Source organism: Castanea sativa, chromosome 1 (assembly GCF_040712315.1).
Source record: "Castanea sativa cultivar Marrone di Chiusa Pesio chromosome 1, ASM4071231v1".
NCBI lineage: Eukaryota > Viridiplantae > Streptophyta > Magnoliopsida > Fagales > Fagaceae > Castanea > Castanea sativa.
The window spans coordinates 28,381,069-28,435,159 of record NC_134013.1 but is presented as its reverse complement, the minus strand read 5'-3'; the positions used below and the strand labels follow the sequence as shown (position 1 = coordinate 28,435,159).

Here is a 54,091-nt window from a genome sequence, read left to right as displayed (position 1 = left end):
GGGGGGAAAAAAAAAAGGTGGCCATGTAGTGCCGAAATAGGGAAAAAAAAGAGTAAAATTGGCAATGGGGTTGCCGAAATAGGGGAAAAAAAAAAAAGGTGGCCATGTAGTGCCGAAATAGGAAAAAAAAAAAAAAAAAAAAAGAGGAAAATTGGCAATGGGGTTGCCGAAATAGGGGGGAAGAAAAAAAAAAAAAAAAAAAAAAGGAAATGTGGCAAATAAGGAAATGCTAGGGCATACATGTTCCAAGTCTTGACTTTACTATTTGGAAATAAGAACCAAAATAAATTGTATTGCTGCTTTCTCAGGCTGTTAGCGGACTTTGGTGTAGCTGGGAAATATAGCTGGGGTAGTGCCACGCTTGCTTTCCTTTATAAAGAGTTGTGTATTGCTTTCCTTTATAAAGAGTTGTGTATTGCTTTCCTTTTGGCTCTTATTTGCCACATTTTCTTCTTCTTCTTTTTTTTCTTCCCCCCTATTTCGACAACCCCATTGCCAATTTTCCTCTTTTTTTTTTTTTTTCCTATTTCGGCACTACATGGCCACCTTTTTTTTTTTTTTTTCTTTCCCCCCCTATTTCGGCAATCCCATTGCCGTAATTCTTTTTTTTTTTTTTTCCTTCTTTTCCCTCCATTTTGGCAATGGGATTGCCACAAACCTTTTTTATTTTTTCCTTTTGGGCACTCACGCGTATGGGCACTCAGTGAAGCGGGCAGGGTTTGGGCAGAAAGAATTTCGACAACACTGTTGCCGAAATTCCAAAATTTCTCTTTCCTCACTTTTAATTTTCTCTCTCATACTTTTCTTCGAATTTCGGCAACACTGTTGCCGAAATTCACTCTCTCTCCTCATTTTCCCAAATAACTTCAAACAGTGACTATAACCTCAAAAAACTTCACTTTTAGCAATATTTACCCAAAAAGACTCTTCTAAGAAGAGGAAATTTTGAATAATTGCTTGTCCCCGTAAAAGAGGGTAATCAATGTCACTGAAACTCCGAGCTCACCAATTATAACAACTTACTCCCGCCAATAATAAATAAAAATGAAAAAGTTGCGAAAATTTATGTGTTGCTATCATTTGATTTAAATAAAGGTTGGTAAGCTAGGTAATTTCTATAGTGACGTGATGACAAAATTTCCCTGATAATAAAGTGATAGAGCAGTACAACAACTAGTCGTCTTCTCATCAAAGACCCTACTCAACTGTGAGAGTCTGTGACACATCTCAGAGGACCCTAACTCTCTCTCTCTCTAGAGCTTTCTATACACACCATCATGGCATATTGACCAGGTTCGTCTTAAAACTCTGATTATTTGGGTTGATCAAGCATGTACTTCCCATCTGTTGAACATTCATTGTATTCACTGATCTGGGCAGATGATCAATTCAGTCATCACCGCAGAATTCTCCACCTTCAACCAAGAAGTTGACGAATTTTTACAAAGTTTTGATCTTTTAGGAGGTAGAGTGTCTTTTTTTCTTTATATTAAATTTCACAACCCAGATCCTTAGTTGTTTCTATTTTTAAACTGACATTGATGAGTGAAGTTTTAGTTGGTTGTTACCCCAGATCATGTATAATCGGGTTGGGTTAACATGTGTCTTAAATAAACACATTAAGCTATTTATTTTTAGTTTTTAAAAGCATTTTATAAAAAATTGTAAAAGTTGTGAAAAATTTTCAATTTCCAATAAATTTTTTTTTCAAAAATGATATTGTACTGTGTGACTTTATGACACAAATTATTAAAATCATATATAATCTCACCGTTCTTTCTACATTTGCCACCGACCCTGTCTTTGTCAATTCACTTTAAGTCATTTTCATTGTTATTAATAGTGTGCATTTTTACATTCATTGGTCTGACACCATCATGATCATCTTAGTGTGAAAGTCTGATTTCTCATTACATTATCACTGACTGGTTCTGTGACTGAGAACAGACATTGAGTCAAAGGTTAGCTGATTGGTAAAGATATTGTATTTGTACAGCTTGTTAGTGGTGGAGAAGGTGAGCCTCTTGGTAAACTCTCATGAATTATATTTCTTGTAATGTTCATTTTAGAGGAATGATTTTGTGGTGTTATTTTCATACCCCTTTTTGGTATGATCTTGATTTTGTATAGCAAATAGCGGGTTGGTGTCGGTTTATTAGTGTCGATGGCAGAGCTGGTTGGGCCGAGATTGTACAGTTGCTGTAATTGTCGAACTCATGTCGCCCTTCATGATGATGTCATTTCTAAATCCTTTCAGGTGAAGAATTTGATGATGGTTTTGCTGCCTTTAAGCTATAGTTTTCAAATGCCTGTTAAATTGGTTTGATCTGTATACCAATGGAGACATCGATTATCGATACATGATAGAACAAGCTGAAAGATTGTTCTTTGCAATGACATTTACTCACTGACTGGTTACTATGATATGATGGGCAATAGGAATGAAATTTAAAAAGAATTCAACTAAAACTTAAGGAACAAGTCAGGTGGTTGTGTTGACTGTTGTGCTCAATTGAAGGGTCTTGGTTTTGGCCCCTATTTTCTAATTTGATTATTGTGTGTATTAGACCGTTTTTATTGGCTGTGAATCTATGACTAGGCTGAAAGCAACTATGCAGAAACTTGGTCTAAAATGTTTTCTACATATGTCATAGGGGAAAAATGGTCGAGCATTTCTGTTCTCCCACACGATGAACATTATGGTTGGACGCAAAGAGGACAGGCAGCTCATGACTGGTCTCCACACCGTTGCTGATGTTTACTGCCTCGATTGCCGTGAGGTGCTTGGTTGGAAGTATGAACGAGCCTATGAGGAGACACAGAAGTACAAGGAAGGGAAGTTCATCCTTGAGAAGTCAAAAATAGTCAAGGAAAACTGGTAGTACCCACGAAAGTTTCAGTTCAAGTGAATGAATGCTTCTCTCTATTCATCTTGTCCAAAGATTTCTCATCCATTGAAAATATTGATTATTGTTCCTTTCTGTGCATTCTACTTCTGTTTTCTCTGTGGATAATGTATTGGAGGTTATTGATTTGTTAATAGTATGTAAATAATTCTCTCCATTATGCTTGTAAATCATTGTGTGGTTGAATTTCAATGTATAGACCAACTGGAATCTTAACATGTCTGTGTCTTGGATTAAGAACGCTGAACATTAGGTGTTCTAGTCTTTTTGCTTTTTTGTACATGACTTAATAAGTAATATGCTCCTTTTACAATGGAGGGCTATGATAAATAATTTACAAGAAATTGTTTCTGTTCAGATAGTATAGTTTGCAGTCTACCTACCTTTTGCATATGGAAGGATATTCATGAATCATAATCGTTGTAATGCATGATGCTTAAATTGCAGTACCATGGTCTTGTAAAACTTCTGCTATGCTTTTCATCAATATACATGTGGTGGGAGCAAAAGGAATTAAGGTAGGGTGAATAATCGTCTGTGACAAATATGAAATAATGGTATTGGATGGTTGAATAATATTAAAAAATCTGAGACGATTGTGGCCTTAAGAGGACTTGAATGTTCTTCAAAGAATTTATCTCATGTCAAGTTTGATTATAATGAGTATTCAGTAGGATATAGTAATTGATTTTCAGTCAAATGACTGGAAATGGTACTGCACACGTAACCTTGAGTCTTTAGTAGAAGAAAATTACATCAAATTTGTTGAAAAAAAAAATATTTATTTATTTATTGATAGGAAAAATATATTGATACAGAGAAAACTCATAATTAGAGGCTCAATAATTGAGAAAGGACAAACCTATAGTATTTATTGGTACAAATGCCAGCTTATGACACTGACAGTGATTAAAAATAGATTCTCAAAACAACAACAAAAAAAAATAATAATAATAAGACAGTGATTAAAAATATATTCCTCTCTGTCCCAAATAGATGGGATAGATCATTGAAACTGACATAATACTGTCTCTTTGATGGCTTAGCGCGGGTAACATGGTTCTTATTTATATTTTTTAAGAATACGTTTGAGTAGAAAAAGTAATTAAAATTATGTATAATTTTGTTTAAAAATTAAAAAATATTATTTAAAATGCCATACCAAACCGTCCTTTACCTTTAAAATATAATCAAATGTATTTATATATGTTTTATATTTTTTAAATGTTTAGGGATCATCATGACCGGTGTATATTTTATTAGAAAGTTATGTACCCAGTCTTAAAGAAAAAGAATAGTATATAACAGGCATTTTCAATGTTCCTCTCACACAAAGTTGGAAAGCTTGAAATTCACTGTAAGAGGAAAACACGTTTACTTGTTACACTCTAGAGTGTATACCACTCGGGACTCTTAAAGCAGTTTCTCAACCAAAAAAAAAAAAGGACTCTTAAAGCATGATCACAAGGTGTTATTTGAGCTAGATTTATCGTTAAAGCAGGATGGACAAAATGCAGTAATATTCTTCTCATTAGGTATCATCACTGCTTAAATGCTTGTCCTAATTGCACTTTGAAAGCTTAGATTTGTGTAAATGCACAAAAACTTGTTCAGAGCCCCAAACAAAAATTACGACTAGATTGTTTTTACTCTAACTTAAACTAAATGCGGAATTAAAGTAAATAAGCACAAACAACCGATAGCACTACCCTAAGCCATATTCATCCAATATCAACAATAAAAGGAAAGTTTAAAGTAGAGAAGAGAGATGCAAATATAAAATAACACCAAGATGTGTTATCGAAGAGAAAACCAAAGAACTTGGCAAAAAATCTCTCCATGACCCTCCAAGTCAAAATCAATCCACTAAAGAATAAAGTTGGAGTACATGAATAATAAAAGATCCTCCAAACTTAGTCTACCCCATATACTTAAGCCCTCCAAGCTCCTGCTAACAACTGGCTTCTTGGAACCTTATCTTCTCTAACTTTTCAAATCCTGCAATTCAGCCTAATTGCATCCGCCAATGAATGGTTTTTTCCAATACTTCCCAACAGTACCAAAATCTCACTTTACACTTAGAATGGGTGTGGTAAGTGTTTGAGCTATCAACCTTTAAAGGATTTAGAGATGGAGAGGTAGGAGTTGAGGAAAACTACAAGGAAATGTGTAAATGATTGTGGGTATAACAATCTTTAATTCTCAGGTGTATTTTCTAGGGTTTTCTCTCTGAAAAGCACTTCACACAATTTGTGGGTAATGAGAGTATATATAGTGTGGGTAAAGACTTAGTAAAGCAAATCACAACTTTTTGTCAAACAAAATGTTTCACTCGCGAGTACTTCACGTGTTAACCTTACCCACGAGACACTAACAAAAACCTTCAGGTTAGCGTGACTCTTCATCTTCCAGTCATGTGCTATACAAATGTCTCTTTCGCGGGTAAGCTTCTAATGAGACACTCGTGAAATCCAGTTGTTCATCCATTGAAACTTGAGTCTTCACACTCTCTCACATTCATCCTTTACAATTAAAAACCCACATAAATACAAGGAAATATGATTGAAGAAATTACAATCGAATTTAGTACGGAATTAAAGTTAACACAAAATAGTTTTAAATTACAACTTTACACACTTGTTGCTTACTAGGAGCACAAGATGTAGTCCTCAATAGAATTTTTTTTTTCTTTCACAAAATAAAATAATCTCTCACTCTCCCGCACATAAAATCACAAAGCACTCTTGCAAAATTAGCACTGGCAATAACTAAAACAGTATTTTATTATTTATTAACGCAATATATTTTTTTTATTAAAATAATCAATAAAAGAGAAATTGGCCATGACATGAAGTAATAAAAATGTAGCTATTACCAATGTAGCTAAACCAGCAAAGAAAAAAAAATCATGGAGTTTGTTGTGTGTCTTTCATGTTAGAAGTTAGAACCTTATTTTCTCTTTTTATACATGTTTGTTTCTAAAAATAAATTTTTTTTTAAAAAAAAACCATTTTTCTTTGTTGAAAAGAAAGAAAAATAGACCCATATATAGGCCGATGTGTTAGCTGTCTGGTCCTGCATAATTCTCATGTTGGAGTAAATTTCTAATGGACCCATCACCATATAGTCGTAACTACCCATTCCATTGAGGTAGGGTTGTAAAAAATGAAAATGTTTAATCCTACATGTTACTTCTTGATTTGGGTGGATAACCTTCAAGAGCAGCTTCACACACCACTTTTTTCATCAAGCTATTTTATGACTTAATGAAAAAAAGTTTGCTCTCTTTTGTCACATCCTATGGTAAATATCAAAATTATAATTAATACTTAGTATAAAACATAATTTTATTCCAAACATAATTTTCTGCTGAATTATCTTGGGTGCCTAATACCTTTCCAAGCCATACCTAAATTTTGAACCCACAATCTGATATGCAGACCTATGCATGTAAGTGATTGGCCCAATATGATTCATAGACCTAATCTAAGTGGCTACTCTAGTTTTCACCCTCCCCCATGGTCCACTCTCAAAGGCCAAGGCGTACTCCTTTACACCCCTCAACACTCTTTGGTCCTCTATATCACCCTCTGAACAATATTTAATGAATACGTCCTGGGGAATACAGTATTTGGCCTTAAAGGCCTATACGACGGTATCATTGCTAACTAAATGGGCAAACCCCGTAATGGAAATAAGGGAAGGAAGGAAAGAGAGGTTAGAAGACTTAAAATGAAAAGGGAAGTTCTAGGGAGGAAGAGTACTCTTAAGAAGGAGGAGGCTTAGAACTTGGAGGCTCTGCTATGAGCATTGAGAATACAAAATGAAATAATAGAAAGTGAAGTAGAGAAACCCAGACACTATTTATAGGGAAGGGGTAATTAATGCTTTAAGCGGGAAAATTTCCATCCACTTCTACCCTTAGATTCATGCACGCCTCGATAACTGAACAATTGGATGATCTTGACTGTTGATCCTACCAACTAGCTCAACACGTGCAAGAAAAGCAGGTTGTCAAATCTGGCGCATTTATTACTTGACATTTGGCATTCCTGAGAAGCAACAGTTACATCAAAGACAATCCCCCATGTGCCAAGGACATGACCACGATCCCACTCCCATAATCTGGAAATGGAATCATAGAGGGCTATTGTACGGACCAAGAATAGTAGGCCAACCCCCAAATTGCCAGGCCCATCCATTGGAACAATCTCAACATAGTTCAGTCCATATAACCAATCTGTGTGGAGCTAGCCGAGATATAAGGAAGTACTCAAGACATGCCAAGAACAAGAGATAATGCCTTGGGGGAATTCGCCCACCTAGCAATAACCAACGTTAGGTACAAGTTACTAGGGGGTCATGTTAACAGCAGGAGGTGGGTCCTTTCTGACCAGTGATATGATCCAGAGGGACCCACTGACATGTACAATATCTTCTCATCATGACAACCCTACTGAGAGAATGATATAAATAGGGGAAGAGAGGTAGAAAGAGGGGGTTAGAAAAATTGAGGAGAGTGACACTAGAGAAGTGAAGGGAAATGTATTCTAGGGAGAACAAAATCCTGTTCGGATTTCAAAGTGTGATCTCGGCTTCTTGGTAGCCTTCATGGCTGAGCCAAGATTATGGTAGTTTAACTCCAAACTAAAGCTAGGATTCCATCAGTAACACAACCAAACTCTCTTTTGGACCTCCCATTGTGGGATAAGCCCAATTTAGAGTATAAATAGATTGGGGGTCTAGGCCCAACAACCCAAGGTTATTGGGAACAGACCACCATAAGAACTTTACTAGCACTCAATTAAAAAAATATATATTTTGAAAAGGTTTTGGAAAACAATTTTGAAAAACTAGTTTCTACCTTATGTGACGACTAGAGAGAGGTTTTTGAAAAAGAAAAGGAAAAACGTATTGTGGGCATAAGCGCCTACCACAATTTACATGGGGGAGTACACCTTGGCCTAGGGTGAACCATGGTAGAAGGTGTAATTGGAGTCGTCACCTAATTTAGGTCTAGGAACCATGAATATAGCACCCACAATGAAGGACTAATCTTTACCAGAGCATATGTCCAAAGTTTAGGTCTGGGGATGGGAAGATGTTAAGCGCCCAAATCCACCCGACACATGGGTTGGCTTCCACTCATTGTGTTCCAAGTCTTAATCTCATTGAAGACATATTTAACATGTTATTCTAACTCTCACACACACTATCATGCATCTAAAGCAAACAATATGACATAAATCATCTCCAAGCATAGCATTCATCTATCATGGCATTGAACATATATCATCAAGGGCAGCAACATCACAAAGCAGATTTAAACTAGCATCTTATGGCATCTAAACATCAAGAGCATAGGATTCAACCAAGCATATCATGTTCATCAATCATACCATACTCATTAAAGAAAACAAATACATGTTCATGTGATTATGCATGACTCACCTCACTTACCTCACTACGGCACCTATGCATCAATGCATGTTCATATTCATGTGCCTATTCATGCTATTCAAACAATATAAAACCCTAAAAGGCATCAAAGGGACAAAGCAAGCAAAAGAAAACAAAAGCTAAGAAACAAAAACTTATAGATGTAAGAACTAGTTTAAACAAAGCCTAAAACCACTAAGAAAACAAAAGAAAAACAAACAAGAGAGGATTTAGGGCTGGGCAGGGATATGCGTGCACATACATAGGGAATGCATGCGCAATCTAGTCGTGTGCATGCATGACGCATGCATATGCATACACACCTAGAACACAAAAACCCAAAAACACATAACAGAAAATCAAAAAACACTAAATCTAACAACCTAGCATGCTTATAACACAAGCACAAAGCAAATCTAGACTACACACACACACACATATGCAAAGAAAACAAAGAAAAACAAAGAAAAAAGCGAAGAGCCAAAGTTAGAATCTTTACCTCAACACTAGAACTCTTTAGAGCTTAATTTTGACTGTTCCCCCCAGTCAATCTATTCATAGCCAATTCAAAAATGAGTTAGTAAACATAGAACTTAAAGATCAAGACTAGAAAATGTCTCAATCAAACAAAGTTTGACTTGAGGATGTTTTGTGAAAAAATCCCTCCTTGATTCACTATTTTCTAGCAAATCTCATGTTTTTTTTCCCACTATTTCGTCCTCCTTTAAAAAAGTACCTTTTATGGCTTTATATAGTCAAAAAATAGGGGCTTGGGCAGCTCCCAAATGATGTGAGATTTGTTCCAAACTAAATTTAAATGCAGAAAATTTTCCTTACATAGATTCTAGAACCCTAACATGCATATGCATGCAGTAAGCATGCATACACATGGCTTGGGTGTGCAGACGCATACCCATGTATGCGTGTGCACACTTACGCATGCCATTTATGCATGCGTGTATAGTAAGCATGCGTACGCATGGCTTGGATGTGCACACGCATACCCGTGTGTGCACACGCATGCCATGAATTCGTGTGCACACTTAAGGTTTCCTATGGCCTTCTTTTTCCAAAAATAGTTTATCTATTCCAAAAATAAGTTATATTTTTCACAAACACTTTCCTCAAGTCAATCTTCATCTTATTGGCTCTTAAACCAACCTTGGGCTTTAGAATACTATCATCATTGGAGAATAGGGGCCCGAATCATAAGGAATACAGAATGCGGTGTCTACACATGTTAGGGTTTTGTGTGAGAGATTAGATAAGAAAAAGAGGGTTTTGAAAAGAAGGAAAAACAGTCTCCCCAAGTCTTTTGAATGGAGGCATAAGATGGATATTAGTAGAAGTAAACAAAAGTTTGAGTTATTAGGCATAAGATTGGAGAAGATGGTGATTTTGGAAAGAGAGAGAGATTTGAGTTTAATAGTGTAAAAATTTAATTATGTGTTGTAGTCAATAGACCTTATGCTTTTCGTTGAACAAATCTAATGTGACATTCTCTCGTATCTAGGCGTAAATATAGACTTTCACACTACTCTTATATAATTTAATTTCACATGTATTATATTTATATATAATTTGTAAAGTTAACCATTATTACATGTACATGTATGTGCTTACATGCACATCTTTCTATCATAATTGACTAGCAAATAAAGGTACAGGGTATAGAAAGTACGTTGAATCCACACAGTTGACGGGGACAACAAAGCACGTTGAAAGAAAATATAACAAGTATGTTTAAATACAATCGGTTGTCTTCAAACTAAGGCGCCGAAATTTATAGCTAAGAGCCTCATTGGTGAGGCAAATAGGTAAATTTAATAACTAAATATAACAAAAACAAAAGTTTGTTGCATCATAAGAGCAAAAATCATATTTTTTTTAATTGTGCACAGTAACTAAAATGGTAAAAACAAACATATTTTATTAGAAGATATATATATATATATTTTTTTTTTTTGATAGGAAAGATATATTATTTTATTATATTGGTGGTTGTTATTTATGGTAGTAAATATATTATTTCATCGTATTGAATACTAAAATAAAACTATTGATGTTAGTTATTTTATAAAATAAATAAAAGTAATAAAAGTAATTGATGTTAGTTATTTTATAAAATAAAGTGATAAAATTAATAAAAGTAACTTTTTGTTTTGCTAAATTCTAAATTTTTGACAACTGTACAGATTAAAATTGTCGCTGATCTGAGGGGCAACAAATAGCTCTAAAAAAAAAAGTTCCACCACTCAGTTCACTGACGAGTTATGACTGAGTGTGTGAACAATTAAAGAAGCAATAGAATACACATAATGACATAATGAAATAGATTTAAATAAATTGAAATCCTCTAGGAGGTTCACCAAAACACTAGAAAAGTAGTGAAACCACAGCTTAGTGGAACATGAACCCACATCAATTTGATTGACGTTAAAGAATGACTTAAGATATTGCCCACACAAAGTCGCAAGGAAAAGGCAATTGTCAAAACACAGCGAAAAAAAAAAAATCATAGCAAGAAAACTCTAGTAATTCAAATAGCAGATATTTCCTTCTTTGAAATCCACCTCTTTCTGGCATTTTCTATTGCTTCCTCCCTCATCCTCAAGAGTTCAATGAATTGTTGGTGATACTGGGAATCAATTGCATCCAGCTCCAGCTTTAGGTCATCATACTGGCCCTTGTCTGCCAGAGATAGCGAGCATGTGCTTGAAAAGCCAAAGTTTTTTGACATAACAGGACATGAGAGATCAAAGGAACTTGCAGAGTTTTTTGCAGGTTCATTAATCATAACAGATTCACTGGAATTAGCTTCATAGCTCTTCTCATTATGCCCACCATGGTCATATGCCCCATACTCTGAATTGAATCCATACTCATTTAAAGCTTTATAGCAGTCATCATGACTGAAATAATCAGACTCTAAAGCATTGCCATTACAGGCATCTGATGCCATTGGGACACCGTACTCAGCTGATATATCTGAAATGGTTGATCCTTGATTGTCTTCATCTTCCGCATCAGCCAATTGTGGGAGACCAGGGTGCTCATCAACTGACTTGACATGAGTCTCTACAGATCCTGAATCCACACCAAATGAACCATTTTTTTCATATGAATGGTTTTCAAATAAAGATTTCCAGCTGGGTGCCAGCTGGGTAATCAAGTTGTCAATTAACTCCCTTATGACATCCACATCTTCTTTGGACAGATCAAGCTGTTCAACCATCTCCTGAGCTATTGCAGTTGCAGTATCAGAATCAAGATAAAATGCAAAATGGATGTTCCTCGCATGGCCTGTTAAAACAAAGACAAACATGGTTAGCACTTTAATCCACAAAAAAAGGGGGTACAAAGAAACATTATTCTACAGCATGTTTACTTACCACAGGGATCAGTAATGCGCAGAGAAAATGAAATTGTATTATCATCATCAATTTTCTGCCCTCTTAACCTAAATTCATTATTGTTGGTAAAACTCTGAAATTCTAGAGTCGAAGAGTTAGAACCTCCGTTGATGCTTTTTACACCAGAGTCAACAGAAAGCTTTTTGCAGTTAGAATCTATGTCCATCGCATGATATTCAGGTTGCGGTGGGTTCACTAGTACAGGCAAATTAATGGGTGCCCGCAGGGAGTCACAAATGAGATCCTTTGAATTTACAGTTGCAAGAAATGGATCTTTCAAAAGCTCTGTTGCAGGCAATCTCATAGATGCTGGAACTAGACACTTCTCTATGAACTGCTTAACTTGGGGGTCATTCACTTTACTGAGGGAAGCAGGCTTTATGCCCTGCAGGAAATGAATTTAAAGAAAATATTACAACCTCAATTTAGAATTAAGGCATGAATGATATGTACTGCAGGTGGTAGCCAACTTACAGTGGTAACCTTCTTATATATTTGAGCAGGATTTTTGCATTCACTATATGGGTATTCACATGTAACCATTTCTAACATGCACATGCCAAAAGAATATATGTCAACAAGTTCATTGTATTCCTCTTCATAAAGCTCCGGAGCCATGAATTCGGGAGTGCCTGTGCAAAAAAATAAAAGTATTACAAAAAATGGTTTAAAGTCCAAACAATTTCAGAGAAAGAGAAATTTATACCAATAACACTTCGGGCAGTAGGCTGCTGCATGACAATTGCCAGTCCAAGATCTCCAATTTTAACTTCTCCATTGTTTCCATTAACAAATATATTGTCACATTTCAGGTCTCTGTGGATAATCGGAGGATTATGGCCGTGCAGATAGCTTAAACCTCGAAGAATCTGCCTTGCCCAGTTCTTGATGGCCTTCATGTCAACATTCTTATGCTTCTTACGATATCTAAAACCCAGTAAAACCATTAATGATTACAAATGAGCATTAAAGTGAAGCAAAAGTGAATTGAAAATATGGCCAAAAGTCAATGGAACTCACTTCCTCAAACTCCCAGAAGTGAACAACTCCGTTATCAGGTTGATAGTCTTGTTCTTATCATCTACCCAAGAATTATAGGACTTGATAATATTTTCATGTTTCAAAGATTTCAGTAGATGAACCTCTGAATATAATCTTTCCAGCTGTTCTGGTGACTGCAATACATCCTCAATGTTCACTTGGTTCCAAGCAACTTCAATTCCATTCACTTCATCAAATGCCTTGTATCTATATATGACAACAAGGGAGCCGAAACAGGACAAATTCAAAGTGAACAACAAAGTTTTCTATATTTAACAACTAACAACTTCAGAAACTAAACCACTAAAACCATAAAGAAGAATATTAAATAAGATAGGTCTAAGAACCATACACAGTCTTAAATGCTCCCCTCCCCAAGACTTCATCAGACTGAAAGAACAAAAACATAATGTACAAATATTATATCAATAAATCCAATAAAATAAATAACACATCAACTCAACAACAAGGCAACAAAACAGCCAAGACATTTAAAATATCCGAGACCATATAATTACAAAACCCACCAGAAGAACAACAATATTCCTGCCCGGTATTCAAATTTTCATCTTACTCTTTTAAAAGAAATATGCTAAAACCAAAAGCTACTACCAATATTACTACAACATGTTTACAAACTCAAGCGACAATGAATGTAATTGGTGCCACATCAACAAAATGATCAATAGATTTCTTAATTACTTTTCTGTATTGTGTTAGTAAAATTCGTAGCATAAAATCCACGAGAATTTAATAACAACCTACAAAATAGATTTTTCTGCCATGAATAGGACTTCCCAAATCCAAACACCCTCTTTATAAAATGGTAAATTAACTCCTCCTCTTTTTAACTTGCTTCAACATGTTAACCCAGATTTTCTTTAAATGGATTTTGTCTAATTACTAATTAACTTTTTTATCTTTTCATTTTTATGATATGTTATGTTTTCTTAAATAATTTGAAATAATTTTTTTTGCTTCATAATTTTGTTTTGTTTTTTTCAATTTTCATAAGTAAATAATGCAATTAAAGAATTAACAGAAAATCTGGATGAAATTAATCCAAAATTCTTAACTTCAGTTGAAGCTTGAACGAAAAGCAATTAATGTAAACATAAAATGCTCCGTTTGGTTAGTAAGAAAAAATAAAAGGAAATATAATCCGTTAACTAAGCCTAAAGAACAATTGGCTAAACAAAGCATAGATCTGGAGTAACAACTAAAAAATTAAAAATCAAGATTCTACGTTCAATCTTTTGCAACTAATTTTCTTGGCAAACAAACAGGAAAAAGAAAAAGAATTGTGAATTTCATACCCGAACGTATCGTCCAGTCGGATCTTTCTCCACAGCCTCACCAACCTCAGCTTCCGATTTTGAAACCACACCGAAATCCATAGCTAAAGTAAAGAATTAAGAGAGAGAAAGGGAGGGACAGAGAGAGAGAGAGAGAGAGATTGTTTTTAAGAGGAAAAAAAAAAAAGAAAAAACAAACCGCAAACCCTATCAAAGAAGTTGTATGATTTTGACGTTGATTGGAGAACGAAGAAGCTGTTGTTCCGAGAAGGCTTCACAAGCAATGGAATAGGAATCGAATGCCGATCGGAACCGGAATCGGCATCCGATGATTAAACGCTGCGTTGTGGAGTTGGATTCCATGGTAGAACGCAGAAGAAGAAGAAGAAGAATAAGAGGAATTTCTGAGGTTGGAAAAGCTATACGAGTCCCTGGTTCGTCCATAGCTTTCTCTGCATCTTTTTTTTTTGCGGCTTCGATTCGAAAAAAAAAAAAAAAAAAAGCAAACCCTAGAGTTGAGTGCGATTCTGAAGTTTCAGAAATTCGATTTTCTAAACCCTAAGAGATAGAGAGAGAGAGAGAGATTGGGAATTGTGATTTATGTGTGAGCGAGGAAGAGACGGAAATGGAAGAACAACTCAGAGTTAGAATCTTAATCATAGTCAATCAACGGCTTCAATAAGGTGTTATTTGCTAGAAGGCTAGATTCTCCAACGACAACCAAAAAAATATGGTATTTACTAGAAGATATCCTGATTTCTTGATTTTTATTTTTTGTGCTTACTTTCATTTTTTAAAAGCTATTTTAATTTATATTTTTTAGGACTTTTTTTAAAAAAAAAAATTTTAAAAATTTTTTAATTGGAAATATTTTTTAAGACTTTAAGAATCATGATAGGGACACAACATAAATTCACATTTTAAAATTAGCTTACTATGACATTAAAAAAAATTTAAATTATACTTATATTATAATAAATTAATTTAAAAATATTGTGAAATTGTTATGAATTTTTTAAAAAAATAAGTAAATTTTAAACTAAGTGTTGTTTAATGGATAATCAAATGGAAGGGATGTAAACTTTTAAAAAGCATAAAGACGTGACTTTTCAAAGATAGAACTTATTAAAGAAGTTAAGTGATAAAAATTTGGGTTATACCCAAAAAAGAAAAAAAAATTAGGTAAAATATTATTTTGGTCCTTAAACTTTGTTAAATATATATTTTTCATGCGTAAACTTTAAAAAAAATTCTTTTTTATCCCTAATCTTTGTAAAGAATTTTTTCAATAGTTTAAAGACAAAAATAGGAATAAAAAAATAGAATATTTTTCAATATTTTAAGGATGAAAAATAAACTTTTGAAAAATTTTTAAAACATAAATAAATGTTTTTTATTAATTTAAGGACAAAAAATGAACTTTTAATAGTTTAGGAATGAAAAATAAATTTCTTAAAGTTTAGGGATGAAAGCCAAACTTTTGAAAAGTTTACGGATCAAAATAGTATTTTATCCAATATATTATTTTTATTTTTTCTGTTTTTTATTGAAAAACACCATTTTTTTATGCAAATTAACTTGAAAAATAGAGCAAAAATTAGAACAATGTTACTAAACGAACCCTTTTTTGTCAAGTAATTTGTAGACTATTAGCTGTTTTAGTTTTTTTTTTTTTTAGATAGTTTAGAAAGTTTGAAATTTAAATCTACTGTTTTTTTCTAGGACGTTAATGAAACTTTAAAGTTCATATTAGACATGCAAACTTTATCTTAAAAATAAAGTTTGTTTGAATTTGGATTTAGAGATTCAATTTTGAAAGAACAAAGTTTATTGCAAAAATATATCATTTTAATACATCAAAAAACTACTTTATTATTTTGGCATATTATTTTATTATACATTCTACATCAAATCTTCTATTATTCAATTTAATTTACTACATTAAAATAATATATACAAATATTAAAATAATATATACAAATATTAAAATAATATTAATTCCCCAATTCAAAACACAACTAGTGGGTTGCGGTCACCATCAACAACCAACAACCACTATTGCAACCATAGCCACCACCAGCACAAACCCATACCCACAACCACCACTGGCACAAACCCATAGCCACTCACCAACACAACAAACTCACAACCATCACTGCTGCTATCCTCCAACAAATTTCAAATCCAAAACCCGCAAATAAAAAAATAAAAAACCCAAATCCCCACGACAAGATCTGATATGCGAGAAGAGAGAGAATAAAGGTAAAGAAAGACTGAGGTCTGAGGAGGAAAAGAGAAAGAAGAAAGAAGAAAGAAAAAGAAAGAGTGGGTCTAAGAAGTCTGAGAAGAAAGAAGAAAGAGAGAAAATTAATTTTTTTTTAAAAAAAATTAAAGCATTTGTGTTGCCAATTTTAGAACTATACTTTAACTCTATGCCATTGCTTATAGCATTTGACACACCTCATGAAGCAAGAGTTTTTGTGTTTGGTGTGTCAAATGCTAAAAATTTAGCATTTGGCACATCTGATGCTAAAGCATTCCCATCAGGCGTTGCAAAATTATGTCATTTTAACACATGAAAAAACTTACTTTATTATTTTACCACATCATTTTACAATACACCATTCATCACATGTTCTATTATTCAATTATATACATTAAAATAATATATGCAACACATTAAAATAATATATTTGTAACACAAAACTTAGCCAATATACAAAACGCAAACAGTGGCAGTGCCCACCGCCCAACGACCAACAACCACCGCCACAACCAATTGCCACCAACCAACAACCACCGCATCCTCCACAACCCAAAACATAACTCAAAACAAACCAAATAAATTCCAGCCAAATACCCACAACAAATCCACAGCCACAAACACCACAAATCAGATTAAAAATAAAAACAAACAGGTAAGAAAGGTAGAAAGATCTGGCAGTGGTGGCTTTCTTTCTATTTCTTATGATTCTCACGGGCTTACTACTTCATTCTTTGGGGCTTCCTCTGCTCGTTTGCTTTCTTTGAGACCACTTATTATTTTTTGGGTTTGTGAACCATCATTCTTGCTATTCTAGGCCAATGGTCTTTACTTTACTGCTTTATTTCTCCACCTTTTTTTTTCTTTTTTTTTTTTTCATATTGTTAGGCTTCTTTTGCCATTAGGCCCTTTTGTCAAAAATGGGCATCAACAATGACCTCCTCGGGCATGTCCGAGGATCAACTTCTTATATATAAATGTAGTTCAAGTTTTTACACAAGGCTTTTCACTGCTCTCTTTCCCGCTCTAATGGTCCTCAAAATGTTCATCCCCTATTCTGATGGATCCCTTCCTTTTATAGCATTTTTCCATGAATCTCAGCCCTCTACTTGTACGTCTCCAAGCATTTTTTAGGATACTTGTCACATCAAGGCTCTGATGAAGTGGTAGAAGGAGATGTTAGCTATGAAGTTATTATTCAGGAGTCATTTCCACATTAATGTAGTTGATAAGGTTAGCTGAGGATATTGAATACGGAGGTGAGAGGTATATCTTTCAAGAAACTTCCTCCTACCATCCCTGTCCTCGTTGCCATATCTTCTCATTTCCTCAGGCCTTTAAGGGATATTAATTGTCCTAATTCCCTTACTCTACTTGGGTAGGTGGAGTTCTCAGGATTTATTTACCATCCTTAACTTGGGTTACGAAGATTGTTCGTTGGTTTAGTGCCCATTTGTTTCAATGTTATGAGTCCAAAAAGCGCGTTTTGAAAAAAGCCATCCCTTTTATGTGCGTTTGATTCAGCACAAAACGCAACTTTTTGAAAAAAGTTGTGATTTATATTTGTGAAGAAATGCGCATATCACTGAAAGGAGCTCAGAGCTCCATTTTGGAAAAAGCCTGTGCGCATTTGAATCTATCCGTTGGACTCACAGGATAATTACCAAATTACCCTTTCACACCTTGAGCTCGCCCTCTTCCTCCCTCAACTCCTCTATCTCAAAATCTCATCTCCTCCCCAAATCCTAAACTTTTTTTTTTCCAGCTCAAAGATCCCTCATTCTTTTCTTGTCCATGGGTTTGGTATTTAGTTTGAGATTTGAGAAGTGGGTACGATTGTGGTGGTATGAGTCTGAGATTTGAGAAGTGGGATTGTGGTGGAGTGGATTTGGTATTTGGTTTGAGATTTTAAAAGTGGGTATGATTGTGGTGGTGACTGTATGTTTTGGTTTGGCCATGGGTTTAGGGTTTGGTGCGTTGGGTTGATTTGATGGTTGCTAGGTTGGGCGGCGATGGTGGAGTTGAATCAGTTGTGCTGGTGTGGGTATGTTATTGTTTTTTGGGTATGGGTATGTGATTGTTTTCGGTATGGGTATGTGATTGTTTTTCCGATGGGTTTATGGTGGGTTGTTCAGGGCTGGGCGGCGGCAGGGAAAAAAAAGGAGGAAAGAAGGAAAAAAAGAAGATCATGGGTGTTACAGACGAAATGCTAAAAAAAAAAAAAAGGAAGAAGGAGAGCTCTGGACGTTCTGGAGTTTGGAGGAATGGCAATTGGCAAGGAGAAACAAAAGGAGGAAAGAAGGAAAATAAAGAAAGGGTAAGGGTACGTGTGTGGAGGAGAAAAAAAGAGGGGGGAAAAAAAAGAGAGAGAAAGAAATGCCGTGTGTAGAGGATAAAAAAAAGGGAAAAAAAAGGAAAAAAAGAAGAAGAAGGAAATGCTATCACAATATTTTCACAATAAATTTTAACGGGTAGGTTATTATTAGCTAATATTAGTGAGAAAAAAATAATTTTTTTAGAAAGTGAAAAAAATAATTTTAATAGTACGTTCAAATTAAAATCAGTATCAATTTTTATCACAATATTTTCACAATACTTTCACAATAAATCTTAAGTGGTAGGTTATTATTAGCTAATATTGGTGAGAAAAAAAAATTTAGAAAGAGAAAAAAATAATTGTAATAGTACGTTCAAATTAAAATCAGTATCAATTATCACAATAATTTCACAATACTTTCACAATACTTTCACAATAAATCTTAAGTGGTAAGTTATTATTAGCTAATATTGGTGAGAAAAAAAATTTAGAAAGAGAACAAAATAATTGTAATAGTAAGTTCAAATTAAAATCAGTATCAATTATCACAATAATTTTACAATACTTTCACTCTAAATCTTAAATGGTAGATTATTATTAGCTAATATTGATGAGAAAAAATATTTTTTTTAGAAAGAGAAAAATTGATTTAAGTATTTGAAGTAGTTGATTTAAGTATGAAATAAACTCTCTTATATATACATTGTCCTTTTTGGTAATTTATCCCTCAAACTGCAACTTTTATAAATGCTAACCAAACACTTAGCTTTTTCAAAAAATACTTTGTAACAGCTTTTACCAAACACTTTTTCATTATGCATTTTTTGAAAACTCCACTTTTTCATTATGCACTTTTTCAAAAAGCCCAACCAAACTCACTATAAGACTTCTCGATCCTTGGAACCCCCCCCCCCCCCCACATACATATATTTATACTTTAAAAGTAAACATAATTAGTCACATATTAAAATTCTTACTCAAATTTAATACTACTTATGATAATTTTTATTCTAATATTTAATAAGATAGAATGTATGATGATATTTATTGTGTAGTGATTTTCATTGAGTATGTGTGATGAGGTTTTTTAAAAAAAAAATTATAGTTCATTAATATTAGATTCTTATTATTTTACACTCATTACCTCACTTGGCACAAAAATTAAAAAACTCAAGTGAGCATTTAAAAATAAACACAATATGCATATGGATACATTAAAATTAAACACAATTTTTATTATAAAAATATAAATAATTGGTCAAATTATATAGATATTTTTAAAATTAAACATAATTAGTCATATATTAAAATTCTTACCCAAATTTAATACTGCTTATGATCATTTTTTTTCTTCTAATTTTTAATAAGATTGAATTTATGGTGATCTTTGTTGTGTGATGATTTTTATGGAGTATATGTGATTAATTTAAATAAAAAAATTATATTAGATTCTTAATATTTTGCTCTTATTAACTCACTTGGCATAAAGATTAAAAAATTTTAAGTGGCCATTTAAAATTAAACACAATTTGTATTAAAAATATATAAATAATTAGTTAAATTATTAAAAAAATAGCATGTAACACATGCATATATATATATATGGATACATTTAAATTAAATACAATTTTCATCATAAAAATATAAATAATTAGTCAATATATATATAATTTTTTAAAAAGTAAACGTAATTAGTCACTTATTAAAATTCTTATACAAATTTAATACTACTTATGATAATTTTTTTCTAATTTTTAATAAGATAGAATGTGTGATTGATCTTTGTTGTGTGGTATTTTTTATTGAGTATGTGATTAGTTTTTTTTTAAAAAAAAATTTATAGTTCATTAACATTAGATTCTTAGTATTTTGCAATCATTAAATTACTTGGCACAAAGATTAAAAAACTTAAGTGGACATATGGCACAAACTTAAGTAGATAAATAATTATAAAATAGTCTTCACATAAATTTAGACACACTCACACACAACGCAAAATTGGATTCTAATTTTAAATTCTAAATGAACTTTCTCTAAACTTTGCCTATATATATAGATTCCATTCCTTTATGAACTTCCAAACAAAGACTTTGAAGTGAGACATATAATGAGAAAATTATCTGATAACATAATAAAGGGTGAGATAAAATGTAGCAAAATATTTACTGATACATGTATGAAAATCTATATACATAGGTTTGAGATTTAATTGTGTAAAGTTGTGAATAAATTCATAAATCACAAGATATCAAATTATTTTTTGTAATATATATATATATATATATAATTTTTAATTATATGAATTTAGCTTTTATAAATTAATAAATAAAAATCAATCTATTTAATTGAACAGAATAATATAATATTTTAGATCCTTATTGATGCACAAAAAATCAGTAGGCTGAATGCTTCGGGTTTCAATGGGCTAGTGATCGTTTGGAAGGCCTGAAAAGAAAAAGACACAAGATCAAAGAAGACCGGGGTGAACCGGCCAAAAACCTTCCAATGCTTAAGTTAGTTTTTTCTCTAGAACTCAAGAATTCCAACTTTTTTGAGTAGTGGAAAACTTACCTTCATTTGATGTAGATGAGTCCTTATATAGTGGGTTTTGAAGCAGTTATTTGTTTAGTAACTTCCTCAATGTGTGTGGAAGTTAGAAGGCTCAGACTTAACTTCTAAAACTGCTATAGAAGTTAGAATATTTAATCTTATCTTCTATAACTGCCATTGGAAGTTATATACTTAGTGGGAAGTTATAACAATAAACAAGGATTTTGCTCATACTTCAAAATAGTAGAACATGGTCCAAACTATAAGCTTTCGTATTTACATCCAATCTGAGATTTTCTAATTGTTGAGGGGTCATCCAGGTTTTTTCATCATGGATGACCTTCATGCCCATGGACGACTCTCTGACGATGGACGACCTTTTTAGGTTAGGCTAACCTTACTTGCTTTGGACGACTTTTATGGACGAATTGGAGATGGTTCAATCTTTTAGTTCACCATCACTTGTTATTAGCACAGATTTGTGAAGGAGTAAAAAATTTTAGGTGTGGAGTTTAATATATATGAAAAAAGAATAAGTTAATTGAATAGCAAGTGAACAAAGTTGAGTTTTTTTGACAAGAAAATGAACAAAGTTTGAACATAAATTTTAGCTTAGCGATTAACTTAAATTTAATTTGTGTTCAAAAATAAAATTAAATGAATAAAAAATCCTAAAATTTTACCATTTGAACTCAACTTGATCAGTTTACAAATTACAACCTCAATTCTAACTTTTGACATGTAAAATCCTGAATTCTCATTGCGAATTCGGTATATGTATGATAAGTCGTTCATAAAATAACCGAAGTTAATGTTTTTAAGATTTAGATTTATTTTTTAAAAACAACACTAAAATTTTATATGACATGTGAAACGTACATGCCAACCGCTACTATGAATTCATGGGCATGACTCATGAGGTGGATTGATTTTGGGGACCAACTACCAAGTTGGAGTTCTTGAGTGGGTGGGTGGGTGCTGTTCATCTCACATCATCATCATGATCATGATCATTAAAGCGGGTTGGCATGAGTTTGGGGTTTCATTCCCACTTGATTTATTGGAGTGGTGATAATATGGGCCCAGAGTTTTACTTGGCTCCGGAGTCCAGACGTGCCAACAATAATATGTGGGACGTAAAACCAAAAACAAAAAGATCTGAAATGGAGAATTGTTTTTGTTTGTTAGAAAAGTCTGTGATCGGAGTCAATTGATATAGGTTTATCGGGAGCATGCTGAACATATGGTGTCGTGGTGTAGTTGGTTATCACGTCAGTCTAACACACTGAAGGTCTCCGGTTCGAACCCGGGCGACGCCATTGGAACTTTTTGCTCTCTTGCCTTTTTGTTTCTCCTTTTCATGTTTGTTCCCTTTTTTTTTTTTTTTTGATCCCGTCTCTTTTCTTTTTGTCAATTTTTGATCGGTTGCATATTACTTAGTCCTTGTCAACGAGACCACGACTTTATTGTTGATCTCGTGTAAGGATTATAATTGGGAAGTATGGAACCTATGGCAACTTCTCAATTGCAACTGGATCCTAAAAGTCGAAAGACAGTCTCCAATCGAGGTTAGATAGATGCTTTCGTAAGAGATAAAAATCCTGTGGATGATTAAATTCAAATTAGACTTAATTAAATGAATTCTTGCTGCTCCTACCACGTAATAATGTTCTAATAATGCATACTTTATTCTAAAAGTATAAACTTTAATACCATCACAAGCTGTATTGTGTACCATTTAGGATTCTTAGAAATGTTTAAACATTCTTATGTTTGGTTGCAAATAACGCTAGGGAATCAGATGTCAGGAGAATCTGGATTCCCCCTTAATACCCTCTCAATAGAAATGTGAATTCCCTTTAAAATAAGTCGGAATCCAGATTTCCAAGCTTAAAAGAAATTGTATTTTTTATAAATTGACAATTTTAACCATTTTTTCTTATCCTTTAAGCAATTAAGATAAAATATAAAATAAATTATCAATATATTTTCCCTTGTCTTTATCTTTTTCCACCAAAATAATATAAACAAGATAAACAACTATGTTGATATATTCTTTAATAAAGTTTTATTTAGGTTTCACGTGTGGAAAAAAAGAGTTGTCAAGTTGTTTTGTTATAGATTAAACTCTTTTAAAAATTATTATTAAGAATAAAAACATTTAAGAATTTAAATAGTTTTTTTTTTGTATTGTACTTGTCATTTTGAAATGTTAGACTATAATTCTAATGAATTTGTCATAGTTAATAGTTTATATTTGGTTTTTCATTATTTATTTAGAGGAATTTTTTTTTTAAAGGATTTGGTAGTTTACATTCAAATCTAAGGATAAAATGGGAAAAATAAATAATTTATTTATTATTCTTGGGAATAAACCAAATATTATCATCTCTCACATTCCCAATAAAACCAAATATAGAAATAGTTACATTTCTAAAAATCTAGATGTTAGAAGTAATATGAATTTGCCAATACCAAAAGCTACATTACTCACTTTCTCCTTTTTCATGAGTTCATTCCTCCAGGTAAAAAAAAAAAATCGTAACTGTAGGAAGTGGCAATTGCACAAAACGGTGGGGTAAAGATTGAAAATGACACGAGGCCCATGACATGACATGTAACCGAACAGTACTCTCTCACAGTCTAATACCATCATTTAGTTCTTCCTTACAATAAAGATGACAATGGTGGCTCGAATCTAAAAAGAAGGCACAATTTCATATTGTTTGTTACATCATTCACAATAATGGTGGTATAATTGCTAAAATGATATTTTAGCAACTAAAATAGGCTACAATAATGATTTTATAGTTTTAAAAAATGGCAATTAAGCTACAGTAAACTGACAAAGATGGCAGCTTACTGTAGTTACAAATTTATAAAAAAAAATTAATATATATTTTTTCTCTCTTCTTCTCCTTAAAAATATTTTTTCTTTCTCTTTCTTCTCTCTTCAAAGCATCCTCCGTTTTTGTTTTTGTTTTGTTTTGTTTTGTTTTTTGTTTTTTATTTCTTGCTCTCTTAGCAAAATGCGAGAATAGGATGGTTGATATAGGCACAACATGAGCTTGTGGTGGTGATTGAGATTGGCAACGATGGTGTTCTAGTGGTTGAGGTTGACGATAGATGGTGGCCGCTCCTCTTCCCTTCTAATTTTTTTTAATAAAAAATTTCTTTTGCTATGGCCAAACATCTCTCTTTCTTATGGTGTGTTTAGTTATTGGTTGATTTGGATTTGGGTTTGGGTTTGAAAGGTGATATTTTTTATTTTATTTTATGGTTATCTGTTTGATTTTAGATTAGGGTGTGTTTAGTTATTGGTTGATTTGGATTTGGGTTTGGGTTTGAAAGGTGATATTTTTTATTTTATTTTATGGTTATCTATTTGATTTTAGATTAGGGCTTGCGATGGCGATAGGTGGTGAGTTTTAGTTTGTGCAGTGGCTGGTGGGTGGACGAGTTTTAGTTCATGGTGATGGATGGTGTCTTGGGTTTCAATTTGTGTTGTAGGTGAGATTCGGTTTTTTTGGGTTGTACAGTAAGTGGGGGTTGTAGTTTAGTGGAGCTGCGACTAGGTTGGATAGGTGGTTGTGATGTTATGGATTGTGGGAGGTAGTGGTGGTGATTTTGGATTTTTTGGTGGTGGTGGTGGCTGGCAGTAGCCGTGAGTGGTGGGTTTGTTGGTTATTTTTGATTGGGAGAAGAAAGTGACGCATAGAGAAAGAGAGAAAGAGATGTAGAGGGAAAATTAAAAAATAATAAAGAAATAATATTTAGATGAAGTGGTAAAAAACCAAGACCTTTGATGTTGTGTGTATTGTAAAGTGTTAAAATAGATAAAGTAGCCTTTTGAGTTTCCAAAAGCTAAAAAAATTTAGAAACATCACTTTGAATACTCTTAGAAGCCATGCAACGTATAGCTTCCAGCAATCACCCTGGAAGTGTACATTTTAGACCCATGCCAACCCAATAATAAGCCAGTTGACTGGAAATTTCAACAGATTTACCACTGTCAACCTAGTTATACAAAGATCAATAAGCAGTAGTAAGCTAGTTCAATTTTTTCAATTTTGATACACGTGCAAAATCAAATTATCATTATTTCAAACAGGTTTTCCACTTAGGACCATCTGCTTCGTTGAATTTGCATTGAGGAAAAACCAAACATCCACATACAGAGATGGCAACCTATCTTATCTGATTGTATAATATTTGCTAATCAAGTTGTAACAGCAAAGAAAAACACAACAATTAGTCCTACTTGCATGTCCCATCTTGGACTACTTCTCATATTACTTTTCACTTAAGAACCTCTCACAAGTTCGACTCCACAAAAAGGCTTGCCTGAGGATGCAATCCTGCTTCTTTCAGTGACGAAGACAGTTTCTCTGGGCCATAAACGACCCGAGGGAAGTTAGAGACAAGGCTATAATTCTCAGTTTCTAAACAGCCCAAAGAATCAACATAGTCATATAGAGATTGAATTGTTGAGGTACTGTGGAACCTCCTCTCCTTGCGTTCTCCATTAGGAAACCGTACCAAAACCTGGTCCAAGTAAAAACACACAAAGGTACATCAGGTTTGGTGAATTTTAGTGAAGTCATAATGTCCAAACTACTGGCAAAGGAATCAGAAGAATATATGTAATGTAAGTGCAGACACAGAATTTTGTTAGATAATGCCTTCATAATAATAATAATAATTTAATGAGAGAAGCAGGCAGGATTGGATGGGGGGGGGGGGGGGTCGTTAGCAAATCATAAAGAACAAAATCATCTTTGTACAGACTCAAGGTTTTTACCTGTGTCACATTAGGTCCTTTCTCAGGTTCATCACCAAGTGACAAAGCTTTCTCCTGCCTCATTCTTGCTAATGCAGCCTCTTTCTCTGCAGCTTCACGTGCTGCTCTTTCAAGAGCCTCTTCCTCCTCCTTACGCTTCCTCTCAGCTTCAGCAGCTTCCCTCTCGAGGCGTTCTTGCTCTTCTCTCTTCTGGCGTTCCCTAGCCTGATGCAACATAGAAAAATTGTAAGTCACTGCAAGAAAAGCTGCAACAAAGTTCTTTCTAAGTAAGACTTTGCTAGTAGGGAGAGAAGAAGCATGCCATATGGGCCACACCAAACTGCATGACACGAGCAAAAACCCAAGTTAAAAGAGTTGCATACTTGATCAGCTTCAAGTGCTGCTTGGTAAGCAGCATCTTGCTCTTCCCTTAAGCGCATGTTGGTTCTTCTTTCTTCTGCTTCAAGTCTTCCTGCAACAAGAACGGGGGCACTTTCTTCAAGCACTTTCTGTAATATCGTGAGCATTTCTTCAGGAGATTTTGGTCCCTCAACCTGCAGAACATGAAATGATACACCAGTAAGTCCGCATTACAAAAGAACAAGTTTTCCTATACAAAGGCAGTTTGATGAAGGGAAATTGCAAATATAGAGATTACAAAAGAACAAGTTGCCCTATGCAAAAGGTAAGGAAAGGAACATTGATGAGAAGGGAGATTGCAAATATAAAGTTCAATGAAACCAGAACATATTCACCATTAATCATTCACAAGAACCTTCATAATCATTATAATACGTGCAAGACAAGATACTTGAACATGATTTAACAAACACCTAACATAGAGTGTTTTAAATGGACTTTCATAGAATTTTTTTTTTTTTTTTTGAGAAGTAACTTTCATAGAATTGTCTTAACACCTCTAATGTAGTGGTTGGCTAAGACACCATGAGAAGAAGAAGAAAAAAGAAATCTAATGAAGCCATTAAATTGAGCTTTTAATGTCCATCATATGTTGGCCCCTTAGATAGATAAGAAAGGGTTGGTTTCCAGCATAAGATAATACGAAGGAAATTTGTACAACTATATTGTTATCTATATAATTTGATAGAAACCAGTTGTTGGACTTTGTATAATAGGAAGAGCAGCTAACAGCACCATCATATCTCCTATGGATGGAGAGAAGTATATAGACAAAAAAGAGAAGAGCCCTAGGTTGGTCTTAGCTTCTTAATTTTTCATACTACTCCCTCTATCATGTTGCCAAACTCTTTATGCCTCTCCACCACATACCTAACAACTAAAGGACTAACATATAAAGGTGGAATCCCTTATTTATGTTGATGTCTTAGTTTCAGACCATATTCACCACTTTCATCAATCAATCCTCTACCTTCCCACCCAAGTAACATGCTTATCTCATCTTTTCTTTTATAGGTAAAATAACATCACTAAAAAAACATGAAAAATGATGCAACCTAAGTAGACGGGATGTCTAAAAAGGAAGACCCAAATAGGGAGAAAGGAAAAATACAGAATTATGTTCTAAAATTCAAATCAACAATTAAAGTTAACAAATCTGAAGAAGTTAATCACTGCCAGCCTACTCCCTTGCATGTTAAGACTGCAAAACTGAAACTTCAACTGTACTATTGTGAGTTCTATGCTTTACCAATAATAATAATAATAATAATAAAAAATCTATTGCGAGTTCTTTGCTTTCAAAAGTACATGCGTCACTTTCTCTCCAAAAACTCAACATGCAGGCACAAAGGAACAGCCCTCCAAATTTCAGACTGGACATTTTCCCCCCAAAAGCCCTTTCAATAATAAATCAGTCTCCAAGATTCATCATCCAGCTCACTGCAATGAACACAATACAAGTGACCATAAATCTCTAGCTACTTCTCAACGTAGAAAGAGATGATCTATGAAATCCAAATTAGCTTTGAACAAATTACACCAATCAGTAATTATTATGTCCCACTTCCTCAAAGCACAAATTACAACAATCAGAAATTATTGTGCCCCACTTCCTCAATGTATCCATTGCTAAAATTTTACCCTTCATGGTTGTCCAAGCAAGGAAAGCCACATAGAATCCTACTTGTCTAAGACTTAACCATATGTTTTCTTAGTGCATCTAAAATTGCGCTGGAGAAAAAATATATTATCACAACTGGCATGTTGTTGCAGATGAGTGACAGCTGCAAGTTTTTTCTTTTGATAGGTAAATAGGAAAAGGGGGGCTGGTGGGGTTTGAATTCCAATGCCCAGGCACCGCATGAGGTGCTGGAAGAGCTGGGGTATCCCCCAAACCTTAAGATGACAGCTGCAGGTTTAATCAGGCAAACTTAAAAATAAAAACACATTTCCAAAAATTCACAGACAAATCCCCATTATGGGTTTTCAAATAAGCTTGTGACTGGTTCCACAACAACAACGGAAAAATGGGGCCAGAACAATCACTTTGCTGAGGGATAGGAATTTCTGGACCATATCTTGGGGTGGTTTGGGGGGTGAAACTAAATTCCATTTGGTTAATTGCGAGTCTATCCTTTACCCCATTCAATTGGGAGGTTTGGGGGTCAAAAAACTTGTGGTTTTCAATAAATCCTTGTTAACATATACAGTTGTGGCACTTTGGGATGGAGATAGATTGGTGTAATAGTGCTTCAATACATAGCATTTAATGGGGGTTGGTGTTGGGACAAGTAAAAAGATTTGTTTTTTTGGCATGATTGTTGTTTTTTGGAAATCTTTGTGATTGCTAGGAATAAAGGTGCAAAAGTGGTTAATTATATGGATGTGTCCAATGGGTGCACTCATTGAAATCCTTTTGTTCCTCTATTGATTGTGAGCTAGGATCTTTGGACTCATTCTTGAAGGAATTGTATCTGCAAAGATATTATCTCCTGTGTGCAGGAGGATAGGATGATAGATGATTTGGACTCCTTCCAAATGTCAAGGCTTCAAAGTGAGTACTTATTACAAAGCTCTAAGAAGTGGGTGGGGAAGACCAACACAATCCTTGGTGTGCAATGTGAAGGGTTGAAACTCCTCATGTTGGCTTCTTTATTTAGTCCACAATGAAAGGGAAGATATTAACAATTGACAATTTGAGGAAAATGGGTATTATTATTTTGAATTGGTGGTGTACGTGCAAGTTTGATAGGGAGATTATAGACGACCTTGTCTTGCATTGTGATGTAAAGATAGAGAGTTATGAGCTTTCATATGGATACTCCCAGGAATTGGATGGGTGGTGTGTAAAAGGGTACCGGAGTTGGTCTATATGGCAAAAAACAGTGGTTAGCTAGCTCAAGGAGTCGAAGAATTCAAGGAGCCCTTCAATAGAAAACGAAAGAGATGATGAAGTCCAGAGACATAAGGACTTTAGAAGTAAATATCTCAACATAATGACACTATATTCTTGTCCCAATAAGCACAACGTTTTCTCCAAATACACCTACTAGACACAATGAAACCACTTTCCATATCCTCCAATACCTTCTCCTACCAGACCATCCCTGCCAACATTTTAACATCTCCCGCACTAAAAACTATATCACCTAAGAAACACCAAAAAAACACAATATCATAAACCACAATTCTCAAGCCACTTCACAATGTAGAAAAAAATGATTCGCATCCTTCCCATGCACATAAAGCACCACTTCATGATAATTATACCTCACTTTTGAGCAGAAAGACCATCCAATTGTTCAACTTAAGTTGCAGCTAGTGGGAGCACTATGCCATCTTCCAGTCTAGTTTTAGACATTTTAGTGTTTATAGATAGTTTGTATCTTGGTTTTTTCCCCCTTTTTTCTTCTCTAGAGTGTCCATGGTTTATTCACTGTGTACTTGGGCCTCAACCTTCTTTTTACATCAATGAATTTATTTTCTTACTATTATATATATATGTGTGTGTGTGTGTGTGTGTGTGTGTGTGTCTGTGTATATATATATATATATATATATATATATGTATGTATTTTTAAAAGAAAGATACCCCAAGATATACTTGAGGATGGAGTAAATGATTAGACCTGATGACAGGAAATTCACAAAGTTTAAAATAGGTGAAGGGTCTTCTGTTGCAATACGCCTGGACTAGTGGCATCTTAACAGGTTTTGTATTTTAAATATGGTACAAGAGTAGTGTATGACGCTAGCAACATTAAGGCCAAAGCTTCAAGCTAGGAAGCATGGAAACTTGATTTAGGGTGCCATACGTGTGTCGTATTGTGTCTTACCATCTGTTTTGTGTTATAATTTTTCAGAAATTGCTCGTATCACCATGTCCTACCCATATCCGTATCCGTGCTTCCTTTTCAAGTGACTTGAAGGGTAAGGAATGGTGCTGGCCCCTGCTGGATCAGACACTTCAGTGAATTTTCAGTCTAAATTAACCATCTTGCAGAAAAAGCCGAAGACAGACCAATCTAGCAAGCATCTAAAACTGGCAGTTAGTCAAGCTTAGATAGGCGCAATGCAATTAATCAAGAAGAGCCATAGTAAACTGCTCTAAGCTAGCTTAATTCTCATTGAAGATCCTGAGATATGCCTTTATGCTCTAATCAGACAAGGGACTCAATTTTGTGGGGTTATGCAGGGGACTCAACCTGTGTATTTTACAGATATTTTAGGAGAGTAGAAATCACTTGTTCTTTAAATGTTCATTGACCACAACAATTTAAGGGAAGGTCATCGATATGTGCTTGATGTTCAATCATATCTCTGAATGGGATTGGTTGGTAGATTGGGGTCTTAAAGGTTGGAATGGAAGGAGTTGAGGGCTATAATCTACAAACTGGCCCAAGGTTATGCAGTTTATCAAATTTAATTCCAAAGGAATGTTGTCATTCATGGTGATCAATGCAAAACAGAGGAAAGTATGCTCCATTATATCATATGGGAGATGAAATCTCATGTTAATGCTCAAGGAATGTTTAGGAAATCCTCTCTTGAGAGATTTTTTTTTCATTCTTGGGGGATGTCAACCTTTGTTCTGCCTGATTTACATCAAAATGAGATGGCTTTGGTTTGGTAATAGCAGCTGCCGTATGTTTATGCTAGTACGCCTTTGTTTTGTATTTGTCATTTTGTCCTCAGAACTAGTCATCATATATGTTTTGTTGGACAGGCAGATGTATTTTCTAGTTTAGTGCCTTGGTGGTTTTTAGTGTTCTAGGGTGTATTGAGCAGTTGGCCTGGGTTTGTTTCAAAGTGTGTAGCATTTTGTAACTGAGCTTTTAGTGAGTTGCACAAACAAAGTTTTCTTACTGATTGAAAAAGAAGACTCACTCTGCCATGCAAATTCCATCAGCAACCAACAAAAACATTCTACTGGAATTCACCACTCCATAAACCTCCTCTTGAATACACCCATAATCTCAACTTTTGTAATAAACTGATCTTTTTTTTTTTTTTTGATAAGTAATAAGAATCATATTAATCATGAAGAAAAAGTGAAAACAGCAAATACAAGGTGTTCATAATGGTGAACACAAGAAACCGCAACAAAAAACAACAAAGATAGGAAAGCAACTTAAGGGGCAATTCTAAGGGAAGTAAGAAACTCCAAAGTAGAAGAACAATTTGAAGAATCCCAGCACCTAGCCCAATCAAAAAGAGTCCTCCAACATAGAGCTTTTAACAGAACAAGCGATTTCTCGTTAGCATCAAAAGATCGCTGATTTCTTTCCATCCAAACAGCCCACATCAAACAGCTAGGAACCATATTCCATATGTCCGAAGAAAATTCCCCCAGCCAATTACTCCAACAAAACACCAAACTCTCCATTGAACTTGGCATGGCCCATTGGATCCTGAAAACTTGTAACATTTGCACCCACAAAGAATGAGCTACAGGACAAATAGACTGATCTATTGACACAAATTATTTAAAACCTTAATTTGTCTTAACCATAAGCTTGTGAGAACTTTTGCCATATTAAACAATAAGACAAGGCAAAAAGAGGTCAAGTCTATGCCGAATTCCAATAGAGCTCTAAGAGAAGATTGGCTATCCATTGACAGGTTGCAGAACAAAACAGCAAAGCACTTATCATTGACAAATAGGAGCACAACCTCCAACATTACAGATACCAATATCCATTCCTCTTCCAACTATCAATTCTGCCACACTTATTTTGTGACTAAGCTTGAGATGAGCACTTCCTACTACAGAACAAAGAAGCACTACTTCAGCCTACAATTTTGTCTCCTCATCCCACAGAGCAAGAATGATTCTATCACTGTCAAGCTTTGTTTGAAATTCAATAGAACAGTCTAATGACATGAAATTGTTAATTCCAAAGGACATGCTATGGTTTATTTATTTGGTATGTTTCATGTGCCCCCGTTGAGTTTTGATCCCAAGACGTCATCATCCACCCTATGGGAGAAGGAAGTGACATTTACCTGTTTAAGCTGGAGCTCCTTGGCACATGGTATGGTTCAATTATGTATTCAACTGATAACAATTTTCAATTTTAATTTCCATATATCAACAACAACTATTATCAAACCTTACTCCCAACCCTTGGGGGTTGGTTACGCCGTAATGGATCAACAACAAATTAGTCAGGTCGGCCACATGTATTGTTTTCTGCTATCCTACTCTATCCAAAGTCATACTCTATCACATCCTAAATTGACATGTCCTCTTTTACTATTTCTACAAATGTTAATTTTGGTTTTCTTCTATATTTTTTCATTCCCTCTACCTTTTTTTCATTCCCTTAACTTGAATCGATTCACTCTCTTGATGGTGCATTAATCACTCTCCTCTACTCTAAATATGAACAGTCTCTAACAACAAACTAACAAGAGCAACTAAAACAATTAGCTCCTAAGCAAATTCTATAGAGATTCAGATACCATAAATTCAAGTGGAACTTAAAACTGGTACGTACCTGCTGGAGCAATGCGATCCTCTGATTCGTAGCGGCCATTACCACAGCACAGAAAGGAAACCTTGAGGCTTTCAAGCTATTACTCATCTTGAACCCTTCGCTAGCTCTAATACTTCCTCCCCACGCCACGAAGTTCTCGTTCACAAACGCCGCTAAAGCCTCCGAACACAGCGTTCTCTCGCAGAACAAAGGCGTGTCAGGATGATCCGGCGAGTGCAAATACACAAACAACAGCTTGAACTCGTTCCTCGACCTCTGAAGCGCGTCCATGAACCCTTGGCTCACGAAATTCGGCCTCGTCATTGTCGTCGTACCGTAATCTCTCTCAAATGCCGCCACGAACTCCACAGCCTCCGATGCCGCCGCCGATAACGGAACCAACCGAGCCGACGCCTCGCTGTTCCGGCCCGAACCGGAGCCCAACCCTACCATTCCCATGGAATACGAGAGCACACCACCGGCGGCCCATAATCCAAGCCCAATCGCGCCGGAAATCAACCCTAGACTACCGGAAATCACCGAAATCGGCAAAGTCACGATCTTCCACGCCAAACCGGGTCCGGCGGCCGCTTCAGATCGCTCCGGTGCTCCAAAACGCGGAGGTTCTAAACGTGACCGCGTGACACCTCGACCTCCGCCATCGTCGCCGGAGGATGTAGCGACTGCCGGCGTGGATGCGGAATTCTCCGGCGGAGTGGTGGTGTTTGTGGAGGTGATGGACGAGATCGCGAGCTCGAGGTCCCAGCCATGAGCGGCGAGAATCTCCGTGCACAAATCGGGATCTTCGAGGCCCGTGATCGCTTGGAAATACGCTAATTTGTCGGCTACATCAACCATATCTGTACGGAAACCAAGCTCTCTCAAGAAATTAGGTGTTTGTATTCACTGAAAATTCTTCAACAAAAATGGTTCACAAAAATCACAGTTCGTTACAGAGAGAGAAAATGAAATTTTGAGTTTCTCTCTCTAAAAATCGGAACGGAATGGACTGACTGGAATGTTCTACTTCTTTGAAAGAAATGGGATTGAAAAATGAACTAATTCTAATTATTGATTATTATATATATATATATATATATATACTAGTTTGGCCCTTGGACATGATGGAATTAACTAAACTGCCACATTGTCAATGGCAAAGAAAGAAGACGAAATGAGTGGGTTCGTACGTGTAACTCAAATTGCCTGCTTAACCGACAATGGGGCAAAGGATAACGACGCCGGTTTTGTATTGAACTTCTGTGGGCCAAGAAATTGGGATTGGGAGCGCTTTTCAAAGTCTCCTGAAATCTGAAGTTGTCCTGCAAATAGGCCCAATAGCCAAAGCCTGCTGTTTATCTTCTTTTGGTCAGAGCTTAACCAGTGGAAAATAGGGGATGAATCATCAAAATGAAATGCATTGGCAGGGCACTCTATGAATATTTCGTTACTAAAAAATTTAAATTATAAAAAATTTAATAAAGAAATAATTTAAATATATCAATATCACAAAAAAAAAAAAAAATACATGAAACATTACAATTTTTTATACTAATAAAAAAAAGACTAATAAGAGATAAAGTGAAAATTGAAAATGCTAATACAAGAATAATAAAGTGACCACAAAAATTTCATAACAAATCTTATGCAACAAGTTGTTATTGGTGGGTAAAACATGCTAATATTAAGCCCAAATTAGAATTAGTAATAGCTTACCACATAAGATTTATTATGAAAATATTGTGAATGTAGCAATACTATTATTTTTGTTGAATTCAAATTCTTGTGATTCTCAAATCATGTTGTTTAACATTTTTATTAGGGTGATCAAAATAAGTTAATATAGTATGTAATATTTTTTTTTTGTAAGTATATATATACATTTTTTTTTTCAAGTCTCACTGAATAGATCAATTTAAACTAATTTTTTTTATATTTTTTTTGCTAAATATAAAAAAAAAAATTTGGCAAGTGACGGTGTTTCTGTGACCACCCTCCCATACAAGTGGAGCCGCCACTGTGCATTGGACTCACCCATATTACTATATATTAACTATGTGCTAAAATATATGTATATAATAATTTTTAAAAAATATTTCGTTTTTTTGGTAATGAAAATGTAAAAATACTTCAATATGACTAAAATTTGGTATTTTTATTTAGTGATATAATAATTATTTATTTTGTCAAGTTATATCAATATCTACCACCTTGAAATTATTATAATCAATATTTTATTTTTAAAATTTACTATTTATGTTAAACATAAAAAAATTCATATCATCTTCCCATGTTTTACGTATTAGTTAAAAAAAATGGTAAAAAGGAGAAGAGGTGTTTCTTTTTCTTTTTTTAAGAAGAAAAGGAGAAGAGGTAAAACTTAAGAAGATAAATGAGGCACAAGCACAACCATGCATAAATTTCAAAATAAGAGATTTTTGGCATTGCCAAAAAGATCGCATATTAATAGATATATAAAATACTTAAGAGAAATCTAGACAGTTACTATGTAATACTAAGTGGAATTTTAATTTTTTTTTTAATAGTCAATCTATTTTAGTTAGTTATAATTTTCATGTAATGATTTTTAGCTATTAGATTAACATCAAGTATAGTATATGTTTTATTTTGTTAAACTCAAAATGATTGAATTATAGTAACAATCTTAAATCAAATAAACTAGTACATACTCTGATAGCATATGCCGAAGGAATTGTTTCTTTTATAACTTGGATAGAGAAAAATTCGTCCTTCATTAAGTTGCCTGTGATTCAAGATGCTTTGTTTTTATCTTTTTCTTAATAAATTAAGTTACGGTATTCTCCATAAATAAATAATAAAAAGGTAACCATTTGTGCATCTGAAAGTTAGAATTTAACTTCAAAACAATGTCAAATTTATGCCATTATTAAATAATTATTTCTAACCACCGGGCCTTGTACCCTAGTGGTACCCGGTTCCATTGTAACCTTGAACTCGGGGTTTTATCCCCTATAATTACACAGCAAAGAAAAAAAAAATTATTTCTGAATTTTATTGATTACACTCATTTAATTGTTATAAAAATAATTTGTTTATACTCTCTCTCTCTCTGGATGATCAGCAACAACAAACCCATGGCCATGGTGGCATTGCCAGCAAACCCATGAACCTCCAGCCATCATCTCTTGCTCCAGGGCAACCCACTGTGACATCTCTCTCTCTCTGGTTGCTTTTTTTTTTTTTTTTTTCCCCAGTGGATTTTGGTATTATGAATTTTGTGGGCTTATTTTGTTGGTGTGGTGAATTTTGTGTTCATGAGAATTTTGTATTTTCAAAGTATTGTCACCCCCAAGCAAATGCATGAAAAATATTTTCTTAATGCGTACCAACTCCAAAAGCACCGTAAGTATTCTTTACACTGGTATTCTTTAGAATTTTATCGCACTTGTTCATTTCTTTTCCTCAGGTAATCAGGTGCACTGAGCCAAGAAAAATATGGAAGTCAGACCTTCTTTGGCGAGTAACTAAATTATATTGGAAAGAGCCGTTGAAAGATCTTGATGGTTACCCTATCTTTCTGTTGATCTGATAAAAATAACTATTATCCAAGAGATTTAATTCGCACATGTTATTGCCCGCAACCTTGAATTTAGCCCAGTCTGCTAGTTCTTTGAAAGCATCAACAATGCCATTGATCATGTAGCAATATCAATCTATATATAAAGAAGCTAAAGTTACTAGTGGAACAATTTCCATGGGAGGCAGAGTCTGTAACCACTCTTATGGATGTTATGTCCATTTTTTTGGTTTTCAGGAGTTTCAGCTTCTGGGCTTTGGTGGGGGATTGAATAACTTAGGAAGGCAGTACTTTTGAAGTCATTTTTTGGAGTTCTTGTACTGCATTGTTCATTTCTCTAACCAAGGTAATGGATGTTAGATAATTTCTTCATTGTCTTGAGTCTCTTGACTTGATAGTAATTGCTAGGTCTCTCATGACACTCGAAGAGTTGGAGCTTACTTTCAAAAAAATATTGCTGAGGTGCTTCTTTATATCACGGGCCTGTTGGAATTAATAGAGTAGTTGAGGCCTGAATGAGTATTAAATTCTCCATGAATAAGGATGTAGGAACTTGGGTTACCTCATTTTCTTAGTGAATGCAACCATTGAGAGCCTCTATGGCTGAAGTGGCCATGGGTTGGGCTCCCATCTAGCAAAATTGACCTATGCAAAACAATGTCCATTCCAAACTTCAAAATAAAGTCACGATGTTAGAGTCAGATATTACCAATTTTATTATACTATAAGTTTTAAAAATTGTTGTGTCCCTTCCAAAAAAGAAAAGAAAAGAAATTGATATGTCTACTTTTCAACTAAAAAAAATAAAAAAATGTATTTATTATATTGTTAATGTGATACAAATCACATTCACCATGCCATTTTGTAAACTTCATAATAATTTTAGCAATAAAATTAGTAAGTTTCAGCATTTTTAAAGTCAAATTCTAGTTTATATTGAGCATTAGCTGCATTATTTTTTATAACATACCAAAGATTATTCTTTTCTTTGAACTTAATACACATTTGTAGCTTCGCTATTTCTCATCTGTTTCACTCTTAACAAGGCTGCCACTATCTTTAAAGTAATCGGCTACACAACTTGATAAATGGCAATGATAGTCAGCAAAAAAAGAAGAAGAAGAAAGATTTGCGGAAAAAATATATATTCTCTGACATAAATATAACAAAAGATATATGTTTGATAACAATAAATTTAGTCACATAGAATATACATATAAAAATTGTGTTAGTAATACATATGATAGATATATTGCTTTAATAAAAATATATCACCTTAATAAGTTGAAAAAAAGAAAAATTATGTTCCTAACATTGCTCATTTGATAAAACACTAACCATATCAAAGGAATCGGTAAGCTTGTCCATGTTACAAGCTATAGGTAAGGATGAATATCATAGCATATATGATCAAATCAGGCCTTCACTGAAGGAACAAATTTTGAGAAGCTGAACCAAGAGAATTACCAGTCCAATTAATTTATCTAGATGCTACTAGTAACGAGAAGAACATTAAATAACAGTAAAACATAATGCATTTATTATATATCCCCTCCTCTATTATAGCGATCGAAAATTATATATATATATATATATATATATATATATATATATATATATATATATAGCTATATAAACTTTTTTAATATTAAGAAAATATATCTTGAAAATATTTTGACGTAATGAGCTTTATATGTATAATGTAAGATTAATAAAGAGGGAAATGACACATCTCCATGTATAAAGTGTTTGAGGGTTTAAGGGTGAAAATGTTCGAGCTGCGGGGTTAGCAATATGTTGTAATTATCTTTAAAAAAAATAAAAGGGGGAAATGATGTATTAGTCATTATATAAATGTTGTAGGGCAATAATTAAATTATATAAGTTTTATTTATCTTTATAGAAAAATAAGAGGGAGGGAATTTTTTTAAAGGACTTTGATTGGGTTAAATATCTAATTATACTGGACCAATTCAAATGATGACACATGTCCAACAATGAACAGTTGACACATGACATCATTCTAACGGGTTTAATGCAATTTGACACTAGACCCAATCTTTACCTAATTTTAGAAAGCTAAACTGGCCATCACTCATTGGTAGAATCGTAATCTCACTATCTCGCATTTGGATCTACATCTTAAATTGTTCTTTTTGTTTAATGATATTAAAGTGATTTCAATTGTTAGCAATTCTAAAGATTCTGCAAATCCGGAATGGAATTTTAAAAAGCATATGCTAAATAAGGCCAAGTGACCTTCAAGTGAGTTGTTTTTATATTTTGCTAGCTTTTAAGTACACAAGTTATGATGAACCCCTTGAATATTTTTAGGCGATAATCCAATCAAATGTTGTAGGGCAATAATTAAATTTTATAAGTTTTATTTATTTTTATAGAAAAATAAGAGGGAGGGAAATTTTTTTAAAGGACTTTGATTGGGTTAAATATCTAATTATACTGGACCAATCCAAATGATGACACATGTCCAACAATGGACAGTGGACACATGACATCATTCTAATGGGTACAATGCGAGCAATTTGACACTAGACCCAATCCTTACCTAATTTTAGAAAGCTAAACGGGCCATCACTCCTTGGTAGAATCGTAATCTCAGTATCTCGCATTTGGATCTACATCTTAAATTGTTCTTTTTGTTTAATGATATTAAAGTGACTTCAATTGTTAGCAATTCTAAAGATTCTGCAAATCTGGAATGGAATTTAAAAAAGCATATGCTAAACCAGGCCAAGTGACCTTCAAGCAAGTTGTTTTTATATTTTGCTAGCTTTTAAGTACACAAGATATGATGAATTCCTTGAATATTTTTAGGCGATAATTCAATCAATAGGAAATGCCAAACTCATAAACTTAAACTTTTAAGTTAAGTTGTCTCTATATATTATAGTAACTACTTAATTGAAGTCTTTCCAAGATATTCTCTTCCCCAACAAATCATTTCTTTTTGCAAAATGCAAAAGGAATATTCATTTGGTTTCAAAAATAAGAAATACACGCGAGGGACAAAATCTGGATAGATATATAATGAATGTTAGGTTCACAGTGTTGCCAGTAAAAACCCAAATTATAGGAGTATCTAATCAAATGTAATATTATTTAAAATTTTAAACAAAATAAGAAATACACACTAGGGACAAAATATGGGTACATAATGAATGTTATCCTCACAATGTTGTTGGTAAAATCCCAAATTATAGGTGTATTAAGTGTTATATTATTTCAAATTTTAAACGACGTCACATTATATGTGTATATATATAAACCATCATGAGATGGGCACTCTCCAATGGATAGAATTATATCCCAATTCGTAGATACCCAACAAATTGATTATCCATCCTGATAGAATTTTGCAATTTGGTTCAGAACTGCTGGAAAGCATTAAACCTAGTTTCTGGTGGTGGAGCATTGCATGGTGGAATGATGTATATAAAACTAAGCACTTTCAAGCTGTAGAATATAATAATATATACAACTGTGCCATGATTTTTCATTTTTGTCTTCTAGTTCTGCAATCATTACATTCGTAATCTCTAGAATTTTACCACACCTCTTCATTTCTTTAATTTCCTCTGATAATTTCAAGTACACTCAATCCAGAAAAATATATGGAACTCAAACCTCTTGAAAGACCTTCATGGTTTCTTTATATTGATCTGATAAAAAAAATTGTTATTCAACTGGATTGTTTAGCACTTGTCATTGCTTGCATGCTTGAATGCAGCCAAATTTTCCAGTTCTTCAACAGCATCTACAATGCCTTTAATCCTTGTGGCAATTTCATTCAATAAGGAAGCTAAAGTTACGAGTGGAACAAATTCCATTAGAGGAATTTTCACCATTGTTCTGGAGATTGGCTCAATCTTTTTATTTTCAGGAGTATCAGCTTCTGGCATTGATGGAGGGTTGAATAACTTAGGAAGTGACTTTAAGTCATTTTGGAGTTCTTGTGCCGCAAAATTCATTTCCCCAACCAAGGAATGGATGTTAGATGATTTTTTCATTGTCTTGATGGTAACTGCTAGCTCTCTTATGACACTCGAAGAGTTGGAGCTTACTTTCAAAGAACTGTTGTTGAGATGTTTCTTGATATATTCAGGGGCCTGTTGAAACAAAGTGGTCATAAGCTTGCATGAATTTTAAAGAGTGACTTTATATTTATAATTTATTATATGTTTTATTTAAAAAATATTAAAAATTAATGTGTTAATTTTAAACCCTAAAAAAGTAAAATTAAACGATTTATATATTTATGTTGTTGACGTGACACAAATTAATTATATCCATTACCACTTTAGTTAGTAAACTTCTTGTAATAAAACTGATAGTAGTATTAGTATTTTTTTTTATAAATAATGTTAAGGATTTTACAAATTTATGAATATTACTTAAACTCTACAAACTTTTAAAAAAAACCCTAATAAATTTATTTGTCACCAATAGTTAAAAAATGTAATTTAAATATTTATTTATTATTTTGTTGGAGTGAGATCAAATTACATTCATTATCACGTCATTTGTAAATTTTTTATAGTAAAATTAATGATAACTTTAATCTTCTCTGGGTGGAAGAATAAAATGTATAACCATATATGAAGTTGGGTTACCTGATTTTCTGAACTAATGCAACCATTGAGAGCCTCTAAGCAATAAGCACAGCTACGCAGTGCTGACCCAATTTTGAGATATTGTTGCCATGGGTGCCTAAAGTTGAAGGGGCCATGACCTGGCTCCCATCTAGCGAAATTGGCCTATTCACAACAATGTCGATTTCTAATATCAGTCAAAGATCGATCAAAATATAATTTAAAGAATTAATCCACTACTACCTGTCACATACCATAGATTCTTCTGCTGCCTTCGAAATTAATACACATTTGTAACCTTGGAATTTCTTATGACATTCTTTATTACTTTCAACAACACTGCCACTATCTTTAAAGTACTCTTCTACACAACCTGAACAGTAGAAATGATAGAATATTCTTGTTAAACAGTGGCATAATTATAACAAAAAATAAGTATTTGATAAGAGTAATAACACCTGAAATCGTGTTTTTATCAAAGACATTATTTTAAAAGGGAGTGTGTAATATTAATTGCAAGGGTGTAATAAGATATTCCGAATTTGATAAAACACTTACCATCTAGGGAAGTAGCAAGCTTGTCCATGTTACGAGTGGTTAGAGTATAGAGCTCTTGACCAGCCCAAATGGGACAAATGAGCATGCTTATAATATTGCACAATGAAGTGCCAATGATAATAGTGGATATTCTGTGATGTGCCATTTTAAACAATTCATTCTCACGATATCCTGATACTGAAACCAAACTGAAGGTAAGGATGAATATCATAGCACCATAATCAAACCGAGCTTTCACCGAAGGAATGAACCTTGAGAAGGTTGCTGCAGAAGCTGAACAAAGATAGAATTACTAGTAAGTTAATTTATATATCTAGATGCAACAAGAGGGCTGATGCTCCAACTATTACTAGTAAGTTAATTCAAGGAGAACTTTACAGACCCAATAGGAAAACTGAGGCTCCAACTATTATGGGTTCAAATCTCTGTCCTGACTGACTAGCCACAAAATGAACACCAAGTGCTAAAAAACCAGCAAGAAATGTTCCACACACTCTGTTCAAACTTTTACTTAGTGTTGCACCTGCAGCCATTTAATAAGCAGAGTCAATACTATTGAGCTGCAAACTCGAAAGTTTCTTTTTTACGGACTAAAATCCTCTCCATTTCGAATGTATTTATTTCGTGGTTTAGATTAAATATTATAAATTTAAATCTGTATCCAATAACACATCATGTAAATTTTATAATGAATCATGTAAATTTTATAATGACCTAACAATATGTACATCTTTAGATATAAAAACTGAAATAAAATCTGAACTGCGAAATGACCTCTTCCTTTCGCTTGAAATTTTATAAGTACACAAATTTATGATGAACCCCGTGAAGATCTTTTAGGCCATGACCCAATTGAGAGAAAAGCATGGCCATAAAATAAATTGCAGAATTGTGAAGAGCAATGAAATATTGTACAAGCAAGAGTAGGCGACTAAGGATATTGCCAAAACTTACCCACACAGTTTTCAAATACAACCACAACTGTCATGATTGCCCAAATAGCATTCTCTCCAAATCCTTTGTACAGAGGCCTCATATAGTAAAAGATTGAGACAACAGCGAGTGCAGTCCCTACCTTTAGACAATGGATAACTTTTCTGGGGTCATCTACACCTAAATCCCAAGCTTTCTGCAAAAACTTCCACACTTTTAAAGCCAACCCTACAACAAAATTTTTTAGACCAAGCAAGAGTCTGCTGGCAGGATTTGACTCTGGAACCAATCTCTCTGATGAGCCATCAGCAATCTTTATCCTCCACTCCACTCCATTGCTAACTTCCTTCTCAGAAGCCATCCTTTATGTTAGCCTCGAAAGGGAAAAAAATCAAAGACTTAATGTGATGCAATGGAAGTGTTAAGGTAGGACGATGGATCGATGCTGGCTAAGTGACCACTGAAGTAATATATATACATATAGATATAAAAGGCCTACACGACATTCCACATTGCTTTTCAAAGAAAAGAAGTAAACTATTTTCAACGGCGTACGTGACTACGTGGCGATAATATATATTATCTTTTTGTTTTTTTCTGCCAGAAATTGGATTATGTTTTGTTTTGTTTTTTGTTTTTTGTTTTTTTGCTTTTTTTTTTTTTTGAAAAATTGAATATCCATAGATTGCAGCTAGGGGCCGGGACCTTTATTTTATTTTATTTTACAGTAAATGGCCCAAATATTGGAACAACATTACTTTTATCCAAATTTATTATTGACATTATTTTTATTATATATTATTAGGATCTTAGTGTTAGCCTATTCTATGCTGATTCTCCATGTATTTTTCTTAAATATTTCCATTGTATTGTGTGACAATGTTGGCTATTTTGTATTGGGTTGAGAGATCAATTTCTTGAAGTTGGTGCTATGTACAATGTAAAGAATCTCAATTGAGAGAGATTACAAGTGCCAGGCAAAATTGCAGGAGAGTTCCAGATTTGAAAGTCTATCCAGCAATCTCGCCTCTCTCTCGATCAAGCAAGATTGCCAAAACCTAAAAAAAATTAGTTATTTTAATCATCTGCTGTACCCATCCTTTAAGCTCTCTCATATACCTCTTTAACCCGCAAGATTAAACACCCAAATTCCGGAGCTAGAGAGCTACACTTTACCTTAGAGCAAAACCCCATTGTTCTCTCTCTCTCTCTCTCTCAAATATCATGAGAGGAGATTAAAACCAGTACACACATAATATCCTTCATTGATCTTTGCAATTTTTTGGTATGGGAACCATTGGAGCAGTCCCAAAATCTTCTAGGCCATAGAATGGTCAAGGAGACTTGATCTTGCGATGGACGGCTCAATTTGCAGAACCAATGACAAGAAAGAAGAAAATATTTGTGAAATTAATTGCTAGCAGGAGCGTGGAGCTCAAATACATAGTCCTGTACATCATTACATAGCTTGGAGGGTTTGTAAATGATTTGTATTGCAATTTTTATTGTTAGTGCATTGGATGGTGCTATAGGCCCAGGAATATTTTTCCCTGGTTTTGGTTCTTCTCTCCATGAACACTCCATGGTATTCTTGTGATTGGAATTTGCTATTGTATTTTGTATCCGTGCTATACCAAATGGTTAATTAATTCAATAATTGAGCTTAAGTTACTAATTAGTTTAAAATTGGTATGAGTCATAAAATCAGGGCCTAAATCGGTAATTCTCTCTCTCTCTCTCTCTCTCTCTCTCTCTTTCTCTCATTTGTCTTATAAATGTGGAACATACAAGCAACCTGTGCTTGATGTGGTGTGGGGAGTAAGGGTTGGGGTTCAAGTCTTCAGGAGGAAGCTTCACACACATATACACTTAGATTAGGCTAGAGCAGAAATTCTATCTTATATAAAATAAAATAAAAAAGAGTAAAATATTCTTTACTCAAACATGGACCAAAGATTATTAAGCTAAATATAAATAAATAAATTATTATTAATATTTTTATTTGATTGTAAATAGTATTCATCATAGCACAAGCGCCACTATTGACTTGAAACTTTTGAAAAACCTATATTGAGAAATGGAGATGAACCTGCAATATTGCTTTTGAATATCAATGGGCTAACAGCATAATGACAGTCCATCATTGTTGGTGGCTTTTGTCCGAGGGTATCCAATCTCTTGATTTATTTGTGACTTAACAATAACTCTAATTGCACAATATTTTTCTTTTTCTTTTTTTCTAACTATTGATTGCATGGTCTGTTGTGGACTTTGTGGTTAGTACATAATAAAAATGAAGTAAATGGTATGTAGACTTTGGTGAAGGTGATATTGTTCTAATCATAACAAATTATGACAACAATTGTAAAAAAGTTCATATTTCTAACAAAATTTTCGATTCTGTTGAAAATACTTTATAATTAGTACTAGTCTATTATGGTATACCGCTTTAGGGTTATCATTAAAGTGTATGTATAGATATTGTTATATAATATTTATGGAGTTATGTATACTTAAGTCTTCATTTGATAGTGTTATACCATATCAAATTGTAAATTCAAAATCAAATAATAGACACTCTCTATGTCATCACTATATAACATGTTATATACAAGTAAAGTAACAAAAAAATAGAAAAAAAAAAAACTTAATTTACATACTAGCCAAAGTTTAGCGGAATGGATTGAACGGGCGAAATGGAACAAAATTTTAACTGATGTGGAATAAGAGAGTGATTCATATCGACTAATCTACTTGAACAAAAATTTCGACCCTAGACTTACAGGCCGATTCTGCCCAAAAACCTACGTCAAATAAATTTGGATGGTCCTCTTGAACTTGTTACAAATATCTCTAGAATTTTCTAGTAGTTGCAGTTACATTGGCATTTTTTTTTTCTTGGGATAATGATTACAAATTGGACATGGAAACACAGCCTACTTTAAAAAAAAAAAAAAAACAACTATAATACAGCTCTGGATCAGCTGGTGACACAATGTGTCCTAAACTTTTAGGCAAAACGCTTTAGACTTAGTTAACAAACCTTGAATTCTGTTCATGTGTATATCTGTTCATCCTCATCTCCTCTCAGTGGGTATTTCATTGGATTCCTCCTTTATCTGTCTCCCATGGATGAGAATATATTAGTAAGAGCATTACTGAAAGATAGAATTCTTATATATTCATTAATTATATCAAGACTGATGGTGTTGCCATGCAGGTCTAATTCATTGGAATCGAGAGAGAGAAACTATTGCCCTTGTTATCGTATGAAAATGTCGTAATGATCTAGAATTCATCCATGCAGTACCACAGTGTGTCCACCTGCTCTATCATGAGTGGGGAATAGCTATAGTTCCCTAATACTTACGTAGGCTTCCAATCTCCATAATATAAAATTTGCAGCTGTTGCGGGAATCAGAAGACATCAGTAGAAATGAGTTAGCGGGATTTGGAAAACTAAAGAGGAAATTGACTCTGATATCATCTTGAAATAGAAAGAAGAAAATAAAATGATATAGACATAGAAAGTAAAATAAATAAAAATTAACCTAATTTGGCTTGATAGTCATAAATTGAGTTCTGATTAAAAAAAAAAGTATATCATTTTAAAGTCTCCAAAAGCCTTTTTCTAACATGAATATAATGCAAGTGCAGAAACACATTTACGTAAAATAGGGAAAGAGGGGGATGGTGAACTAATTCTAGAGAAAATCAATTATAATTAAACCAGTGGGTTGGAACAATAGTGGGGAACCCAATATGGATTTAGAAAATTTATTAATGCCTCACTTTAAATTGAGTAATAGAAAGAATAAACCGTGCAAGTGGTTCATCTATCCCTTTGAGACAGCAAGTAGGTTAAGGTGGCCACATTTCTATAATAGTAACACTGCCTTTCGGTAATGCTATTATATACCTATCCCCTTCTACTTTCCCAGGCAAAGTTAGGTCATGAACAGGACCATCCAAAGTGACATCTATTTAAAAATGAAGTGGAGGATAATATTTCAGTTGAATGGAGAGAGCACTTATCTCCTTATGCTGTAGTCTTAGAGCCTTTTCCACAGCCGCACAGGTCTGAAAGGCTAACCCAATTTTCAAAAAAGTCACACGTCGTCTCTCTCTCTCTCTCTGTGTGGTTATTAATTATATATTATCATATGCTTACAGCTTTGTACTTGAACTAAATTTCGTGGAAAGCTGATTCTGATGGTTTGAACCATACACCTAAATTGAACGTTTAAAAAATAGTATCAAAAGCAATAATCCTTGTTTCGCACATTTACTGCAGAATTTGTTTGAATGAGGCATGGCAATTTTATTATGCTTGAGAGAGTTTTTAAAATAGTGATATGGAATGGTCGTCTAAGCATTTATAAAAGAAAGACAAAATATTACGCGCATGTTATACTGTGATTTAATGGAACATAAAATAAAATACTAAAAAAATGCGATATGAGATTACATTGGATAGATTGTAAAGCTCGAAAATTAATAGTGGAATAAAATGGGATATGATAATTTTTTTTCTGCATTTTTGGGATTATATAAAAAATTATTATAAATTAAATAAACGTATAAGTTTACTAATATACTATTAACCTTCTATTTGACTTTAAAAAAAAAATAAGAATAAGAATAGGATAATTATTTTGTTTCCATTTTTTTAAGTAACCGTTGCTCCAACTTTCGGAAGGAGTGCTTAGAGAATTTAATTTGGATTTAGTTTAATTCCTCTAATTTCAAAAACAAAGATTAAAATCCAAAATCCTAACAAAGAGATTAAAATCTAAACCACAAACAGAAATCATATTCACTACCAAATTGTTTCTCATATACCAAACGAAAACACAATAATACAAAAATAAAAACAAAAATTTTTCAACCTAGAGATGACAGAGATCCATCACCCATGCCCAAATTAAGACGCTGATCTATCACCGCAATGTTGCCTCCACGCCCAAATTCGACTCAATCTAAAGAGAGAATGAGGCAGACCTAGTCGCAATTAGAAAGTTTGAGAGGAGCGAAAGAGAGAGATAAAGTTGGAATAAAAAAGAGAAAAAGTAAGAACCAGAAGTACTATAGTGCTCTTATTTGGAACACAACTATGGCTAGGCTTGTTTGCGGAGCAGTGCTGTGCAATTTAGTTAAAACCATAACTACATTGTATTTTATTTTTGTGGTCACATGTGCAGTGCGGTTTAAAGTTTAGTTAAAATCATAACCGCACCGCACTTTATTTTTGTAGTTATATGTGCGATGAGATGTATAAGATGCGGTTTGAACGGTTCGAAGTCGGTATATTTGTCAAATTTTGGGATTTTCCTACCCAGCCCAAAACTATTTTTTATTATTATTTTGGGCCAAGTTTTAAACTATTGAGCTAGTTTTTCTTTATTTTTGGTTGACTTTTCTAGTCAACACTTACTAGGGTTATCAAACTTTTTTTTTTTTTTTTTAAAACTAGGGTTATTAAACTATTAATAATAGGATAAAATTTAGCTACAAAATTGGTTATAGTCTAAAACTACAACCTTACTCAATATCTTTTTATTAGAGGTGAATTTTGAAAATTCCATCATTGGATTACATTTTCTTTTTATATCCTCCATACTTGTAAAATTTCAAGAAAATTAGAGATCAATAACTATGTTATCAATAAATTATTTTAATTGTTAGTTTTTATAGTTTAAAATTTGTTAAAATTATGGTTAAGTGATTAAACTCACAATTTCCTAATTGCTTAAACTTTTGGGACAATCGGTAATTTAACATGGTATCAAAGCAGGAGATCCTGAGTTCGATCACTGTCTTCAATCTACCTCCCATTTAAAATGTTAAATTCTCACTTGTTGGGCCCCCACTTACTAAGGGGAACTTTAAGCTCATAAGTGAGGAGGAGTGGTAGAATTATGGTTAAGTGATTAAACTCACCATTGCCTAATAACTTAAACTTTTGGGACAATTGGTAATTTAACAAAATTATGCATAAAATATAAGCTTATAACTCATATAATAATTAATATTCGATTGACACAAAATTTGACATGTGTATTAAAAGTATAAAAAACATACAATTCAGCAGTTAGATTTTTAAAATATGTAGTAATATTTATTTTATTGAGTAAGGTTATAGCCTTAGGTTACAACAAATTTTGTAGCTAAACTTTATCTTTAATAATATATTTAATATTAAAAATATATAAATATATTAATATAGAGAGGGTGCGGTGCGGTGCTGTGCTGTGCAATTGCGATTTTTTATTATAAAACCGTAAACCACATTGCACCACATGGTGCAGTGCAATTATGTTATTTTGCGGGCAGTTTTAACGCGATTTGTGCGGTTTAGTGAACACCCCTAACAAAGGCATTTTGCAAATTTTGAACTGTGATGAAGAACTAGGTGTGGGAGATTTTTTATATATATAATTTGATGCACATGACTCTTTATTTTTGAGTTTTAGGTGCTTTACAACACTACATGAGAATGCTCTTAAAAGAGAATGAAATGGAACAAACATTTCCTTATAATCATTTTGTTTTCCCAAGTATATTTCCAAACGAAGGAAAAGGTAGAATGTCCTTTTTATTTCACTCATTCTTTCCTTTTTCTTTTTTCTTTTTTTTAAATAGATTGTAATAGGAGGGAATTGAATGGAACGAAAAATAATATTGTTTTCTTTTCTTTATTTGAAAGTTTAATAAGACATGTTTCATTCCATTTCCATAAGCCAATTTTTTAATCCATCCAAAAATGGGAGGTGTAGGGAGAATAGGCCAGTGATGTTATATTGGGTCAGGGGCCCTATCCGAGGACGCATAATTGTCTAAGGACGGGGTAAACATTGTTATAAAGGTCAGCGTTGATGAATAAAAAAAGAGGTCAAGTTACAATGGTCCGAGGAGGGGGTCCGATGAGAGATGTCTCCTCGGTTGAACGAAGTAGAGGTCAAAAGGTACGGTTTGCCACTCAGAAGCAACGTTCCAGGAGATTCTGTTGATAAGGATATGCATTGTGAGAATACAAGACAAAAAAAAGCTATGAAATATCTAAGAGAAAGCTACTATCACAGCATTGAATGTTCTATAACTAACTCTCTGGCCGCATTAATGAGAAAGTGATACCTGAACATTGGTTTTTCAGCCTTACAGCTACTCTCAAAAACTTCAGGAAGGTGCTGATGGGACAAGGGTCAACACCAACAATCTGATCTATACGTGAAGGGTAGAGATAGAGGGGGGAAAATAGTATAAAATAAAGGAAAGATCCAGAGAAAAGGAGATCGGAGAAAAAGAAAGAGAAAAACACTGTAGAGTGAAAAATAATACTTGTAATCAGTCCCAAAAGAATCAGAGATAAGAATGAACCACCTTGAATTGTGTTCGATGACAATTTTTTTAGATAACATCAGTTCATCTTTATTCTATTGTCATTATTTACTTACTATGATCACTGTCTAAGCTTACTAGAACCTAGTCTTCTAATTCACTCTCTACAAATTTATTGTATTTGGCTCTTTGGGCCTACTTTTTTTCTTACTTTGGGCTTAGGTACTAAAATTGTGTTCTTACAGGAGGAATTACAGATAATTTAATGTATTTTACTGATGTAGACGACTAAATTTCTTAGTTCGAAATAAATCAAACAAGTAAAATAGTTTCACAAATACGAATTTGTATTGATAAATGTGTGGTACAATTCTCTGTAATTACAAAAGAGTGATCCTCTGATTCGATCTCCTTGAAAGATTTATTGATTGGAATTGTGGTAATGTGATTTTGATTTGAACATAAGATATTCTTCAATTTAGCTGAGGAATAGATCGAAAATCTTTGAAACGGAATTACAATGAATCTCTGGCTATGAGCTTGTTAGAAATTCTTTATTCTTCGTGTGTTCTTCGTGTGTTCTTCATGTTTGAAGGTTTGTGGTGGAAATTCTTCGGTGCTTTAGAGGCTTGATTCCGTAGAGTTTCGTTGATTTATGGTTTGTTGAGGTTTCTGGAGGCTTTTGAGCTTCATTCCAGTGAACTTTGAGATCTGGACGAGTAGTTTGGATGATTTTGCTTCGAATGTTGTTTGTATTCGAGATTGAAGTTCTTGAAATTCTTGGAGGCTTTGGGGTTTGATCCTGGTAGAGCTTCTGGGTTTCTGAACTCAAGATATCTTCTTCCTTCTCTCTGTTCTGTCCTCTCTGTCCTTCTTAATGTCTTAGGAAGGCTTCTATTTATAGGAGTTTAGGGGTGGGTGAGCGACACGTGGCGGAGTCTGATTGGTGACACATGTCACAGCTTGATTGGTCCACCTATGTCATCGCTTACACGTGCAGGATTGCTTGTGTCATCGCTTACACGTGCTGATGCAGTTTCATGCCTTTATTTCAATGACACTTGTCAAATTTCTATTGGAATCTGAATAGTGATGGCAAAACCTAGCAGCAGTACGTGGCGCCTTGTAATTGGTTGTATTTTGTGGACTTGGTAGTATGATGTGTCAGCTTGTGATAGGTCGGGAATTTTCCCTCTCTACAACTGAATTTTTCTAAAGTCCCATAAAATCGTCCCCCCTCCCCCATTTATTAAAGATAGATTATATTAACATTCTTAATGTCCATTTAACTGAAAAAAAATGAAATTGATACTTTTTCATTTCTTTTAAAACATTCAAACAACAATGAGGGTAATATTTAATTTCATTGTTTCATTGTTTTCTATTCTACCAATTTCGTTCCAATTCAAATTTAAAAAAAAAAAAAAAAGAAAAAAAGAAAGAAAGAAAGAAAGAAGGTCTATTTCATTCCGTTTCATCTATTTATAAACTCTCAGTGTAATCCTAAAACAAATGTGTAATACACAGTGTTAGCTCAAACGTGGAGGAAGCTGCACCTCGATCATATTAATTATAAATGATATCAATTAGACCGTAATCTCCGTCGTTATAGAAAACTTGCCTAACTCAAACTTTTTTTTTTTATGAAAGAGCTTTTGTTATTTTATGAAAAGAAGTACTTTCGTACCTAATAACAACCTTACCCTAATGCCAATTTAGTGCATGATGATTTTCTTTTAAAAAATTGAATGAATAAATAAATAAATTAGTGCATGATGACTAATTGTACGCATTATATAATAGGCATTGGTTTATGCTAACATAGGATACGATCTTTTTGAGATAGCTGATTGATCATCTTATTTTTAGATTTTTTTTTTTAATTTTTTAATGGGGTTATTTTAAGTTGACCAATGTACACATTTTTAATTAATTAATTATTTTTGTATCTATATCATTATTAAGCGTATTTTTTATAATTAAAATAAGTAAATAAAATTGAATGACAAAGTTTAGGTACAAAATTAGTTGTAATCTAAGGGTACAATCTTACTCAATATCTTTTTATTGGAGGTGAATTTTGACAAATCTTCCATTGAATTCATCTTCTTCTTATATCCTTTATGCTTGCAAATTTTCTAGAAAATTAAGATAAATAGCCATGTCATATATAATTTGTTTAAATTATAAGTTTTTGTAGTTTAAAATTATGTATAAAATATAAGCTTATAGATCATAGGGTAAATAATAACTGATTGACATAAATTCTGACATGTGTATTAAGAGCGTAAAGAACATGCAATTCAAAGTAATATTTATTTTATTGAGTAAGGTTGTAACCTTAAACTACAACCAATTTTGTTGTTAAACTGTCCAAAAATAAATTGTCACCTTTTTTTTAATAAATTCAATAGTTTAAAGTTACAACTAAAGGATTTGAACCTTAAATGTTTCTATAAGCACCAAAAGGTAAACTATACTACACAGTAAACACACTTAAAAGACAATATCAATAAAAATATTTGCAAAATCAAGCAACTCAACTTTAATACAAAACAACCAAAAGTCTTGTAACTTAATAGACATATCTTAGTATTTCTAACAAGGGCATTTAGAATTCAAATATCCTCACCCAGGGCCAGCTCAACAACTTGGGGGGCCTTAGGCAAAATTTTTAAATAGGGTCTTTTTATATTTAAATATTAATCAAATAATATATATTGAATTTTTTTTATTTAAAATCTATTTTTCTTGCTTTTTAATATGCAAAATTACGAATTAAGTTCTTGTATTTAACATTTCTTTTTTAATTGATAATATAGCTAACTCACTTAATCTTTCTTGTAACATAGTAGACCTTAAATAAGATTATATTAATTTCAATTTTAAAAAACTAAGTGTTTACCTGAACTCTTATGGTTAAGTGTAAAAGCAAAAAATGTGTCCCATGATATCAAAAAAGGATCCAAGGCAGAATTTTGTATCAATATTTTGTATTAATATTTTCCTAGCCTATCCTATGACTAAAAACCAGGGCTGGCTTGTGCAATGAAATAAATAAACGTGTCCCACTCCCATTAATGGCTTGTGCAGTGAAGTAAGAGAGGGGCAGAAAAGGGTCCTATCATAGTGAAAACGTGTCCCATCAATCAATTGTGCAGTGAAATAATTTAGGATACAATGAAGCCTTTTTAATGCATTTTATTGACCAATAAAAGTGCTTAAATTTTTTTAATTAAAATATAAAAATAAATATATTATATATATATAATTTTTTTTTTTATAAATGGAGACCTTCTTTTATTCGGGGGCCTTAAGCGATTGCATCACCTATTGAGCTAGCCTTGTCCTCACCCCACGGTAATCAACCATAGAATTATAAAGAAAAATAATAATATAGAATAAGTAGGCATGATTATCAAACTTTGCTAAACAAGGAACTGCATTACATTGTCAAATTATCATATATATATATATTCAACGTACTAATTTCACATATTTTTAGTATAAATATTTGGTTTTTAATACAATAAATCCTAGGTATTATCTTAGTTCCAGTCCCTAACCCATGTATTACATTGAAAATTTTGATAAAAAATTAAGTACGTACGATTCATTTTAATTAATAAGTATTAATAAATAAAAAATTTATATAATAGACATACCTATTTCACATAAAATTCGTTTGAAGTGTTAAATTATTGATTGTCCCAAAAGTTTAAACTATGAATTTAATCACTTGACTATAATTCTAACACTCCCTCTCACATATGAGCTTAAACTTTCTATTAATGAATGGGAGCCCAACACGTGGAATTTTTAACATTTTAAATGGATGGTAGAGTAAAGTCGAGGATTGAACTTAGAATTTCCTGTTTTGATACTATATTAAATTACCGATTCTCCCAAAAGTTTAAATTATTAAAAAATATTGAATTTAATCATTTAACTATAATTATAATATAAAGAAAATAATTGCAAGTTATGTATCGTGTATTATATCGTATCGTGTGTTTTAAGATACATAGACATTATATAAAATTTAGGGTAAAATACTATTTTGATCTTTAAACTTTAACAAAAGTTTGTTTTCATTCTTAAACTTAAAAAATAATAATAATAAATTCATCACTAAACTTTGTAAAAAGTTTTTTTTTAATAGTTTAGATACAAAAAATAGGGATGAAAAA

The 54,091-nt window shown here is 33.4% G+C and overlaps 4 protein-coding genes and 1 non-coding gene across 5 annotated transcripts; 2 read left to right on the top strand and 3 right to left on the bottom strand.

Moving 5' to 3' along the window:
- The first annotated feature begins 1,168 nt into the window (after positions 1-1,168).
- Positions 1,169-3,263, top strand: LOC142611254 (protein yippee-like At4g27745). Its single transcript, XM_075783328.1, has 5 exons — positions 1,169-1,293; positions 1,381-1,465; positions 1,948-2,015; positions 2,131-2,257; positions 2,655-3,263. The coding sequence occupies exons 4-5, from the start codon at positions 2,165-2,167 to the stop codon at positions 2,880-2,882; spliced, it is 321 nt and encodes a 106-aa protein (XP_075639443.1). The 5' UTR covers positions 1,169-1,293; positions 1,381-1,465; positions 1,948-2,015; positions 2,131-2,164; the 3' UTR covers positions 2,883-3,263.
- A 7,401-nt stretch (positions 3,264-10,664) lies between these two features.
- On the bottom strand, positions 10,665-14,876 carry LOC142611250 (serine/threonine-protein kinase WNK8). The gene is made up of 7 exons (XM_075783312.1): positions 14,116-14,876; positions 13,152-13,189; positions 12,779-13,006; positions 12,465-12,685; positions 12,233-12,390; positions 11,738-12,143; positions 10,665-11,648 (listed from the first exon to the last, which is right to left on the bottom strand). The coding sequence occupies exons 1-7, from the start codon at positions 14,194-14,196 to the stop codon at positions 10,885-10,887; spliced, it is 1,896 nt and encodes a 631-aa protein (XP_075639427.1). The 5' UTR covers positions 14,197-14,876; the 3' UTR covers positions 10,665-10,884.
- A 7,593-nt stretch (positions 14,877-22,469) lies between these two features.
- TRNAV-AAC (transfer RNA valine (anticodon AAC)) lies at positions 22,470-22,543 on the top strand. Its single transcript has one exon. It is a non-coding gene; the product is annotated as a tRNA-Val (tRNA).
- A 2,662-nt stretch (positions 22,544-25,205) lies between these two features.
- On the bottom strand, positions 25,206-33,969 carry LOC142612604 (plant UBX domain-containing protein 10). The gene is made up of 4 exons (XM_075784712.1): positions 32,925-33,969; positions 26,388-26,558; positions 26,026-26,229; positions 25,206-25,769 (listed from the first exon to the last, which is right to left on the bottom strand). The coding sequence occupies exons 1-4, from the start codon at positions 33,759-33,761 to the stop codon at positions 25,539-25,541; spliced, it is 1,443 nt and encodes a 480-aa protein (XP_075640827.1). The 5' UTR covers positions 33,762-33,969; the 3' UTR covers positions 25,206-25,538.
- Positions 33,970-39,939: 5,970 nt separating this feature from the next.
- On the bottom strand, positions 39,940-42,976 carry LOC142622522 (aluminum-activated malate transporter 10-like). The gene is made up of 6 exons (XM_075796043.1): positions 42,585-42,976; positions 42,013-42,153; positions 41,631-41,903; positions 41,327-41,445; positions 41,094-41,237; positions 39,940-40,589 (listed from the first exon to the last, which is right to left on the bottom strand). The coding sequence occupies exons 1-6, from the start codon at positions 42,922-42,924 to the stop codon at positions 40,176-40,178; spliced, it is 1,431 nt and encodes a 476-aa protein (XP_075652158.1). The 5' UTR covers positions 42,925-42,976; the 3' UTR covers positions 39,940-40,175.
- Between the last annotated feature and the right edge of the window lie 11,115 nt (positions 42,977-54,091).

What these genes read in the sequence shown, in the direction of transcription:
- LOC142611250 (XM_075783312.1), bottom strand. Translation starts at nt 14,196, where the DNA reads ATGGATTTCGGTGTGGTTTCAAAATCGGAAGCTGAGGTTGGTGAGGCT. An exon ending in CGACTGGACGATACGTTCGG is followed by an intron (nt 13,190 to 14,115) that starts GTATGAAATTCA and finishes TTGTTCTTTCAG; the next exon opens with TCTGATGAAGTCTTGGGGAG. An exon ending in AGGGGAGCATTTAAGACTGT is followed by an intron (nt 13,007 to 13,151) that starts GTATGGTTCTTA and finishes TGTCATATATAG; the next exon opens with ATACAAGGCATTTGATGAAG.
- LOC142612604 (XM_075784712.1), bottom strand. Translation starts at nt 33,761, where the DNA reads ATGGTTGATGTAGCCGACAAATTAGCGTATTTCCAAGCGATCACGGGC. An exon ending in CAGCACTTGAAGCTGATCAA is followed by an intron (nt 26,230 to 26,387) that starts GTATGCAACTCT and finishes ATGTTGCATCAG; the next exon opens with GCTAGGGAACGCCAGAAGAG. An exon ending in AAGGACCTAATGTGACACAG is followed by an intron (nt 25,770 to 26,025) that starts GTAAAAACCTTG and finishes TACTTGGACCAG; the next exon opens with GTTTTGGTACGGTTTCCTAA.
- LOC142611254 (XM_075783328.1), top strand. Translation starts at nt 2,165, where the DNA reads ATGGCAGAGCTGGTTGGGCCGAGATTGTACAGTTGCTGTAATTGTCGA. An exon ending in TCATTTCTAAATCCTTTCAG is followed by an intron (nt 2,258 to 2,654) that starts GTGAAGAATTTG and finishes CATATGTCATAG; the next exon opens with GGGAAAAATGGTCGAGCATT.
- LOC142622522 (XM_075796043.1), bottom strand. Translation starts at nt 42,924, where the DNA reads ATGGCTTCTGAGAAGGAAGTTAGCAATGGAGTGGAGTGGAGGATAAAG. An exon ending in AGGCAGCAGAAGAATCTATG is followed by an intron (nt 41,238 to 41,326) that starts GTATGTGACAGG and finishes TGTTGTGAATAG; the next exon opens with GCCAATTTCGCTAGATGGGA. An exon ending in GCATTAGTTCAGAAAATCAG is followed by an intron (nt 40,590 to 41,093) that starts GTAACCCAACTT and finishes TTGTTTCAACAG; the next exon opens with GCCCCTGAATATATCAAGAA.